Raw genomic sequence first — 60,948 nt, 5'->3', positions numbered from 1 at the left:
AGCACACGTAAACGGTATACCAGCCGTAGGGTAATCGTTACAGGCTGTCCGAGAGCCCAGCAGACTGACCAAAGCAAGCAAGGGACAGCGTTCTGCTCCGTGCCCGTGCCCGTGCCCGTGCCCCGCCTGGGAAGGCAAGGTCCAGTTCATACTAGCGTGCTGCATCGTGCATCTTCCTTTTGTCCCCTTCTCTTTATCTAGTGACCGAACACTGACTGCAGGATGTTCTGTTCTCGTGCGGTTCCTTTGATCCCTAAAAACAACCAAACGTGCATGCTGCCTAAGGTCTTGTTTAGTTGTCCAACTTTGGAGCGTCAAAATTCCTGTAGCAACACTGTAGCGTTTCGTTTGTATTTGTGAATTATTGTCCAAATATTGACTAATTAGGCTCAAAAGATTCATCTCGCAAAGTACAACAAAACTGTGCAATTATTTTTTAATTTCGTCTACATTTAGTACTCCATGCATGTACCGCAAGTTTGATGTGATGGGGAATCTTCTTTTTGCATAGTGTCAAAATTGGAATTTGGAGGTGAACTAAACAAGATCTAAGATGCTCATGCACTTGTTTCTGTTCATATGTAAAGAATGGCTTGCCGGCCGGGAGAGAAAGCTGCAACGAAGAAGAAGAACCTGATTCAAAGCGCTTTAGCGGATGGTTGACGATAAAACTAACCAGAGCAATGTAGACGGGCATCTATCGTTCTCTCTGGGGCGGCAGCTGTGTTCCGTTAGGCGCAGCTACTCTATACCATTTTGGAGCCCACGGCCATAGCTCAATGGTAACACGAAGTTACCGTGCTCCATGTAAAGGCTGGTCTCGGGTCGTCTTGCCAGATGCACGAGCCCGCATTGCCAGTACGGACTACGGAGCGTAAACGCACAAACAACACAAGCCAGTGCGCGGCGGTACAAACTTGTGCAAAGCCATCGCTGCGACCGTGCGGTTTGTCCCTACGTCATCAATGATGGATCTCATCTACCGCACGACGTCACCGCAAAAAGTTTACCCGCCCCGCTCGTGGTGAAAACTGAAAAGTGAAGCCCGGACTAGAGGGATCGGGCTCTGCCACCGCCGCAATCATACCGCGCGCACTGCCAACCGTGCCCCCTTGCTCGCGCAGGAGCAGCCGAGCAACGGCTCTCTCCGACGTCCCACCACCGTCCTCCTCCTCTGCCTCTGCGACGCTTGTCGGAGCCACCGCAATCCGGCATCCATCCCGCCGTCGCCCGCAGCGATCCGACCGCCGTCCACGCGCCACGGCCCACGCACGTGGCCACAGCTCAGCGCGCATCCGCCCCCCTCGCACTCGCACGCAAGTCAAGCCTCCGGCACACCAGACACCGGATACCTTATCCGCGATCCCGTGCCACACGGCCGCACGCCACGGCGCGGACCCACCTGCTAGCGCCTCGCGTAGAGGACTAGACTGTGGGTGGCGCCGGCGTAGGCATACGGTTCCTGCCTGCGTCATCTGGCCGGCGGCTCTGCTCCTCTCGATCCAGCTCGCGTCCACGCTTTAACGGTTCCACTCCTAACACTGCCTGCCGGCTGTGGCTGAGCTCAGACTTGGATCACTTCACCGCTCGTCCCTTTCCCCACTCTTTCTGGGCTCTGACTGACATGCGACGAATCCCCATGGCCGCGGCGGCGAGGAAACCCGTCTCCGCCCTGCTGCTGCCAATCTGGCTCTTCTGCCTCCTCGTCTGCTCGTCCAGTGAGTAATCCACACCTTTTTCTAGAAGTAGCGATCTCTCTTTTCTCCGGGGGTTCAGCAATGGCTATCGCGAGTCCCGAGAAGCGCAGGGAAAGAAAGTTGGCGGATCGGGAATTCCAGGCTTTCCGAGCCGTAAAGACCTCAATTTTATGCCTTTTCTCAGTTTCTGGATTGAGTTGGGGACTGATGGTGGGACCGGCGGATTTCCTTGCGCGCGTGCAGGCGCGCAGCCGTACATCGGCGTCAACTACGGCGAGGTGGCGGACAACCTGCCGCCGCCGGAGGAGACGGCGAGGCTGCTCAAGTCCACGGCCATCTCCAAGGTGCGGCTCTACGGCGTCGACGCGGGGCTCATCCGCGCGCTGGCGGGGTCCAACATCTCCGTCGTCGTCGGCGTGGCCAACGGCGACATCCCCTCGCTGGCCGCCGACCCGGCCGCGGCGTCCCGGTGGCTGGCCGCCAACGTGCTCCCCTTCGTCCCGGCGACGTCCATCTCCGCCGTGGCCGTGGGCAACGAGGTGCTCGAGTCCGGGGACGCCTCCCTGGCAGCGGCGCTGCTCCCGGCCATGCAGAACCTCCGCGCCGCCGCGGCGGCCGCGGGCGGCGCAGCGGCCGGGATCAGGTTCTCGACCGTCAACACCATGGGCGTGATGGCGCAGTCCGACCCGCCGTCCACGGGCGCGTTCCACCCGGACATCGCGCCGCAGCTGCAGGGGATCCTGGGATTCCTCAGCAGGACCGGCGCGCCCTTCATGATCAACCCCTACCCCTGGTTCGCCTACCAGTCCGACCCGCGGCCGGAGACGCTGGCCTTCTGCCTGTTCCAGCCCAACGCCGGCCGCGTCGACGCCGGGTCCAAGATCAAGTACACCAACATGTTCGACGCGCAGCTGGACGCCGTCAAGTCCGCGATGGTGCGCGCCGGGTACGGGAACGTGGACATCGTGGTGGCGGAGACGGGGTGGCCGACCAAGGGCGACGCCGGGGAGCCCGGCGCGACGGTGGAGAACGCGAGGGCGTACGTGTCGAACCTGGTGTCCCACCTGCGGTCCGGCGCCGGCACGCCGCTGGTGCCGGGGAAGCCGGTGGAGACGTACCTGTTCGCGCTGTACGACGAGGACCTCAAGCCCGGGCCGGAGTCGGAGCGCTCGTTCGGGCTGTACCACACGGACCTGAGCGCGGCGTACGACGCCGGGCTGACGTCGTCGGGTGCGGCGGCGGGGAGCCCGAGCGCGGGGGGAGGGCCGGCGAAGGCGAGCGGCGGGTGGTGCGTGGCGCGGGACGGCGCGACGGACGCGGACCTGCAGGCGGACCTGGACTACGCGTGCGCGCAGGTGGGCGTGGACTGCGGCGCCATCCAGCCCGGCGGCGCGTGCTTCGAGCCCAACACGGTACGCGCCCACGCGGCCTACGCCATGAACCAGCTGTACCAGGCAGCGGGGCGCCACCCCTGGAACTGCGACTTCCGGGCCTCCGCCACGCTCACCTCCGACAACCCCAGTAAGTGCACGGCCCCAATCCCCACAGCTTTGTTTTGTTCAATAACCCAATCGTCCGCACCCGTCATGGTTCTTGGTTCGTCAGCCGCCACAAGGCAGGCCGCCGACATGGCCTGATTTGTGTGTTTGTTGGGCTTTGTTCATGCAAATCTTGCAGCACAGCCAGCACTGCGCATACATGGCAGTGGTGACATGACATGTGCATGGTAAAAGGAAACCAGCTTCTCCTCACCCCCATGTCATTTTCATTTTCTTTCCTTCATCCATTGTTCATGTGCTGACACAGTTGCCCACTACATCGCCGTCTGTCCATCTGATCCCTGCGCTACCGAAGCTGGCCAGCAGGCTTTCTGACGTGTCCCACTTTCCCCTGCCAAAAAAAAGCCTGTAGTCCTAGGCGCAGATGACATGCATCATCGAAGAATTTGTGTCAAAGTGGTAGTGCGCAAGTTTTGCTTTGCTAAAACTTGCAGAGTTGTTATAAAAAAAAACTTGCAGATTTAGGTGTAGCTGTACCTGTAGGTGTGGGCTTGCTTGCTGTTGCGCTGAAATATTTGACATCTTTGCTAGAAACCGTAGTAGTAGATTAGTACTTCGATTAGCTCACTTTCTTCCACAGTGTGTGCATCGTCAGCAGCTGATGCCCCCCCCCCCCCCCCCCCCCCCCCCCCCCCCCCCCCCCGGAGATGGTTATCTTTGTACCTGCATTATCCGGAAACTCATTTCTCTCGCGCGATCTCTGCAGGTTACGGCGCGTGCGTGTACACCGGGGGAGGCCAATGATAGGAGGCAGAGGCCGCACTGCTAACCCCGACAACCTCCTCGTGGCATGATTGACTTGGCGAGTGGCGATTTGGGCCTACGGCGAAGGGCCTGGACTCTGCTCTATGGACGGACCGAATAAAGCTACGAATAATGCTGGTGGTTGTCGTGGCGTAGGAATGGATGCAATCGCAAATGCAGAGCGTCCCCTCGTTGTTCGGCTTCGTCGCAGCAGGAGAATGGCTGGGCCGCTCCTTGTGTTGTCAAATGTGATGGTTCCGGCTAGCGCTTTGGGCATGTGTTGGGTTTGCTGCGACTTCGTGTAAAACCAAGAATTGTCAGCTGTTGTCAGTGCTGGCGTGCGGTTGTATTAGTAGTATGCATGTGCAGTGTGTGTCTGTAAGTAGAATATGACTGCATTATTCAAAACTTTATTTGCCTTTAACATGTTAGCATCATGCGCTGCAAAGCAGCTGGTTCCTGTGGAATGAAGACCGTTATATACTTTATATATACTACCATTGATCATGATGGTCCGAATGGGAAAGGTTTCTGCTAAACGAGCCGTGTCAACGTCGGTCGCGGGGTAACGGTTGGTGGACGTGGACCTACCCGATCGATCAGGCCATCGTTTTGTTGGCTTTCCATCTGGCGCCATCTTGCTTCCAACCTCATTTTCGTCGGGTTGGACTTGGAACCGAACATTTGGGCTAAAGCTTGGTTTATCGCACGAGCGCCTCAGCGTGTGCCGGGCGACGCAAGGATCAAGCTGTCTGGACTCAGGAGCAGGTGCAAGCCCTCGGCCTTAGTTTGGTTTGGAGAGGAATAAATGGATTGGAGAGAAATTGAATGTGATTGCTTTGATGGTCAATAATACATATTCAAAGACCTGATGCAACATAAAGCTAGCTCGCGAACAACAGGTATGATTTTGTGACCCCTATGAAACTTGTAATAGCTAAGAGCAAGTATAGGCTGTAAGTAGGCTGAATGCTGAGGTGGATGAGAGAGGAGAGGAGAGAGAGGTGAAACAGGCTGTAGACTTACAGTCCGCTTAGACACAAGAACCAAGAAACTTTGTGAGAGAGATAAGTGGGTCTTGTATTAATATTGAAGAGCTCAGTAGTATATGGGTGGGCAGAGGTAGGCTGCAAAGATACTTACAGCCAGCAGCCGGCTATAATATTAGCCTTGCTCTAATGATGATGAGATTAAACCCTCAACAAGTTAACAGAAAAATAAAATAATAAATATAATAAAAAGTATCGGATTACCCTTCTCTCGTGGCTTCTGCTTTATCTTATCATGTCTCGGTGATCTCCAACAATGATATATAAGAGTTGCTATTGTTGTGCGGCAAAGTTGTGAGAACTACAACCTAATCTAGATTAAAAAGCACAAATTCATATTTTTGTATCGTAGAATCATGATTTTGATAACGGTCATAGTTTCTTTCTAGAGGTGACAATTTGGCGGTCATCCTCCCTCATTTCAGACCTCTACCGCGACTCAACGACGCAAGGCACAGCCGCACAGCTGAGCTAACACCTCAAGCAGCTAGGTCCAAGCCGTGCTATGGAGCCAGTAGCCTAACGCCAAAGGCATGGCCAAGGCGAGGTCAATGATCCTTTACTTCCCTTCTCACATGAAGCAGCGTGCAGATGATGATTAACAACTTCAACTAGGCAAAGCGGAGCGTTTAGCCCCACCAACGGTCACTGTCCCGTGGACCCATCCCATCAAAGGTTGATCTAATCTAGATTCAAAAACATAAATTCGTAATTTTGTATGATAGAATCATGATTTTGATAAACGTTGTAGTTTCTTTCTAGAGATGACAACCACTATAGTTTGGCGATCACCCTCCCTCATTTCAGACCTCTACCGCAACTTAACGACGTAGGCACAGCTAGGGCCCAGGTCGTGCTACGGAGCCAGTGGCCTAAACTCCCATGGCATGGCGAGGGCGAGGTCGATGATCCTTTACTTCCTTTTCACACGAAGCAACACGCAGATGAATGACGTTAGGACAACTTCGACTAGGCAAAGCAAGTGTCCAGCCCCGACCAACGGTCACTGGCCCCGTGGACCCATCCCCATCAAACCCCGCCGCTCCCAGCCATAGCAGCCTGCCATAAATCAACACCACGTCAATCGGGCCCCTGCTGTTTCTTAGTCGACCCCACATGTCATCCACCCCGAAGCGACCACGCACGCCACGCCCCCCATTCCTAAACCCAACGCGTCCCCAACCACTCACACCCCAACCTTTCTCTCGCTCGACTCGACTCTCCCCATCGCGCACCTTGTCAGTTTCTCCTCGTCGCCGCCAACGCCGCCGCCGATTCGCCCTCCTGTTCCTGACCCCACCGCCGCCGCCTCCTCTTCCCTTCTCGGCTTCTCCCCCTGGGAGCTCCCGGAGCTCTGCCTTAGCCATTGGAACCGCGCCCCCGCTCTCCATGCGCGCGTCCTGGTAGATTCCCCCACCCCCGGCCGTCGCTCGAGTCCCCGGCGCAAACAGGCTAGCGGGCGGCACCGATGGCGTCCGTGGCGGAGCTCAAGGAGAAGCACGCCGCGGCGACGGCGTCGGTCAACTCCCTCCGCGAGCGCCTTCGCCAGCGCCGGGAGATGCTCCTCGACACCGACGGTGAGGCCGCGTTTCTCCTCCTCCTCCCCCTGCCACTCGTCGTCAGTAACCCTCTCGAGGGTCTGGGGAATTCGCGGGCATTTGCTGATTCATGTGCGCGCGCGCTACTGTGCCGTGCAGTGGCGAGGTACTCCAAGGCGCAGGGGAGGACGCCGGTGAGCTTCAACCCGACGGATCTGGTCTGCTGCCGCACGCTGCAGGGCCACAGCGGAAAGGTTGTTGACTTGGTCTCTCACCTCCATTTCGGCTCAGCTCTTTTGTTGACTTTTCCTTTTGTTTCCGTTTCCTCGTGCGCAATTGGGACTCCGAGATTTTTTTTCCCTTCCTGCGGTTGTGGAATTTGGAGTCATTAGTGGTACCAATTCGTAGTTACCTCGGTCTTGCTCGTCACGAGTAAAAACTGGCCAGTAGGATCGCCTCTAAGATGCGTGCTTGCTGACCTGGATGGTGTACTTGACTTCAACTTCAACTTCCGTTCGATAATTTCTGATTATTTGGGCTAATTTAGTATGGATCCATCTCTGTTCGAGTTTCTCTACACACACTATTGTTCACTGCAGCAAATTTAGCTTGTGGTCTGGGGAAACCATAATGTCAATCCTTTAGGAAGAGCACAAGTTTAGCTGACAACCAATTGACTTTATGCACTTTTATTTATATTACAAAATGCAGTACAATTTTGAGGTTGCAGATTGATGAACATAGTCCAACACTAGAAACATACCTCTCATACCAAAATGCTTGCCTGACGTCCCAGCAGGATGTCTTATACTCTCTATGAGTCCGATCACCAGGTTTGGTTCACTTCAAAATTGAAGGACCTTATCCGCTTAAGGGGACAATTTGTAATTGCTCATTATACTTTGGTCCTGCAGGAAGTGTATCAACATACTTATCCAGAAAGCGAGGTTGACCCTACCAAGTTATAAAATTTTGGGCATTTGCAGTATCAGTATAGAGCCACAACTTTTTTTCTTAACTATATTATTGGGCGTTGCATCCAGAATTAGATAATACATTCGCAACAGAATTGTGTTTAGGTTTAATTAGAGTGCAGTTTTGGATTATGATAATTGTTAGTGATCCATATAGATTTTTTTTTAAAAAAAACTAGCTTTGGGTGGACAGGATTTGGGGATCGAGGTTTGTAAATATTTGTTAACAACTGGAAAAGATTCATCAGTATGTAAGTAGGATATTAGATTCTTCTAGCAGGTAAGGCTAATCTTACCAAGTGAATAGAATTATGGGTGCTTTGCAGTACATTGGCACGGCTAGGTTCTGATTATAGTGATTTACATTGCATTCCTAATCAGATAATACCACCCTCAGAAAGAAATGCATCTTTATGTTGATCAAAGTGAAAATTTTAAAATATTTGTGAGGACACTTAATATCCTTCCATTCCTTCCATAGCTCTCAGGATGAAAGAAGTCAACTCTAGTACCTAGTCATCTATGATCCAAGGTGTAATCATTGATACAACTGGATTGTGTGAAACTAGGCCAAGCATGATGCAAACATTGTCCCCTGTTGCCACTGTTAGTAGTGAACTGGTGATAGCCAGGGTTCCTTCATGGAAAAGCTTCCCTTTTGTTACAAACTAAATAGTGAAACATATTTCGCTAGTGCTTTTATATAATCCCTATTTCTCCTGCGAGCATGTTATTGTTTGAAAACCAATTGTAGTGCAGAATGTGAACGGTGGCATTCATTTATCAGAGTGATATGTTTGCTTCTAGCTTCATTTTCTTTTTTTCTACAAAAATGATTTAGTATATGATCATTACATGGAGCCAGAGTCTGAGTGATGAAGCAAATGATAAAGTTGTGAGGTTGATGTTTTGGGCTTTTAGCTATATGACAAGATCCTCCCCATTGCATTCTACTGCAGCTGCGCTGTAGCACTACATGAATCCATCATTGAAGTATTATCCAATAATTGGTAGCTAGATATAACAGTAATTGGCTCTGTTATTTGATGGGCTTGTCTCTATAGAGTTACTTTCTATGTGGGATAAAGTTAAATTACATCTAGATATTATTTAGGGGAGCATTGTGTATTTGTTTCCATTCAAAGCAAGCAAGCAAGGATTAAATCTCACCATCTAATGTTCTGTCGTCCCATTCTATGTTGGCGACAGCCTTTTTTGTTCCTGATCTTTAATGCCGATGCTAAAATTTAGAATCTTCCAGATTTATTGCCATTTCGCTAAGACTATGATGCTAAAATTTTCTGTGCTTTGAAATTCCAACTGTAAAATCTCAAGATTTAGGTTTTGTGTCTGATCTTTGAAATGTGGCACTTTGGGTATCTTCTTAGGGTACTACGTAAAATTGCTACGCGAAATGGTATGCGGTGTTATAACTTGTATTAACTCATAAATCATCACAGGTATATTCTCTGGATTGGACTCCCGAAAAGAATTGGATAGTCAGTGCCTCACAAGATGGAAGGCTGATTGTGTGGAATGCGTTAACAAGCCAGAAAACACATGCCATAAAGCTGCACTGCCCATGGGTGATGACATGCGCTTTTGCACCCAATGGCCAGTCTGTTGCCTGTGGTGGTCTAGATAGTGCATGCTCTATTTTCAATCTTAACTCGCAAGCAGACAGAGACGGGAATATGCCAGTATCAAGAATTCTTACTGGACACAAGGGCTATGTTTCGTCATGCCAATATGTCCCAGATCAGGAAAGTCGCCTTATTACAAGCTCAGGTGATCAGACATGTGTTCTGTGGGATGTTACTACTGGCCAGAGGATGTCAATATTTGGAGGTGAATTTCCATCAGGGCATACAGCTGATGTTCAAAGGTAATCATCTGTTATTTCAGGACTATGTTCAAAGGTGAATTTCCATCAGGGCATACAGCAGATTTCTCTCCTCATAGTTAATTGATATCTTCTCACTTGATACATTTTAAATTTAAGCTGGTGGATGCTAGGTTGCTAGCTTTACCAATATGCCAATATTTGATGACCAAAAACACTGTTATTGCTTCTAAAGTTTTCTTAGCGAACTTAATGTTATCAACATTCAGTTGAATAAAGTTTCTCAACGCTGTGTTGAAATGATCATGCCACCACCCTTTAGCTACTTAAATAATTGACTGGTTTGTATTTGTTTGCTGTTACAATTGGACAATTCAAACCTTTTAGCACTGACTGTAGTTAGTATTAACAAGTACGCAATGTCTTCAGCAGTAGCACAGAAGGCATTTAGTTAACACTCTTTCCTTAAAGGTTGCTGATATTACATCAGTTATTCTGGATGCAACGCAATTACCCTCGTAGAATTAGGCACCACTTACCAACTAGTCTAGCTGATGCATGACAAGGCAAATGCGTTATGCCTATGTGGCAAATACATCATCATCAATGTGATACTGTAGCATGGTTGTGTTGTTGCTTCACAAATTTCTGCTCAAAATGCTGGTTTATTTGGTGATCATTGAAATTCAGAGTTTGCTATATTTTTGCTTGTCTACAAATTTCTGATCTTTCCATGTCCTTTTCAGTGTATCCATCAACTCATCGAATACGAATATGTTTGTCTCTGGCTCATGTGATGCAACTGTGAGGCTGTGGGATATCAGAATTGCAAGTCGGGCTGTTCGAACCTATCATGGACATGAGGCTGACGTTAACAGTGTGAAGTTTTTCCCTGATGGCCATAGGTTTGGTACTGGCTCAGATGATGGTACTTGTAGATTATTTGACATGAGAACTGGGCATCAACTTCAGGTGTACAGTAGGGAGCCTAATAGAGATGATAATGAACTACCTACTGTTACATCTATCGCATTCTCAATATCAGGAAGGCTACTATTTGCTGGGTACTCCAATGGTGACTGTTACGTGTGGGACACACTTCTTGCCGAGGTTTGGATTTTTGGCTATGTTCCATGGAATGAAATACAGCTTATATATTATAAAGAAAAAATAATGCCAAGAATCAACACCGATCAAATTACCGTTATACTTTACTGTTCCACCACGGTTTGGTTCCCTTCTGTTGAAAGAATGGCATATTTGATTATGGTGCAGTTTGTGAACCATATAAATTCAGATCTGACTAGTGATATAATCTTTATGTTGACAAGCGTAACTCAATTATCACTCAGTAGCAATATAGGCATGCAAATGTGGTTGCATTTATTAAGTGAAGATTAATTATTTGCCTATTTTTCCCTTTGAGATGCTCCTCAGCAACTATCATGATTACATGGATCAATGTTTGCATTGGGCCCTGGACCTCTTAAATATTTAAGTAGCCTAGCTCCTGTTCCTGCTTATTAGTGCATACAGCATCAATCTATGCAGGTCATGCATACAAATCTGTAGGATGCTGCTGCAGATCACCTTGTTTTGTGTCAGAAGATTCCTAATTCCTGCATTAGGCCAAGAGGTTAAAAACATAGGTTTTGGATTGTGCAACTTGATGGGTAACTGAACACCCGCATGTAAAAGCATATCTGAGTTCAAGCTATCGTGGGCTGCCTCCCACTATTTTATATCCACCTCTCATTATTGCTTACAATATTCTATTGTTAATATTTGTAAAAATTCTCAGGTGGTACTTAATTTGGGAAACCTCCAAAACTCCCATGATGGTCGTATAAGTTGCCTTGGAATGTCATCTGATGGGAGTGCATTGTGTACAGGAAGTTGGGACAAAAATTTGAAGGTGAGGACATTTAACAAAGATCGTTGCACTGATTACTTCCTCAATTGTGCGAACTTTTTTATGTCTTGGAGACTTGGACACTAACAGTTCTACCAGAACTGAAGTAATAGTTGTGCTGCATGGTATAATTATAGGAAAAAGTCCATTTTACTCCCTTCACCTATTCACTTCGTCCACTTAACCCCTAAGCAAAATTTAGGTTTGATTTACTCCCTGAACTATTTTAGTTGGCCTAATCTACCCCCTAATGAGTTCTTTTCTTTTTTTGTTTCTCCGTCTATGAGTAGAATTGAAGTTCAAATTTTGTGAGCAGATATGGAACATGATGCCTTATGTTAAAAACATTATATTAAGAATTTTTTATGGCTATTTTCATAGGTTAGGAACATGTAATAGAAATTGATCTTAGATATACAAAACTGTATGAAAAGTAATCATTAAAATTTCTAGTGTACCATAGGTCAACACTAGTTAGGAACTTAGGATATTAGTGGATAGAGTGCAATGTTTTGCCAGTTTAGCTGCTAGTAGATTGGATCTTACTTTGTATTGACAAGGAAAACTCTTTGGATTGAAATAGTTGTACTTGTTAGTACCTAGGATGATGATGCTCTTCCTTTTCCCCTTTCATTCATATTCTATTGCTAATCCTGAGAATTACACAATGGAGTATAGCAATACCATATAGAGATCGATTTGGAGTGGGCTTCAGTATTCTGATCGTAAAGTTGCATCTTGTTGAAATTTACAGATTTGGGCCTTCAGTGGACACCGGAAAATAGTTTGAAGACCAACATTTCTTCCTTGTGTTGTATGTTCCCCATCGCACCTTAAGGATGGTGATTGTTGATCATCTTGACTTGTTCCTGGGAATCGCTTTGTTGTTTTTGTAGTATAGAATCTCCTGTACCATGCGTCCATGTCCAATGTTTAATGAGGGAAAAAAGGGCAATTTCTCGGCGAGACATCATGTGTTGTATCTTGTTGAGTTAGTGTCTGTTGATACAGTTATTACCAGAATATCCTCAACGTCAACGTGTGATCTTCCCTTTCTTTTGTACAACCCTTTTCCTTTCCAGCTAGAGAAGTAGAATGTATATTCCGGAACCAATTGATCAGTTTGTCCATTCGCCGAAAGAGGAACATTAGGTTCCTTCAGGTATGCATTATTTGCATCTTTAGTAATGCTGTTTTCTTACCTGGTACGAGGTGTTATTTGTGTGCATGGTTGAGGCACATCTGGTGTCCCCATTGGCATTTCTCCATTTATTTGATAGTAAAAGTGATGTACATTCCATTCTTGACGATTAAGCTATACTCTGTCAAATGAGAAGGTCGAGCAAGATGAAGATATACAATTTCCTCAAAAAAAAAAGATGAAGATATACGAACGACAACTAAATTATTCGCTAGAGCTATTGATCGGAATGAATATATATTTGGATTTTGAAGTTGAATACATATTTGGATTCATACAACATAATTCATGTGTATTTGAGGATATTTGAATTTATGCTTGTATTCGTTTCGACAGCATGGATATAAATGTGAAAGTGCACTATTTAGTCCGTTTTTTCACATGTAAAATGCATGGAGCTGGCAACTATGTGGCGTTCCTTGTCTGTAACTTCTGCTCTGGGAGGCACGATTGTAAGGTAACCACTTAACAAAAGTTAAGAAATTAAGAATTTTGCTCATATTAGGTCAATATTTATAACATGAGCCTTTCCACCTATAATCTATACCTAAATGTCTTTCCACCTATAATCTATACCTAATATTAAAGTACGGTTGTTTCTTCCCACCAGCGTGGTTATTTTGCAAAAAAAGTCCCTCAACTTTTTCGTAATCAACCCACATTCCTGGGAGTTAAACTGTCGTAGTTCGTTGATGATTTGCAAAAAAATCCCTCAGCTTTTTCGTAATGGCCGCTGAGTGAGAGGGCGGGGATGGAGCAGCAGTCGAGCGCCTGGTGGAGCAGCGCGGCCGGCGCGGGCATGGTTGGTGCTGGCCCGAGGGGTGGTCCTGGCGTAGCTACGCCACCGCACGTGGAGGATGGGGTGCCGCGGCTTCGGACGATAGCGGACTGGCGGCTTTCCCGACGGTGGCGCTGGGACTCCCCGCAGTGACGGCGCGTCGCATCGCCGTCACCTTTTGTTGGAACCTGAAGCTAATCCCGGCTGGGGAGGCGTCACAGGCATAGCATAGTGGTGGAGGAGCTCCCCCATGACGTGCAGCAGATATCGCATCGCCATAGTGATGTATGCCACCACCCACTAGTGTGGATTCGCTCGCATGCCGAGCAATAGTCCTCAACCAGAGGCAGCACTAGCTGACGTCATCTTCGTTAGCAACACTCACCGCCACCCTCCAGAAGGGCTGCCGCTTCGGCCTCAACAAGAAGCTCCACTGTCCACTGCTGCATCACTAGGAGGGCAAGCCACAACTGGGAACCATATGCGTAGGATGATGAGGAAAAATCCACTGGAGCACGTCGCTGCTAATCTGCACGAGTACTTTTTAAGTCACAAGAATTAATGATAAGAGGGATTTTTTTGCTCCACTTATTTTGTAATATTTGTAATATGATTGAGGAGCCTATTGTGGGTCACTCAGATACTGTGGTACTTCTTGGGGCACACTTCATAGCCGAGTCGGTGCAGTGCCTTCTCTTCTACAATTTGTGTTCGTCTTAGTACAACACATCTGTCACATGCCTAACCATAATCATGGTTTTTTGTTATGAAGGATTTTAGCCCAACTGATGGACAATCAAATCTTAAATATGATTTGTCCTTATATTTTGAAATTTTCAGCCACAAGATAGTAGATCGGCTGCGATGCCTTTACTATATGAATCTGAAAATTAATTTGTAGGTAGAACATTTAGTCATCATTGACTATATTATGAGGAGGAAATTGCATAAGGATACTTGCATTGGTTGATTGCTCATGTTTCTTGGAGCAACTAGGTCATGATGTCAGGCTGTCAGGGTGTATACACCTAGGCATGAATTATTGAGCATATTATAATTAAGGACTGAGCATTTATTTTAGCCTTGCACTTTTTTCTTTTTATAGGTTGAAAGTTTTGTAGACAATCTCTTATGTTCATAATAACTTGCATATTCATAAAATTTTAATACATGTTTGAACCAGATGCAGAACACGTTACATATGTATAAAAATTGAGATTCCACCGTTCAAATTAGAGATGTATACAAATATTATGAAACATTCTAAATCAGATTAGGAAGTGAAGCAAGCGAACTAGGAGCTAGCGGATGACAACTTGGGAGAGGTAAGAAACCGTAGTAACGCACGGGCATTTATGCTAGCCTAATATTAAAGTGCGGTTGTTTCTTCCGACCGTTGTGGTTGTTTTGCAAAAAAATCCCTCAACTTTTCTGTAATCAACCTGCAGTCCTAGGAGTTAAACAGTCATAGTTGTTGACAATTTGCAAAAAAAAATATCTCGCATTTTTTGTAATCAACCCGCCATCCTGATAGGAGCATGAACTTCCTATTGCGGCCTAGTCAAATGGCCCAACAGTTCCGATCCATCTCCTCTGTTTCCCAAGCTCCCCACCATGCCGCACCGATGGCGCGACACGGAGCTCCGATCTCGCCGTGCACAGGTGCTGTCGCCCACTGCTGCACCCGTGCGCGCCGCCCTGATCTAACGCCGGCCTTCTTGGAAGCGGTTCGTTGCGTTCTCACATATAATCCATGCAGTAGCAAAGCATAAGTTGTTGTCGTAGTATTCTACCTAGCATAGACGCAAAGTGCAGCATCTCCATCCTGCTGCCTGACGCTGACCGCAGGCCATCACCGGTGCCTGGCATCCGCCTGACATTACTGATGCAGTGGTGTTGCCTGGAGTGCTCGTTGGTACTATGCGGCTTGGAGTATGCTCAAGCTGGTTCAGTAATTGCTAGATGAATTCGTATGCAGTGAAAGTTTTAAATTTAGAAGTGGTCCAGCAAATTCTAATCAAGGGCAATTTCCTTAAATTTAGAAGTGGTCCAGCAAATTCTAATCAAGGGCAATTTCCTTTTTTATATAGGTTGAAAGTTTTGTGGGCAATACGTCTGTAATAACATGCTAATGCATGAAAGTTAAAATTAAAGTTGCGTGCATACTGAATCTATATACCAAAAGTTTCAACCTAGACAGCCTCAAGGCCTGCTCTACAATTTTGCTGGCTGAACCTCCTTAATTTAATCAGAATTGCTAATTTAAATTTTAACTTAGTGATTATACAACCGGAGAACGAGCGGGACCAAATACTAATTTCATGGAGCATTCTAATACTAAAATTGCTAGATGATTGGATCAACATACATTGTGATAATAAATTAATTGCGATTTTCAATTACGCACACCAAAGTTACATTTTTTAGTGCGAAGATTTTATGGAAATATAGCAGATAACTCAGGAATGAAAAAAGGTGACGGATCACAGCATCCAGTTACATCCAGAACATCCATATTCTTGTGATAGCACCTGGTATGAAATCCATGAACTTTTCTCCTTGTGATATCTTATCTACTTCTTTAATTTTCCTTGTGTAGAATTTCTGGAAGGAGAAGAAGAAAAGTGATATAGCACCATCAAACATGAATTGGGAATAAGCAGATAATTATTTTGGAGAGGGTAAAGACCTGTAGCAACCGCACGGGCACTTCTGCTAGTACATCATTTAAATCCGGAGCTGTCATTTTACAAGCCAATTAAATTTCACAAACTGAAAAAAAGAATAGGCCAATCAGCAGGGGTTCTTCGTAGGAAAAAAGAACTTGACTGGTGGCATTTAAAATGGGTGGCAGCGGAGACCGAGGCGGCGAGACCAACCCAACCGGCCGAGGAAAATTTTGCGCGAGGGAGGGTAAATATGGCGGGAAAGTTTGGCGCCACCTGTTCCCGCGCCGCCGCCTCCCTATTTAGCCCGCGCCACCGCCGCCTCCTCTTCCCCTCAACTCCAACTCCTCCCAGATTTCTCCCCTTCTCCCACCGATTGCTCCCGAGAACCCTCTCGACCATCGCCATGGCCGCTCCCAACGGCGCCGCCGCCACCGACGCCGTCCACGAGCCTCCCCAGAAGATCTCCAAGATCGCGCCCCTGCTCAAGGTGAAGAAGCTCTCCGACAAGGCCGTCCTGCCGTCCCGCGGCTCCGCCCTCGCCGCCGGCTACGACCTCTCGAGGTACGCGCTTCGTCGGCGCCCACCTGTTTGCCCAAGAAACCCTCGGGGCCGCGCGGATCTGTTGACGGTTTGTTTCTTTTGTGTTGTCAGCGCCGCGGAGATGGTGGTGCCGGCGCGGGGGAAGGCGCTGGTGCCCACCGACCTCACCATCGCCATCCCGGAAGGCACCTACGCGCGCGTCGGTGAGCGACCAACCTCTCCGGTTCCACTTCTCTCGCGTCTCGTTTCTTTGTCCGGCTGTTTGCGCCCCGCAGGTGTTTGATGAAATGCTTGTACGGTCTGTCTGCACCTTTTCAGCGCCGAGGTCGGGCCTGGCGCTGAAGCACTCCATCGACGTGGGCGCCGGCGTGATCGACGCCGACTACCGCGGCCCCGTCGGGGTCATCCTCTTCAACCACTCGGATGTGGACTTTGCCGTCAAGCCCGGGGACCGGATCGCGCAGATGATCATCGAGGTGATCGCGACGCCGGAAGTCGCAGAGGTGGAGGACCTCGACGCCACCGTGCGTGGCGAGGGAGGGTTTGGATCCACCGGCGTCTGAGCCGTGACGGCCCTCTTCGCTCGAAGGAGGGATGGTAGTTTCATCAGTCTCTAGATTAGGATGGCGATGCAACCTTGGTGTCTTTAGTTGGCTGGAAGCGCTCCTGAAGTCGTGGTGTTAGCGTGCGTTTGGTTCAGGGACATCCTGCAACTGAACATGTCAAGAAGTTTAGGTTGGGTCGGTAGATGAATGCAGGAACTGTTAAGAACTTGTTTCTTCAGTGATCTTATTGTGCACCTAGTGTGTTGGTCGTTTCTGAATATCTGCATAATTGCGTGCGTTTCTGCGGACGTCTTTATTGATATTAGCACTCAATGCTGCGGTATCCTTACTTTGTAGAAACTAGATGAAGAAGAAAATCTTTGAAACGCTTATGGTTCAAGGAGAGCTGAAGGATCATGAGGCAGCATAACAGAGGCGTTCTTACCATGCGGCTGAACTCTGCATTTCAGTACCCTGAAAAGTGAAAACACGGCCTTTTGCCCTTTTCTATGACCAACACGAACAAATTACTCCTATGGCATTCACTCTGTTTTCGACCGAAAAGACACAATGCTTGTTACACGCAGGCCCCAGAGGTGACCTGCCATGCCATCAGATTTTCAGTTCCAGATGAGCGCAACGGAGGTCCTCTATGCGCGTCCTTCTCCCACACGATCTCCCCCAACTGCTGCGCCATCCCCGGCTCCCCGCCACGGCACGCGCGCTCTCGCCGGGCTCTTCTTGCTCTGGAAGTGGAACACGACCAGAGGCCAGAGCTGACCTGCCATGGCATCAGTTGGAGAAAAAGGCAACGGGGCTCCTCACTTTACGCACGTCGTTCTCCCCGAACTGCTGCGCCATCCCCTCGCGTGCCGTGCCCATGCGCGCTCGCGGGGCCCTTCTTGCTCCGGAACACGACCGACCGAGTAGCTCTCCCGCTCGTTCCTCTGCCCGCCGAACTCCAGCGTCCCCGGCGCCACGACCTTCGCGGTGTAGGTCTCGGGGCCCTCCGACACCTCCGTCACGGTGCGCGCCGGCACGCGGGTGTCGGTGCCGTTGCTCAGCCACGACGAACGACGGGTAGTTGAGGCCGCCGAAGCCGCCGGCGCGACCGCTGCCTGAGCCTGACGCAGCACGGTTCTATGTCCCGGACATGGACGAGCACAAGCAGCTCGCCACGGGCCTCGGGCACGCGCCTGTCTCGATCTCACGAGTTGCCGCGGCAGCGGAGGCGAACGCGCCGCCGGGGAGGACGCCGGTCGGATGCCCGGATGAGTGTACTGCGCGGCGGCCCGGCGGGATCGGATGCGCTAATCCAGAAACGTCCACGCCGCGGAGCCATTCCAAATGTGCCGACGTCCATGGCGCGGCCGCAGCCGTGGGCGGCGATCCTTGCTCTTGCATTGGGCGGCGCCGCGGCACACGAGAGCTGAGCTCGGCGCATCTTGGAGTTGGAGGGGAACCGCGCAGGGAAGGCGCAGAGGACCTCGCTACCTGCTGCTATACGCGCCGATCTCGTTCGCGCAAGCCCGATCCAACGTCCGAGATTGGCCCAGGGGTGGACGGTATTTTATTTACCGTCCACCCCGGAGGCCCGGACGGTAGATGTAGTACCGTCCGCCCCTAGGGGCCAACGACCTGATCGGCGTCGCGGCGCTGCCGGGGGGAGCCTTGCCCGCGATGGGCTGGCCGCCTGGCCCCGGTTGTCCGGCGTGGTCGCGGTCGCCATCAGAGCCGACCGGATCATGCCCGGCGTCCAGTCGTGGTGCCTGTGCCTCAGCATGGCCGCGACGCCGTCTTTCACCGCGGCGTCGACCGCCGCGACGATGCTCGCGTAGCTGCAGCCGCGCACCAGCTTGCACGCCTTGTACATGGCTACTCTCGCCCTGGGAGCCACGCCCCTCGTGGTCCCGCCCGCGAACTTGAAGAGCTCGGCGCCAGCGGCCGTCGACCCCACGTGGCGCTCTCCGGCCAGATGCCGCTGTCGACAAAGCCAATGATGACGCCGTCGCCAAGTTCGAGTCCGGCAAGACGCCGGATTCCTGCTCGTCGTCGGGGGCCGAGGAAGCTCGGGGACCTGGTGGTTTGCAGAAACACCACCCTGTCCTCGAAGGCTCGAACACGCCGGCCACGCCCGGAGTGCTCGATAGGCGCCGGGCCTTGCGTCGGCGGTGAGCTCGGCCGCGAAGCCGCGCGCCACGGTGTCGTAGACGTAGAAGACGCGCGCAGGTGGAGTTGGCGGCAGGGGAGAGGGAGGCCACCACGGAAGTGTACCAGCGCTCGAGGATGGCGAAATGGGACGGCTTGGCGGCGTGGTCGGTGTAGACGATCTAGGCGTTGGAAGGCTGAGGCTCGTGCCCATGGTGGGCTCTGCTCGGACTGCTCGGTGGCGGGATAGTCACGGATCCAGCGAGCTGTGCAAGCAGAAGCCACAAGGTCAGGCAATGCAACGGACTGAACGTCATGGAGGCCATTAATTTTGTCCACCCACCTGTCAGTTGCAGTAGCCCACTACAACGGGAGTGCACTCTGTCGCGCAGCAGGGTTCAGTTTCTCCTAGGCGACGCATGCCATGGCAGAAGTAGCTCAGAACGGTGCTGCAGAAGTTGCTGATCCTGCACGCAAACACCAAGAGTCTCCAACTGGAATTTTCACCATGGTCCACCGTCTACGTTTTGATCGGCGACTCGCTTCATGTCTCCAACTGGAATTTTCACTTAATATGTGCCTATCTAAAACGTCTTCGATTGTTTTTCAGCATCTGCCTTTTGATTTTCACTCAAACAACTGCGGGATGAAAGGCATACGAGTACCGAACTCCAGCGTACGCGGCGTCACGGTCACCTCCACCAGCTCGTACGGCGCCGCGACCTTCACGGAGTAGGTCTCGGGGCCCTCCAGCACCTTCGTCACGGACTCGCGGTGCGCGGCCAGCACGCGGACGACGGTGCCGTTGCTCACTTGCTCAGGTCCACCTGCGCGGCGGTGTAGTTGAGCGTGCACAGGAAGGCCAGCGCCTGCTGCGGGCGGATGAAGCCGGCGCCGCGGCGCTGCCGGGGGGAGTGTCGTCGGCGACGGGCTGGCCCCGGCTGTCGAGCATGGCCGCGGTCGTCATCAGTGCCGACCGGATCATGGCCGGCGTCCAGTCGGCGTTCCCAGCGCTGTTGAGCCCAGCTGCCTCGCAATTCCCAACGAGCAGCTGAGAAGGGCTGCTCTGCCCGGCAGGGCGCCTCGCCGCAAGGGCACATCATCGGAACAAGCTTCTGCGTCTGCCTTCCGCCGGCGGCGCCGCGGGTCGCAAGAGGTCCTCTGGCCGCCGGGGCGGACGGGGGCACGGGACGGCAATCATCAGGGGTCTCGTTATGTAATTTTCGGAGCAATCTCGGCCGCACAAGCGCGATCCAACGGCTGACAGGAACCATGGGATGGACGGTATTTCATTTACCGTCCACCCCTGGCCTGGGGTCGTTGTCTCGCCGGCCGGACAACCGCCGCGTCCCGGCCGTTCCTCGCGTGCTCGCCTCACCTTCCGCGTACCGGAGGCCTCCTGAAGGTGTGGTCGTTGTCCGCGACGGGCTGGTCCCGGTTGTCAAGCGTCCCCGGCGGTCGTCATCAGCGCAGAGCGGATCATGGCCGGCGTCCAGTCCCGGTTCCTGTGCCTCGACGCCGGCGAAGCGCGGGCGCGCCATGGAGGTGCCCAAGATGGTGATGAAGCTCGCGCGCCTCGGGTCCTCCGTGGCACGCGTCGGCGGCGACTCGTCGTGCCATGCGGCGAGGATGTTGGTGCCTGGAGCCGCGACGTCCGGCTTCAGGATCTCGCGTGATGGTCACCGGGAACACCCAGTGCAGGGTGGCGGCGCCGGCGGTCGCGATCCACGGCGCCATGTTGCTCAGCGAGGATGCTCGCCGGCCAGCGTTGCCGGCCGAGCAGGCGACGAGGACGCCCGCCCGCATGGCATCAAACATGGCGATGCAAAGGGGGTGCACGTACAAGTCGACGTCGATCGGCGACCTCCGAGCGAGGGACAAGGACAGGATGGCAACGCCGTCTTTCACCGCGGCGTCGACGGCCGCGACGAAGCTCGAGTAGCTGGAGGCCTGCAGCCGCGCACCAGCTATTCAGCTCGCACGCCTTGTCTTGTACTCCCCTGTTCCCCGTTCTAAATTGTACGTCATTTTAACTTTTTTAATTTATAGATGTTATTATGCATCTGGACATACACCATATCTAGTTGTATAATAATATTTATGAATCTAGAAAAATAAAATCAACCTACAATTTGAAACGGAGGAAGTTCATGGCTACCCTCACCTTAGGAGCCACTCCCGGAGTGCTCGAACCGCTGTGCCGGGCCTCGTCCCATGGCGAGCTCAGCCTTTTGGGGGGGGGGGCATCACTAGGGATTTAATTTTCGGTTTAGAATTTGTTTCGTTCAGGGTTTCAACTTATCTAACCTTAATTAGAAAAAACTTTATTAAAATGACGTTTTTCTTCCCCCTAGGAAAAAACATAAATTCAGTCGAAATTTAAATCCTTGTAATTCACACATCTATAGTCCACGCGTGCAAGCTGCAAACATCTAAAAAAATGAAAGCCATTGTGTCATCTGCAGCCGTGTAGATACCAACTAGGTAACGTTGTCTTCCGGGCCTCCGGGCATTTCTTCATTTGCAACGTCATGCAAGCCTACCTTTCTAGGATTGCTTATTTTTCAGCCTAGGGATTAGACCCACACCCACCTACACATAACGGATTAGCTGCAAACATCTAAAAAAAAATCAGGTGCTGTTATTCGTTATGTGCTTAAACAAACTTGTTATTTCTCCCAAAATCCAATAACTGAAGAAAGCGCCCACATTCTGTTGTGGTCTCTTCTCCCAGGGACTGATATGTGATATGTCCAGTAGCGTGCTAATCTTCACAAAAGCAAATTTATGAGAGATGGGACGGAAGCTGCTCATCGAGCTGCCCACGCAGCTGTGCTTGCCAGAGATGCACGAGAGATCCAGGCGCTCGCAGCTCTAGGCAACCGGATTTATAATCGTAAAGCATGAACCCACGTAAAGCAACAAGCTAGCAAGTCGCAAATTTCATCCAGTTGTGCCACGCTTTTGAAAATGTCAAGCCCGTACCATGAAACGTTCTAGCTTTGTAAGTTTTGATTTTTGAAGACAAGCAAGCAAGTAGTACAATACATAAAATCTCCAATACAGTTTTTGAAATTGTAGCAGTATTGTCCTTAAACCCTGAAGAAAATCACCGTCAGCGATTCAAAGATGAGTATGAGTTCTCTGGCTCTCTGCGCAAAAGCAAGAGCTGCCTCTGACCGCATCGCGGTTTCGGCAAGACGGCAAGGGCGCCAGAGCTTCAACTTTTGCTGCGAGCTAGCCATGTGACCCATCACGAGGTCGCTGCCGAAACCTCCTTCCAGTGGGTACCCCGTATCCTTCGTTACTGTCATCATTAGCAGCCAGGAGGCACCCAGATTAAGATCCTGCCCAAGCTTTGTTGAACCTGGATGGGATAACCATAGTAGGGCAAGCTCAGAGACTCACAGCAGGGCTCATAGCTAGGTCACATGCCATGGCAGAACTAGCTCAGAAGTCAGAACAGTGCTGCAGAATGCAAGAGGAGCATCTGTACTGCAGTTGATCTTGGTTTGTTGATCCGGCATGCCAAACAGCACGGTCCACCAATCCACACGTTTTGATCAGCGACTCCATTGATGTTTCCAAGTGAATTTTCACTTAACATGTGCCTATCTAAAACGTTTTCGATTGTTTTTCACCGTCTGAATTTTGATTTTCACTCAAACAACTGCTGGGATGAAAAGCATGCGAGTACCTGACGAGTACTCAAATTAAGAAACTGCTGGGATGAAAAGCATGCGAGTACCTGACGAGTACTCAAATTAAGAAAGCTGGATTAGAAGAAATTAAAAAAAACAGGTAAAACATTTTTGTATCTCAATCAAAAGCATGTGCGCAGCCATAATTTTGTTTCTGCTAGTTGTCCAACTGTTTGGGCTATGGAGCTAGTTACAAACTTGGAAGGCAGTACGTCTCATTTTTTTGGAAGGATTTCAGAGGTTGCAAATGCTGTGTGGGCTGGAAAGCAAAGAGTTGACCAAGAGCCCAGGCCTGCTGCCGACCCATGAGCCCATGACGAGCATTTCCTCGCTCTGCCTACTGCGGCACTCCCCCGGCTTTCTTGCTCTATTAAACGCAGGCGATCGAGACGAGAGGGGGGCACTCTCCAGTCTCCAGTCTCCACTGTCCACTCCACTCCACCCCGGAGCTGCTCCTCCTTGCTGGGACTCAACCTCTTGGCGAGCCATGGCGCGGTCCCGCGAGGTCCTCCTCCTGCTCGGCCTCCTCGTCGTCGGCCTCCTCGCCGCGGCCCCGGGTGACGCCGCCGCGGTGCGCGGCTGCCAGCCCGAGGTCCTCGCCCCGACCGTGGCGCTCTTCTGCGCGCCCGGCCAGCCCGCCAAGTGGTGCTGCCAGGCGCTGGTGCACTCGGCCAGCGTCAGCGGCGGCGCGCGCTGCCTCTGCCGCCTCGCGGCCGAGGAGCCTCTCGTCCGCGCCTGGCTCAACGGCACCGAGCTCCTCCGGCTCTACGCCTCCTGCCGCGCGGCTCGCGGCGGCCACGCCGGCGGAGGCGCGCCGTCGTACCCGCCCGCGCCCTCCGTCTGCGGCTGCGGCGAACGGCGCGCCCGTGGGCACATCGGGTTGCGCGACGGCGGTCCTCGCCGATCAGATGGAGCTCTTCTGCGGCGGCCGCCGGTCGTCGTCGGCGCCGCCCAACCCGCCGTGCTGCGAGGCCGTGGTGGGCTCCGTGCGCAGGGGCGTCGATGGCGTGCCGTGCTTCTGCCACGTGCCGCTGCTGAGCAGCAGCTTCGACGTCGACCGGATCTCCAACCTCTACGCCGCCTGCATGACGGCTTCCGACCCCGGAGCCACCCCCCACCTCACCGTCTACATGTGCCGGTCCAACCGGGTGTAGTGGCCGGCGCGTGTGGTTTGTGCGTGAAGTCTTGGTGGTTGTCAGCCGCCGGCCGGCCACCGCGTTCCTCACTGAACATGTCGCCCATGCACCGCCGGCATGGCCTAGCATATCGTGTGTTTCGAGTTCCCGTAGTTGATGTGCTGCTAGTGCTAGCTACCTCGTTTGTGTTTTTCTCTTTTCCGATCCGTTTCTACTTGTGTGATGATCTGCCTGTGGTAGTTTGGACGTGGTTGGCGATGTGGTTGTGTACTTGTGTTGTTCGAGAGTTCTTTGTGTGAGATCGATCGAGATGCATGCAGCATGCTCGCTTGGTGTGTTGATCTACGCTTGTTCGTTTCAGGTCACGGCTAGATTATCTGTCCCCTAGTACCTCATCAGATATGTTGTTTTTTCTCGATCGGATGCCTTGGTTCTTTTATCTTATCCCGTATTCGCGTGAACCTGATGCACGATTTGAAACAAAACGTTTGGCTCCATTTTACATGTTGACTGAAAACGAGGCAAAATGGAGCCTGGTTGCTGGAAAACCCCTTCCCCCCACTTCTTCTCTACCAAATACTAGCTAGCACCAAAGTTTTTGAACAACGAACACACGGCACCAATAGTGTTGCTTTTATGATCTCATCTCTGACCTCTAGACGACCAGACCTTTTTAGGCCACGGGCAAGCAATAGCCCATGCACTGATGCACCACTGCATTTGTTCAGCAGATCAGTAGCCAGCAGAGCAGAGGCAACAATGATGCCAACGCGAGTTGCCGTGCTGCTACCGCTACGTGCCCGCAGAGGCAACGACGATCAGGCATGAAGGCTCGGTACGGTGGTAGTTTGTACGTGGAGTAAGCTCTTTTAATTTGTGTGTGACCGATCGAGATGCAATGCTCGCTTGCTGTTGATCTGCGCTTGTTTATTAATAATTTGTTTCAGCTCATGCCTATATATGTGAACGTTTTTCTCGTATGGCTTGGTTCTTGTTCTTCTATGTTCTATCTTGTCGCGTGAACATATGGCGCATGGTTTTGTAACAAATGTTTTGAAGAAAAGTGCTTGCATGTGCTAAAAAACGATATGATCTGAATTGTAAAAGCATAAAAGTTAAGCTAGAAGACCTTCCCTCTTTTTCAACCAAATACCACCAAAGTTTTGAACACATCCACCACAAGGCCACAATAGCTGTGTTGCTTTTATCTCATCTCTGGATTTCTAGGCCATAGGCAAGCAAGCAATTTGTGCAGCAGAATAGCCAGTAGAGGCAACGGATGAACGGAATGATGGCAACGGGAGCTGGCGTGGTGCTACGGCTGCATGCGCCTGCAGTATCGGCTCGCCAATAATGTTCCGAACATTGCCCGCTCCTTATTGCTAGCTACTGCTTCCACCCGAATGCATGATTACCCTGGCCAGATTAAGGTAATGTATAATAGATGTTAATGGAAACTACTACATTGAGAAAATATCAAAATGCCTCTAACTTTACGGAGGAGAAGAGAGAAAGTGACACTTTACAGACATTAGCTCTATTTTTTAGCCATGCCTCCAAACATATATGGGCTAGCTAGAGTTTAGCTCTAAGACTAATCTCAGTGGGAGTTTCATAGAGGTTTCATGCACATTAAATACGGTGACACATCAGCATATGTGATGACATGGTATAGTAGTTATGAAGTGAGAGAGGGAAGGAGTTTCATCGGGATGAAACTGTATATACACTGTTTCCAAGACTATGAAACCTATTGAAACTTGCATTGGGGGCTATAGAGTTTCATTTCATCTAACCATATCCATTAACATGCCTCACAATTAAATGTTATGGGCATCCTATGAAATCGTGAAATGAAATTGTGCACTGGGACTCCCTGTTTCATTCATGAGAATACACCTTACGGGATGATGTGGTATCCTTGAAAACAGTGCAATGAAACCTTGCACTGGGACCTAACCCATCCAAAACATGGCCTAACTCTAACCTAGGGCAATCTTATCCAAGCTAAATTAATGAAAGGTGCCCGTATTTAATTGGGTGTCTAAAGATAGCTTTGCCGCTTGTATTCCGTAGAGGTAAAACAACCACCAATCATCTCTATCCCTTCTCTCCTCTTCCCCAATCCGTCCCCGCTGTCCAGCACGAACTCCTCGCCACCAGGCTTCTCGGCGCTCCGTCCCCCTACCTCCAGCTCTCGCCTTAGTCGTCCTTGACGGCACCGAGCTCCGCCCAACTGATGCCTCCGTACGAGCATCGACGGGCTCCACGCCAAGATCTCTACTACCCCCTTTCATCGCGCTCGGCCTCGGCATCGGCGCGCTGCAGCACGCGGAGCTACTCCCAGTCGCCGCCATCGGACTGCACAACAATTGGGGCATCATTGTCTGCATCATCCTCTCCCTCGCGGCGCTCTTCAATTGGGTCATCCTCTCGCTCAACTTCCTTGTCGCGCGCCGGCCAGCCGCCACCGCAGGACCCACGCTGTTGCTCCACCCAACCGCGAGCGCCGTAGCAGCGTCGGCACCTTCGTCTTCTGCATCGAGATCTCGATTTACCCGTTTCATGGAGCGGCGAGGCAACGGTGGGGTGAGAACGAAAGCAGGAAGGAGACAAAAAGGAGATGTGAAGCGACTCACCCATAAGGCCACCAACAGCTTAAGCTAGCCTCCATAACTGAAAATGCAACTCATTTGCGTTCCCGGTAAGCCAGACCAGAAGTCTCCTTTTGCACTACATAAGCCTGGCTAACCCCTTGTTTAGTTCACCCCCAACTCTTAACTTTGGCACTATGCAAAAAGAAGATTCCCCATCACATCAAATTTGCGGTACATGCATGGAGTACTAAATGTAGACGAAATTAAAAACTAATTGCACAGTTTTGTTGTACTTTGCGAGACGAATCTTTTAAATCTAATTAGTCAATGTTTGGACAATAATTCACAAATACAAACGAAACGTAACAGTGTGCTACAGTGCTGTAACAGTAATTTGACACCTCCAAACTTTGGCAACTAAACAAGACCTAACGGCCCTATACAGACTATCAATCACAGGTGGACTTCACTTCACAAGTCTGGATAGGGGTTGTGCACCCTACCAATCACAGCCGTATTACAAAACCCACATCCTCCTGTATACAAGTAGTTCTTGTAGAAATTAAAGCCCCATCGACATTAATCCTCAGAAAACGATCACCGCCGGCCCAGTTCATAGCTTTGGTGAACTACCTTCCTAGAAAGCTGCAGCTGCAGTTGCAAGATAAATTATCTTTCCAGGATTTTTCATCAATGGCTGTAAATGAATGGTTCAGCAGCTTGTTTTAGATGCTCCACAATAGTTTTCCAGTTGAGGCGTCCATCTGAGATGTTTTTGTTGTAGGTTGTATTACTTTGCAGGTAGCAAAGTCTTGAACTGGGATATTTTCCCCCTACAATGCAGAGTAATTTTACAAATCTTTGCATATGTTTTCGATCCCGCCTCCTGTTTATATCCGTGACTGAGCTTGATCTGCAGTTCGAAGGCCAAGTTTCGCATGCTGCATCTGTTTGTTTCATTTTTTTGAAAAAGGAAATGTTTCTGGCCTCTGCCGCATGTAGCCAAGTTTTACAGCATTCTTAGCTTAAAAGCTGATGAAAAAAGGGAAAATATGTACGCATATAAAGGGGAAAAAAATCAAAACCAAAATCTATTATTGCTTCTCCATCCATTCTTGGCAAAGATATCCAAAGCGACAATCTCCAACGCTTTGCTTGCTGAACAGGTAGTTTCCCTTGATTCCTCACGCTGCAATAGAGATCAAAATCGCAACCAATATACTCCCTAAAAACAGCAAGAGATAAACCGTTTTTCTCAAAAACTAAATTGTTACGCGTACACCAAATAGCCCACATAAAAGCTACGACCCTCACAAAAATCAGTAGTTTTTTCTTTCTTTCTTATGATATTTAACCAGTTTCGAAGCACATGAGATACTGATTTAGATGCAGTTAACCTAGTAGGTATATGAACAATCCTCCAAATAATCTTAGCATGCTGACAGTCAAAAAAGAGATGTTTAATTGTTTCATTACAATTGCTGAAATAACATTTTTACTCCCAGACCATCTTCACTTTGCTAAATTATCCTTTGTTAAAATCACACCTCGCTGGAGGTACCAAAGGAAAATCTTTATTTTTTAGTGAAATCTCCAGCTTCCGTATGAATTTATTGATGGAGGGGATACCTGGTTTAAAAGATATTGATACATAGACCGTACTGTAAAATAGCCGCGGCTATGTAGGTCCCAGGTAAAAATGTCCCTCCGATTAGAAAGCCGATAAATAGTAATTTTAGCTACTAGGTTATGCCAAGCTACTAGTTTATCCCTAACTAATGCTCTCCGAAAAAAGATATTCAATGCCATTTGATTTATCACATTTGCCACTATTTTATGGGATTATAGACAATGTTATACAATCTAGAAAATTGCTCTTTCAAAGGTTAGAGCCACCTAAGTATCCTCTCAAAATCTGGTTTGTGATCCATCTTTTATCTTGAAGGTACCACATCCCGAAAAATCTTCCCTCACCTTTAATAAACATTTCAAAAAATGTGACTCTTGGTTTGATTCACAATTCGATTGCGAGTGCCGCTGGATTCTCTAGCGAATTGCCTCTGTATAGGGCTGGTCAGAAGTTTGCAGCAGTCAAACTCTTTGCTAGGAGTATAGGCGGGTGACACGGGCGGCTTTCCATCCCGCGCCGCCACCGGTTGCTCCCCACCCTCTATCCCGCCTCGCCACCGCCCGAGCGGGCTATCGGAAGCCCGGTGGGCCGCAAGGATGACGGCGGCAAGGACCTCCACCTCCTCCTCCCCTTCTCTCACATCGTAGATCTGGCGCAAGGACGGCGCGGGGTCGGGCTCCTCGGCAGGCGGCCGACCGCGGCGGCGGCAGTGCCGGTCGGATCTCCGGTGGGCGGCTGCTCACGGGGTGGCGGCAGCGCGGGTCTCCCCGGCGGGAGGCCACCTGCGGCAATGGCGAGCAGCGGCGGTGTGGGTTGGGTCTTCCCCATGGCCCGGACGGCGCACCAGCGGCCGTCGCGATGCTGGCCGGCGTCATCCGCATCGCGCTCCCGCGGCCCATGCCGGCGGCGAGGACGGTGAGCAGCAGTAGGGGCCCCAAGGCCGGCGTGTCGGAGAAGAGGTCCGGCGTGTCGTCGTCGTCGGGCGAGGGCGGCGGCAACGCCTTCCCGTGGAGCAAGAACGGTAGCAACTTGCTCCAGTGGCCCGTCGAGGAGGTCGAGATGCTGCGCCAAGAGCCTCAATGGCGGTGTCACCACGCACTTCTGCTAGGACAAGTCACGGTCCTCCAGTGCCAACGACATCGTCAAGCGTGTCGTCCGACGCACCCTCCCCGTGCTTGACGACGAGACCCTCTCGTTGTGGGTGCTTATCGACCACTCCATCGTCGAGAGCTTCGCGCAGGGCGGGAGGTCCATGGCCACCTCGCCGGGCTTCCGACGTGGCGAGACGACGCGAGAAGGACCGCGATGCGGAAAAGAAGAGGAGAGGAGGCTTGCAGGAAGGAATGGAGGGGGAGGGGCATCGGTGGAGGGGTAGAGTAGTCATTTTGTGCAATAGGTGCTAAATTTTAGCTCTTCATCCAAACACCTTAAAAGACTAAAGTTTAGCACTTTTGAAGGAACCAAGACCTCCTCCCCAAACAGGACCGTAGCAGGAAAAAAAACCCGCGGACCGCGACCGAGCCGTCCCCGCCCCGCGCGCCTGTCAGGCTGTGTCACAACTCACACCGTCACACGCCCTCTGCAGTCAACCGCATTTTTACCCCCAACAACCACAGCACCACCGTAGGGCCCACGTGTCAGTGACAAAGTCACGACCCCCTTGGCAGCAGGAGCAGGATCTCATTCCCATCAGTGCCATCACCGCATCCCTCGTCTCCCGTCCTCCCCCTCCCCGCACCCGGCCACCCCTCTCACCGTCCCTGTCACCTGGGCAACGCGGCGGCGCGCACCCGGGGGCACCGGCGGCGGCGCGCACCCGGGGGGACCGGCGGCGGCGGCCTCCGCTCCCAGCTGGGGACCGAGTAGGCCTGCTGCAGATCCGCAACCACCAGCCGTCCTCGCAGTTCCGGCGACAGAGCTCCGCCCGCCCCTGCTCGGACCGTCCCCGCTTCGGTTCCGGCGCGCCCGCAGCTCGTGCTCCCCGTCGGCTCCCGCGCGCCAGCAGGTCTTCGTCCTCGTCAGTGCCGCGAGGTCTTCCTTCCCCAGCGACGTCAGCTCCCAAGGTATCAAACCCTAGCTGCTGGATTTTTGTTGAAAAATCTGCATCGTAGATGGATAAGTGATTAATTCATGTGATGCCATGCGTTGTCGACTCACTAGGAACAAGAGATTCGGGGTGAGATTTCTGCCTATTGTAGGCTCGTACAGGCTCCCCTGAAAATAAAGCTCGTAGCTGGGGATTAGAACGATACGAAACTACCCTGATCATGTATATAGTTCACTAAATTAGGCATGGCCAGTTTCCCTGTTATTTGAAATAAAAGGGGAAAATTAGATTAATCATTCTCAGAATCTGTGTGTTCATTTTTAATAGACTTGATTTAGGATGTACTATATCACATGGTTAGGCTGAGCTTTGTAGAGCATGGTTAAGGTTAGAGATAGTTTTGAGCCTGTTTTTTTCCCTTTCATATGAGAATTTGATATGTATCTATCAAAGTTGCAATTTATCCTTGGTTGAAATATTAAGATGGATGATTTGGCTATCAAGTGGTGTAAAATCATTGCACAGGCTGCTGGAGTAGTTGCTACAATGTGTTTTTTGTACACGCTGTTCGTGTACGCAGACCGTGCACCACCTGTCACCTATGGTCCCTTTGCTTAAAGAGGCACAATTACAATGGCAAACCTTGGGTTCATTTTCCACAATGATGACTGGCATTGTGTAGAACAACTTCGCATAAGGAGAGCCTCATTTGCCCATTTATGTGCACTGCTTAGGACAAGGCGCTTGCTTGCAGACACAATTAATAGCTCAATTGAGGAACAAGTTGGTAGAGCTTAGTTTTAGAAGGGGTTTGGAAACACTTAGTCGTTACTTCTGGAAGTCTTGTATGCTATTAGAAAGCTGCATGGAGAGATGATTCTCCCATGAGGCCCACTCCAAAATTTTGCAAACAGCCACAACTATTTGGTTTAAGGCCAAATTTTACTAAAGAACTTATTGTTTTCTGAAACTTGGACAACAAAACCTGGGATTTTATGAAATTTACTATCTTAAAATTGTATTGAGCTAAAAGGCCCTGAGAATCTCTATTTTCAGTGCATTTGTTTCAGCAATCAAATGATCAATTGGGTGACATATCCCTGGTTTATGATTGCCATTTGTCAGCTAATATATTTATATTCTTTTATTTTGTATTTTTTTCTTTGTTCCAGGCCAGAAAGTTACAAATGAATCATGCTGAGGTCTCTGGTTTGTTATGTGTTAGTATGAATGAAACGGATGGGGGTGAAGAATCATATGGAGCTGAATATCCTAAAATGGATCAGGATACTTCCCATGAAACAGCTAAATTTGATGTAGTCATGGCGACTTCAGCATTGTATACTGATAATATCAATACCAATGCTTGCTTAGATGAATATCACATGTCGGGAATTCAGGCAATGGAGGAAATTAGATTTGGCAGTGCACAACCCTTTGAGATTCAACCGAAAGTATATTATTTACCTATGTGTTCATACAATTAATTATTCCTGTTCTGTTCACTGCATTTCTTTTGTGGACTGTTAATTGATTGCCTTATATTAGGGAATGGTAACCAATTCTGAGGAAGAAAGCATGCCATCTAGTCCTGAGACTTCATCTACCAGTAATTATGATATGCCTGGTAATATGCTTGACTTTTGTAATAGCTTCTGCTGAACTGTGTTCAGTTCCGGTAATCATTGTGCAATTTCAGGTTACATGGAGCAAAATCTGCAGCATGTCCATAATGCCTATGATGCGATGGTATATCTCCTTGTGTTAAATTATGATTTTCGATTGCATGGCCAACATTTTTTCATAAAATGCTAGATGCTCAAGATCATGCTACTGTTGTTCCTTTGTGCTCCTTATTTCTCTCTTTCCCCTCCAGTGATTGGTTAGCTAGAAAATGATTTTTTTTCAGGGAACATGTCACACCTTGTCAGTTTAGTTATGGAGGAAAGTTTTAGTAACTGCATTGGTTATTCACAAGCAGTGGGGCTAGACATTAAACTCAATCATCAGTAGGACAAACGTGTTCGATTACTGATATTCGTCTACGAACATGATTTGTGAGCTAATCTTTTTTTTTTCCTTTGGAAGACTAGTGTGAACTGACCCACCTCCTGCTATCTCTCTTGTTACTCCCTGAGTTATGGAACATACTAATTCTTATAGGCAACATCTTTAAGGGTACCTAAACCCTTCTAATATGCTTTTTTATTAAAATTACAATATCCTGCCCATAATGGTATTTTGTTATTTCCCCTTGAATATTACTCCAAATTGTTCATTTATATAGTTGATGCTTTTCTTAAGCTTGCTGCAATTTTATATTATTAATATATTTTACGCTGCCATTAAATCTTTGCCACCTTTGACTTCTAGATTGGACCTTGCTTTAAACCACCGACATTTATAGTTTATTTTTCTTTCGGCTCTTTTTAGGTTGAAAGAGCAGGACCAGTTGTGCTTAGTCCTGCCTTTATAATATGCGACGAAACTTCGCATCTTCAGCCTCGTCTCACTTTCTCATTGGATGGGGTTAAGATTGAGTATTTGAATTTAGATTCCTTTGAAGGCGAGAAGATGATAGCCTTACAATGGGAAATATCTAATATTATTTCCATCAGTTGTAAATGGGCTCAGAGTGTAAGAAATTCACTTTATTTTACTTATTATTACTACCCCTTTTGTTTTTCATGCTTTTCACGGTTCGGTATCAATTTATGATCCTAACCAGGTTGGATATGCCTTCATAACACTCCTTGCTGGATCTGAAGTAGAATCCGGAAATGCAGGTACCGTATGTGTTCAAGATTTTGAATTCCAGATTTATATGCTTTCCCCCATGTGTCAATGCTACATGACATATATCGCTATGCATATGATGCTGGAGGTTGGAGTTTGCAGTGTTCAATTATTGAGTTTTAAGTGCAGTTTGGTGTTTCTAGTTTTTCATTTGTTTTCTTTTTGTGTTTTAAAATCAAGCCATTACTAACCACAGTTATGTTGTTCCCGGTAGATGGCTTTTGTTTGGTTTATTTAGTTGGTCCGGTTCTTATGTTTGATGGAAGTGTAACAATATTCTAGTCACTTGCAGAGCTCAAGATTAGTTTTCTGTCTTCGATAGAAATTTATGTCCCGTGTGATCCCAACATAGTATGATCTTGAAAAATATCACAACAGTTTGACATACACAATAGTATACACAATAGTTTGTATATTTTACGCTTATGAGGTGTTTTAGGGTGTTCGCTTCCTTGTTTTCCTTTTTATTTAGTGTCGAACGTATTTTGTTCAGGAAAAATATAAACTGGGGCTAATACAAAATGCCAAAGTAACGTAAGTTTCCAAGTTCATCGAGTTAGATTTTATTTAAGTTTCCACATGTTTATTAGCTAGCTTGAAATATTACTACTAAGTACTGTAAGGTTGAGGTGATTAGGACATTTGACAGTGCCATCCTTTTTTTTATCTAAAAGATATATTGGGTATTGACAAGAAAATTGCTCGTGTGTTCCAATGGCACAATGGACCAAACAATTACATGTGCACATACAGTTCATGTAAGAATGGTGTCACATACAAATGACAACGTGTAACTACTGCTCTGTGCAAATGAAATAGGACAGTCTGCAAATTCCCAATAATTAGATTCAGGGGCAAGGCGTGTAAACAGGATGAACTTTAGGGGCAAGGTTGTGGTGATGGCAGGCACACCATCACCACGACACAGGTAGCCTCCTGATGGTCACATTGTAGTAGTTCGTGCAGTGGTTCTGTGTTGAAGCATCTGCTTTTCATGGAGTTCATTCTGCAGATGGAACCAGATGCATCCTGTCTTGAATGAGTCCCATGGTCCCACCACTATAGTTCATGTGTATTTTTGGTGGACATTTTCAAGGAACCTCCTAAATGGCATGTCAAGCCTGTTCTAGAAGTGTTGCCGCTGCAGTGATCCCATTTGGCATGTGCTGCTGACTGTGGTGGGACGCATTTGAGACAGGATGGAAAGGAGAGGAGGTGTAGGCGTGGAAGATGCACTAGTGGAAGTGTTTGCCATTTCTATCTAATCACCTCTAGGTGCAGTTTTGTATGCCATCCATTCAACAAGCATTGAGCACTTGTGTGGTATGAAGGTGGCAGGTTGCCTCCCCTCGATTTACTAACTTAATAAATAAAAACCATGGTTCGGGGATTGGGCTGAAATTTACCCAGATTTGGGTGCACCATCTTTTGGTGGCTTGGGTTGCATCGCTTCGAGTTTCAACTACTCATTAAGGCCCTGTTTGTTTGAACTTTTCTGAAAAGCTGCTGCTGGCTTTTTGATTCTGAAAAGCCAATACTAGCTTTTAAAATATGTGTCTAGCTTCCTGGACTCAAAAAGCTACGAAAAGCTGAGAAAACTGAGCTTCCATATGAACTCAGCTTTTCTGAGCTTCTGGCTTTCCGGAAGCTGCACGATAAGTTTGCTGTTTGTTTGAGCTTCTGGCTTTTCATGATGAGAAGCTGCCAAGAAGCTCAAACAAACATTGCCTAAGTCATTATGTCCTCAGGCATGCCATGCTTTTTGCCACTGCCTGCCCATGCACAAAGCAAAGGTGGGATGGAGGGAAAGGGGCATTATGGTCATTTTCATATCTTAATTTTGCCTTCTATTCTTATAGATTGGCAAAAGTGTGTGTGTTGTTGTGGAAAACTTGAACTTAAATACATTTAATGGAAAATCTCAAAATGAGGTCCAATGATGGGCAAATATGCCATTTTCCTTGAGTTATGCTTGCTCTTTCCATTTGAGGTTTGGTTTCAACACGAGATCTTGTTTTGTTGCGTATATCTAACCTAAGTTGACAACTTAGCTCATTAAGAAAAACGTTAGTAACTCTAATGGATGGGTAAGCAACTTTTATATGTATATTGTTGAGACTGAGATACTCCTTGCTTCTTACTGACTAGTTTGGTTTTCTTTTATATTCTATAGCTCCTGTTAGAGTACAATTTTGTCTTGATGATTCACAATGGTCACGGAGACAACAGAAGATCTGGGAACTTCAACCAAGATATCAAGAAATATGGAAAGACATCCCATCGTAAGTTGTGGAATAACATTTTTCCTCACTGAGTATAGTTAATTTCAATGTACTCCGACGGATTAAGGATGTGGATAAATGACCATGCTATCCTTAATAATTAGAGCAGGTGGACTACAAGAAGTGAATATACTTGGAAGAACTCAATTACAAGATATGCAATTAAGAAAGAACGGTCAAATATTACCTCGAAAACAATTGTATTTATGATTCTGTGAATATGGCTAAACAAATTGTACTCATGAACACACTGATGCATCACTAAGTTGTGTACGGATATGTTTTTGGTATTTTCAGGCCATGGTGATTGGGCGCTATTCGCGCTAACATATTTGGTAGAGAACAAACAGTGGTTATACCAATTCACTGACCATAATTTAGAATAAACTTTATTCAGTTGGATATTGCTCTTGATGAATGGTAACTACCAGTCGTGGAGAACTATCGGATGCTATTTGATTCTGATGGATCATGGATATGCTGTGTCTATAAGAATTAACTGTTAATTTATAAGTCTAGACATATAGCAGAAAATATAAAACAATAAATTAAGTCGTGTTATTTTTAACAATTTGCCAGATAATACATGCTGAAGTTATGCAAGTTCAGTTTTAGTTTTTTTTTGTTTTTTTTTTTTGGGGGGGGGGGGGGATACAGTGTCTGTTGAGTATGTGTTGGATATGGATGTCAAGTCTCAAGCATGGGCAGACTGTGGCGGGGAAAATATTATTCTAATCGGCAGTTTGATACTTTGACGTGTACTTATTTCTGCTCTTAATGTGAAGATTGCACCTTTTTAAAGAATAATTTCAATCTTTGCCTGTTTTGTTGCGACTACTTTAACAATTATATTGTGTAATTGCATGCATTTCAGAGATGATTTTACATCGGAGAACTGGAGCATCGAGCCCAATCTGTTTTTCCCTAGGCAATACTTTTCAAGGTGAGTATATAAACAATTGCACAATTTATCAATCTTGCCTGTTGTTCCCCCCTTTCTGTGAGAAGGCTTGATATCTGAGTTGTCATATGGACAAGTTTTAAGCTACGATAAATTTCCCAGCATTTGATCTCCATTTTACTTTGTCATTTCACATCATGACAAATCATTTTCCTTACTATACCTGAACTCTATTTGAGACAATACTTCCAGTAAGGCAAATGTGTAAACTTTCTGTCCGTGCTCCTATTGAACCCGAAGCATCTATGTATTGCGTGTTTGCCAATTTGCACTTGTTATGCTTATTTTTTTTTCTGCTGTTTGTTTTCATTGGTTCAGCACTGAGGACTTTGAAGATATTATCTATCCCCAAGGAGATCCTGATGCTGTTTCCATTAGTAAAAGAGATGCTGAGCTACTGCTTCCTGAAACCTTTGTCAATGATACAATAATTGACTTTTATATCAAGTAGGTTGAACATTTTTATGGACAACATCCTGTCTTTGTAACTTTATGTTAAATATCCTATTACATTTTTGTACTGCTATAGTCATATTTGTACATCTCATCTCCTGTTTTTTCCCCCAAACACTTAAAATTTTGTTGCCTAAAGTTGATTGTGATTACAATAGTTTTATTTTTGTGTTGAAATTTGTCATGTATTATGCATCAGGTTGCTGCATTATAGTTTGGTACCAGAGAGTAGGAGCTTTTGAATCTTTCAAATTTTTTTTCTTAGTTTAATCGAAGTAAAGTACTAAAGACCAAATTAGATTCTTTTCAAGTGAAGTATTCCGTTTAGATTCGTTGAGTTTTATGAAGAATTGATAAGAACACATTTATGGAGGGTTTTCCTTGCGTTTGCACATGCTCTGTTTCTCACCATTCTTTAGTATCTGTGCTCAGCTTTAAGTTGTTCTGCAGAGTGGTTTTTACTTGCATTAAATTAGTCCTTAATTTATGTTCTGCAGATACTTGAGCACAAGAATTGAATCTACCGAGAAGCGCAGGTACCACTTCTTTAATAGCTTCTTTTTTCGCAAGCTGGCAGATCTTGACAAAGATCAGGGGAGAGCTCCAGAAGGTAGAGCAGCCTTCTTGCGTGTTCGCAAATGGACCCGCAAAATAAATGTATTTGAGAAGGATTTTCTGTTCATTCCAGTCAATTTCAAGTAAGAACCTTATCGCAACGAAAATTATGCTTATGCAATTATAGTCGATGTAAATTATTAGTTACGTACCTGTGTTGCAGCTTGCATTGGAGCTTAATTGTTATTTGCTATCCTGGAGAAGTCGCGACATCTAAAGGCATGAATATAAATTGGAAAGCACACTTTTGTTATTTTTAGTAGTGCTATTTTTTACATGTTGTCTTGCTGCAGATGGTGATGCGAAGCTCGCAGCTGAACTTCCATGTATTTTACACATGGATTCACTTAAAGGAAGTCATACTGGACTCAAGGATATCATTCAAAGGTTAAGTCTATGTCCAGAGGGATGGAACATTTGCTACTTCACGACTCAAGCATAATTATGTTTATTATTGATGCATTGAGAATTAATATTGCAAAAATTAAAATATGTCACACAGATGTGATTAGATTTCTCATCAAAATATTTCCATACATTTATTTTATTATGGATTTTAAATGTTGTGAAAATTGCTTGCCTTTTGTTATAGTGACCAATCTTGCCAGTCTCTTCGCAATACTGGTCTTTTGACAAGAAGAGCCCTAAAAAGCGATATAAAATTGGGGGAAAACAGCAACTTAGCCTGAAATGTGGTATGAGCAAGCTACATAGCATATTGCTCTGGGTGGTCATAGAACCAAACTGCCTAGGTTGGATTTACAAAATCTACATCTGCACAGGAGTTAATTATTAAAGTTTCAGTGACTGCAACTTACCTAGAAAAGATAACTAGGTCAGTTCTATACATCTATATTGAGCAGGAATGTAGTAACCGACAATGATGGCTTATTGACTCTTTGGCCCATAACTTCTGTTTCTTTTGGCAATCCACACTCGCTGTAATCATATCTGGTTGATCGTGTTTGAAGTTTGATTCTTTCTTCCACAGTTATTTATGGGAAGAGTGGAAGGAAAGGCACCCTGAATCAGCATCAGATATTTCAGACAAGTTCTTGAACTTGAGATTTGTCTCCCTTGAGGTTCGTACATAATAAGTTTCAATACCTGTTCTAAATCCCTAGGTGAAATTCTTCTGACGTACTTGTATTCATTTCTGCTGTTCTGCCTAATACTAGTTCTCAGAATCATTTGATTTCTGCGGAGTGGCGGCTTCAGATTTTCATTTATTGTTTGAAGAGATCCATAAGTATCAATAGTAGTTGCAATAGAATTGTGTTATTACTTCCAGTCATGGAGGATGATTGCTGTTTCAGGGTCTTTGACCCTCTATGGACTGTATGGTTTGGCTGTTGCATAATGATCATGTTGACCAGATTTTCCATGTATGTAGATCAATTCCCATAATCTGGGCATTTTTTTTCACTTTTGCATCCTAATTCATAATTTTGCCAAGTATCTTGCAATTTCTGGGCACAAAATAAGCCAATTGTTGGCATAAACAAGACACCGGCTAAGTATTCAATTCACAACAGATTCAGTTAATCGATTTTGTGCCCTCCATCTGAAATAGCAGCCAATATTGCTCGACTGAATTCCCGTGATCGTGAGCGTGTATACTCACTGATCCTGGTTTATCCTTCTCCTCATGAACTTATAGATCTCGTTTTGTTGTACAGTTTTGCTTATGTGTATAAAGTGTTGGGTCTATTGGTGTATCACACAAACCTGTAACATGCCATTCCTATTCGTATGTGGAGAAAATCGTGGCCACAGTTGAACACTGGTTTTTTCCCATGAATGTGCACTGCCAAGTTTTTGTGTGGTGGTTTAAAGTGAGCATGATATATGTATTTAAATCATTGCAACCAATCAAAGATGCCATTTTATGCGTATGACAACCAACACTTCGAATTTTGACCTTTTCTATAGCTTGATGTTCTAATTTTGGATTGTAATACAATTACATGTTGCATATGTGGTGCAGCTCCCCCAGCAGGATAATTCATTTGATTGTGGGTTGTTCTTGCTCCATTATGTGGAACTATTTTTGATGGATGCTCCAAGTAACTTCAACCCACTGAAGATCGATGTATTTTCTGACTTTGTGAGTTCTGAAGTCTTAATATGTTTTCTTTGTTGTTTAATGGCATCCTTTTGTTTCTCTGCCATTCCTAAGTAGTCTGCTCGGTCTTGAAGCACAGAATATTGTTGCCGTTATGAACTCTGTCAGAACCGTGCTAACTGTTTCTTTTATTATCAGTGTAATCTATTACACTTGGGTGCTAAGAATTTTGATACTGGACCATACAGTAAATATATGTTTGTTTAATTTGCAATGGGTTAATTATTATCAACTATAATCTTGATGTGCTATCATATGTTGGACTCTTCTTGTACAATTATCGATTAGGTTAGTGAAAATTGTACTGCACTAACCTAAACTGAAGTACGGTTGGTATATTATACAAGTTAAAACATGTGAATATTTACAATTTCACTGGATTATGAGTGAGATATTGTGTGAATGCTTTTGATATAAAAAGGTCGCCTTCACTTGCTCTTTATTCCACCTTTACATTCCTCCCAAATGGATCAGCTGTGAGTTATTATTTATGTTTAGGCTTATAACTTTTTGTTACTAAAACTTTGCCTTGGCATTAGTTTGGTTTGACTACAGTTTTCTTTGGTCCATTTTCATCTATGCTTTGGCCATTTTTTTTGTTTTCTTCAAATTAATTTAGCACAAAATCCTTGAAGAGCAAAGTCATTATACTCCCTCTGTCCCAAATTACTATTCGTTTTGGCTTTTCTATATATAGCTTTTGTTATGCACCTAGATATATATTATGTCTAGATACGTAGCAAAAGCTATGTACCTAGAAAAGCCAAAACAACGAATAGTAATTTGGGACGGGAGGGAGTATGAAATATCTTGAGTTTTGGATTTTAATATGTGTGTTTTATTTCTTGAATTTTCACTCTTAAATGTACTTTTCAGCTTAGTGGTGATTGGTTTGCACCAGCTGAAGCTTCTCTCAAGCGTTCGGTTGTTCGAAAGTTAATCCATGAGGTGGTGACAGGATCTTTTCAGAATCATCCTAAGCTAGCTTGTGGTAGTGAGCAGCTTGATGAAAGACATCAAAGATGCTCAAACGCTGAGCAGGAACCAGCTGGAGAGTTTCTTGCTCAGAGGCGCTCTGATGTTGAACCTGAAACAGTTTGCAAAGTTCGTGATGGCACTCATGAACTACAACCATCTGAGTCCATCTGTTTAAATGATTCCGAAGAAAAGAGGGTACCTGCTTCTGGGTGCATGTTGGACACTGGAAGGGTTTCAATTGTTGATGTACAGAATAGACAAGAGTCTGAGGTATATTTATTAGCTGATGGCTCTACACTTATAGTTTGCTTGAGCTTGGTTACTAATACCCATGATGTGTTGTTTTTTGATTGCTTGGTGGCAGGTGTGTGCAGCAGATGAGGATACCATTGTTTGCATGTCAAACCAGGATGAGAAAAATGAGCTACTTATCGCAGAATCTAACAATCAACTTAATATGAGATCATGTGCCCCAAAAGAAGATGAAGTGCTCAAGGGATCAAATTGTGTGGTAACAGATAAGGAACATGGGGAATCTTTGTTTCTTTCTTTGGACAATAACCAAAAAATTCCTAGTCAAGCAGAGGTAGAGGTTCAGGATATTATGGTTTCCACGAGCTGTGCAGACAATGAAATTGCTGCTCAGGTAATTGCCTGTCAAGAACATTCTTTTCAAAGAAGTGCAGAAGTTGGGGATGGGTGCTTTAGACCTTCTCAGGACATGGATTCTGTCATGATGCTTGACTCCAGCAAAGACGACGATGGACTAAATCCAGAAAGAATGACAGCTGAAGGTGATTGTGGTGGCCCTCATGAAGATATGGATTCAGTCACGCTCCACAAAGATGCTGTTGATACGAAGTGTGAAGATAGTCTTTTGGATCCTATAGCAGAAAATGCCATCATCGAGAATGTGAACGAAATCAGCACAGCTGATTCTGTAACAGTAGAAACTGCCATAATTGAAAATGTGAAGGATGTTAGCACAACTGCAGACAATGTTAATCATGGTGAGCTGTATGTTTCATCTCAGTTGGCAGAGGGAAACACTGACAATGGTATGACTGGTGCAGGAAACACTGACAATGGTACGACTGGTGTTAGCACAGCTTCCCCTGGCTTAAAAGAGGAAAATATTGACAAAGTAGTGGCAGATGACTGTACACATGAAAGTGATATAAATGCCAAGTATAGCTCTGAGTTGAAAGTGGGAAATACTGACATTGGTGGTATTACAGTTTCCTCTGATGTGAATGAGGGAAACACTGACCAAATAATAGCAGGTGATTGTGCAAATGAAACCGATGTAAATGCTGATGGTGAGGGTGCTGACAATTGCAAACACTTCGCAATGGATGGTGCAGCACCTTGTGCAGATGCCGCAACCTGCACTGATGGCGTGGTTCTATCCATAGATGTACCCTGCAGCACGATCAATGAAACAGTTTCGGAGAACATATCTTCTGATGCTCAAAGTCCTCTGCCTGATGGCACCAGCAAACTTGTAGATAGACCTTGCAGCCCAAAGAACGAAACGTCTGAGATCACTTCTCTTGATGGCAAACGACCTGCGCCTGATGGCACCAGTGAAGAGAATGATATAGTTATCCCCGGTGACAAGTGCACCCAGAAGGATGGTGGTCAGGGTACTGATGCAAAAATAGAGCGGCATTACAAGCGACGGAAGGTTTTGGCCTTGGAGAAACAACGGAGCTTCTCGGGTGCCACATCTTTAGATAAGGTTTTGGCCTTGGAGAAACAACGGAGCTTCTCGGGTGCCACATCTTTAGATTAGATTTGGCCGGCGTGGGGCATAGTTTTAGCTTGTGCTATATATAATATATAACCCGTCTCGACCTTAGGCAACATGCTGCTATATTTATGATAATATAGGGGACTTTCACTAATGACTGTAGAAATGGCAAAACCCCATGTGGAATCCTGAGCTCCTGATGTCTGCTTGACAGTCATTTTATATATGGTACTGAGAGAGCATCAGAAGATGGGAATGAGGAATATTTTGTGCATCTGTACAAGCAAATTGCGCTAACGTGTGGAAGGCCCTGTTTGCTTAGTTGGAGTAAGACCTGATACGGTTCGATTTTAAAACTTATATACCACTAAATATGAATATATGTTGGATTACACTTTTGAAAAACTTGTACTACTCAAATGCCTCCCGGTTTTATGCGGCTTTGCCCTTTTGAATCAAATCATAGAACCTACCGTAGTGGAAACCGCTTGCTAGGTGTAAACGTAGAAATTATGTAGGGATTCATTTGCAAAGGTCTCATAATACTATACGTAAAGAGAGTGATTCTACAGTGTTTGGTTTTAGGAATGGATTGGTGATAGATGATCAGGTCCTAACTCATCATGAAAGATCTCGTCCCACCAAAATGTATGGGATGACCCATGATAGATTACTCCAAGATACTTGGCAGATTTCTCAGACCAACATCCTAAAAAGTTCTTAAAATGAAACTCAGCTTCGTTTGTCAAATACAAAATGGACAAACAAGTTAAAAAAAAGATCTGGCGGGAGGGAACCTCAACCAACTCTGCACCCTCTCCCAGACGTTGTTTTAATGATAGTTGCAGATAACAAGGATTCCACTTCAACTAATCTCCCAACCAACAAAACTAATCCTACTGACTCCAATGAGAATTACTCAATGAAATGAGCAATTGTTTAAATGGACCTAAAATACCTTATATTGAGGATAAGTTTTGAATGTTTGGATGTCTTGTATTTTAGGACGGTGAGAGTAGTGTCTTTTAAAGTGTTTGGTGGATCATTTCCAATGGGTATGCTTGAGTGCGTTTGCACTACTTGGGGAGGAGATGCTCACTCTTTCCTCTTACCAGCTCATTTTACCACCAGTCATATTACTCACTTCCATGCATATCATTCGCCATATTACTCACTTCCCGTGCATATCATTCGCCTTGAGCGGGTAAGGTTTAGTCTGAGACTGGTACGAGGATAGCAAACAACCTGTAGATGGATAGGCGGATCATTAATGAGGTAACTAAGGTGTTGGGCTGCCTTGCCCACCATTGGTCCTATGGGTGGTCATCACAGCTTCGAGGTCTACAGCCAGTGACAGTGAGCCTTGTGGTTAAAGACATTCCCAAACTCGGAAAAGCAGGAGGGTGCCATCCTCGGACTAGAGTTTTGGCCATTATTGCGTTGCTTAGGCGCATGCACATGATCTAAGTGGTGCATTGAATGGGTACAATTATACTATATAATCTCTGATGAGTTCTGATCTATATGTATAGCCGCCTCCTTCGTGGTGAAAACTATAGTTGACTATTGCTGATTCTGATTAGACCTCTCTCATGCTTCTACCTCCTCTTTTTGAGATAGGTTTGACATTTGCCACGGGGATGAAGAGAGGAAGGAGCTCTCCTCATCACCTAGATTTGAGAATCTAGATCTCAGTTAGATGATCCGAATTTGGTGTGAATATTTGCTCCTGCTATTCCTTGAATGTTGTTGTTGCTAGTTAGGAAGCTACACAAACAGAGTGGGTTTGCCTTGCATGTAGCATAAATCCTTTCTTCCTTTTCTTGATGCATTGGGGAGTGACATACATGGCCTACCCACTTCTCGAGTAGATCTTGGTTTTTTAGGTTCTGATGAGTGTGACTTCACATAGAGGGGCGGGGGGGGGGGGGGGGGGGATCTACTAACTTCACTCTGCATCGCTCCATACATGTCTTCGTTGCTTGATTCAGTACAAGTGGACTTGTAATCACTCATGTTGTGATTCTGTAGTCGACTCTATGATATTATTATGTTATTATAGTACTTTATTTGGTTGTGATGGATTTGTACTAATAAAATAGGGATTGAATGTGATAGCTACATTCAGAGACTATCATAGAGGTGCATAGAGTTGGATTCTCAGATACAAGAATTCAATTCATTTCAGATAGTCCATGTAGCACATGACTATTGGTCATTTTTTCCTCTATATAAGTCCATACCCTTAGAGTTGTGCCTTGTGCCAACAAATGAAACTATCGAATAATGTACAATATCAACTGCACGAGAGGTAGAATTTGTAGGAAATTGAAAGTTTTGAAAGGATGTTCTCCCAATGATTCAAAAAGATGCATAACCAATTGTAGGGTGAAGCTGAAAAGGTGTAGATCCACCAAAATGCTACCATGGGTGAACATGTGTTGCAATGTATTGCATGACCAACAAATTTTTAGGATGAGGTACTGGTGCTATAAGAATATAGATGAGCTATCGCATGAAGGTAATCATTCTATTGTAACCTAATTGTTGCCATGTAGTTGTACTAATCTTCATTGTCTATAGGCAACGAATCAAAACTCATGGAGATGAGATAATAGTGTCATTTTCATGAGCAGATTGACAAAAATTTGAGCTGCAGGGACTAAGAATATCAGAACTAGCTAATGAAGGTGGATGAGGATAGTCGTAAGTGGGGATCATGTGAAAGAAGAACGACTGGCTCGTGAGAATGAAGCATCAAGTGACAAGGATTGATCAAGCAACGATGCCATGCGTTAGTCTAGTTCTAATGTTCAAATAAGACATTCATTCATGGTGTATTTCAATGCTTATATGTGTAATGTAGTGTTTATTTTCCCTAAGACATGTTTAGCTTGGTATATATGGAGCCGTGTCTAGCGTGTATGCCAACTCAATTGTGTGTGATGTTTTGTTGTGCAAGTCATTAATCATTTAGTTGTAATGGTATTGCTGAACTCAACAAATACCTTCTTGACAAGATATTCTACCCTAATACATATTGAAAATACAATAATGACATAAATACACATTAGATAGGGAGCCAACATAGCAAAACATTACAACATAAGATTTGGGTGACATAAATTATTTGATAGCACAAACACTAGCTTGTTTATCAAGCTCCATTTACTATATTAAGGAATTATCTCTAGTGAACCCTGATTGAACTTGACTCTAACTCATCTTTCTACGTTTTTAGCTGGCCATCCATGAAGTGGCATGGACACTAGCATGTATCCATGACCTGTGTAGTACTATTATGTAGCAGCAGCTGTTTCAATACCTTTGCATCATTGTCTTCAAAGATTTGTGGGTTGGCTGCTTCCATCACCAATAGTTGGTTGGATTGAACTAGCCATTTTCTTAGCCTTAGCTGCGTCATCACCCCGACAACTCCCACCATTCTTCTCAACTACTAGGGGCTGGTTCAGATCAAATTGAGCCTCTAAAACAAATCTATCATCCTTCATAGCCACCACCTCAAGACACTTCCACTCAGACTCTCTGACAGCAGCTACATACGCCTCCTACTCATACTGGCTCTCTAGTTGCATCATAACCTTGTGACTATATCCATGACCAACATCATATCTACCTTGCAGCTGAACCCTCATACCATATGCATTCCACCCAAGCACATCCTTCACCCGTCCTTCCAGCTCAAGCAACATTGGACAAGTTTTAAATGTTACCACTTTCAGTTCCATGCTATGGCTAAACTTAGCACCCCCCTTATCAGCTTCCACAACATTACCACCGTAGTGCACGTGCACAATTCTTTCCATCTGCACCATGTCCAAAAACATTTATAAATAAGTACTAACCTCAAATATTTTACACATTACAACTAGGGACAGAGCTCAAAAAATAATTCAGAGGGGGGCAAACGGTAAGAATACACATAGTTGTAGTTAATTCTTATGAAATCTATTAGTACTAATAGAGGAACACATTAGGCTGGGGGGGATGTGCATTCCCCTGGTCCTGTACTAGCTCCATCCCTAACTACAACCCCACGATTCTGCACCACAAATTTCTCTAACATGAACCCATGTTCAACCTACCAATAATTCTTTTTAGATTTGTAACATAATTGGAAATGATTACTGTGCTTCAATTTACTAGGAGTTAAGTGCTTGCATGATAAGTTTTCAAAACAAATCTATAAAACAATACCTAACCTTCCACCTACACAGCCACATGAACCAACAAATTTCCACAAAATCTATCTAAACAAGGCAAAAACTCCGTATGATTGTCCCATCTACCTACATTTCCACCTAGGCCAAGAATATGATAGGAATCAACGAGAAATCAACCTTCCTAAACCCGCACCTTGGGTTTCTAAATTAATTTTTCCAAATCCGCCAATAATCGATGACAAATTCGAGAGGAGCTGGGTGAAGTTACCTCGCAAACCAGATCCCTAGCCAAACTCGCCCACAAACCCAACCAAACCGATGTATTCGCCGGGGGATGAGTTCAAGGGAGACGGGGGCGCCGTCGGCTGCCTTCCTCTATTTCAACAGAGGGAGAAGAACTGCTGGTCCACACACAAGACCTGCCTCGATTTAGGTCAACTTAATACACACGTTTGACGCCGGTATAGACCCATGGGACCACAAGACAGTGTCTGCAGGCCCATCTTTTTGGCCAGCTACACATACCAATAGAGCCAGCGTGGAAGTCCGCACTAAAACACATCACACTCAAGACAAAATAACAGAGTTGTCCACCTAAGCACCACTAAGGATGACATGGGAATATGATTCCACATCATTTCCACACGTCACCTTGTGGCCATGTCATCGTAGCAAGTTGCGACTCCACACTTCTGAATAGTAAATTAGATTTGGAAATAGTTCGCAAACCAGTCTAATCTTAGAAACTAATTTCAAAATTGGTCAAATTAGGGGAAAAAAAAGAAGCCATGTGACCATGACAAGGTCTCCCTGCAAAAACCTCAACCTAATAAAATGCCACTTCTGACACATTTATATCGCCATTTGAAGAATTTCCACTCAGCTGCTTCCCTTTCAAATCCCATAATATGGATATATGATGACAATAAGTTTTAGTCATCCCACATTCCCACTAATTTCATTGGAGTAATGCAACACATCCGGAAGCTTACCGACTCGAATTCATTTTGAAGACTAAGAAAGGGAAGATGCGGCTTGAAACAAGAGCTTCCAGTTTCTGGGTACAGATTATTACTGTCATCATTAGCACCCAGGAGCACCAAATTAAGATCCTGCATGCCCAGACTTTTTTAACCTAGCAATAATAGGACAGGCTCAGAGACCTAGCTAGACTGTACAATGTGTCGCAGGCTCGCAGCTGGGTTCAGTTTCTCCTAAGGTCGATCACATGCCATGGCAGAAGTATCTCAGGACAGTGCTGCAGAATGCGTGAGCTATGAGCACCTGTGCCTGTACTGCAGTTGGTCTTGGTATTTGATCTTGCAAACAGCAACCCTCACGGTCCACCAGCATCTATGCTTTGATCAGCGACTCCCTTGAGGTTTCCAAGTGGGTTACGTGCCTCAAACGTTTTTGAGGTACCATTGTTTTTCACAATCCACGTTTTGATTTTAATGTATGTAAACAACTGTTGGTGGGATCAAAGACAGATAAGTACCTATAACGAGTACTTAAATTCAGAAAGCTGGGTGAGAAGAAAAAGAAAAGGTAGAACATAATTTGTATTCCGATCAAAAGCATATCCACAACCAATAATTTTGCTTCTGCTGGTTGCCCAATCTAACACTCCCAACTGTCTGGGCTATGGAGTTAGTTTCAGCTTTACAGACAAATTTGGAAGGCTCAACATTTTTAGAAACTTCTATAGAGGTCGCAATTGCTGGTTGGTAACTCCCCCATCACTCTGCATGAAAGCAAAAGCTAGTGCTTTGACCGAGACCCCGTCCAAGAATGAAACTCTGCTGCATGCTCGTCGCTGGCCTGCTGCTTCTGCAGCTGCCGTGAGCCACGAGCCCACGACACGACGATCGTTTCCACATCGGAGCGAAGCGTCCTCTTCGGTCCCCCCCACACACTCTGGTCTCTGGCCACTGCCACTCCGCGGCCTCTATTTGCCCTTGTTTACTTCCCCAAATTGGGACCTCCCAACTTGGGAGTTACTGTTTAGCCTGAATTTGGGCATTTCCACCCTGCTGTTGCTCCCAATTTCAGCAACTTTGGAGTTCACTGTTTGAGCATTTAAACCCCAGCACATCTATGCATGGCCCATGCATGCACTCATGCAAAAAACGCATGAACAGCACAGGGGGAGAAGACAGTCGCATTTTCCAGAGCAAACATTCAACAAAAATATCTCAAGTACATCAACAAATTATTACAGTCACAACACCGTTCCAAATTATTACAGTCACAACCCGGTACAGTAACAAGACCGAAAACTGTTACATGGTCTGACAAAGTACTTCAACAATGACATGTCCTCAATCACAAATTATTCAAGACCTAGCAAACAAATGTTCAGCAAGCATGTCTCGGAATGCATTCATGCTTGACATGTCCGCGCTCTGTGGCGCAGGAATTGTATGTGGCTGATCCTGAGTGCCTTCAACAGGCACAAAATTGATGTTGTTGTCTACTATACCAAAGTGACTATCAAAGTCACCATTAATCCTAATAAAATTGTGCAACGCCATGCATGCACATATTATCATTGTCTGTGTTTTAGGTGGATAGGCCGGGATGTCCAACAATATGCGCCACTTCATTTTCAACACTCCAAACGCCCTTTCAATCACATTTCTAAGGGATGAATGTGCGAAGTTGAATATCTCCTTCATACCTTGTGGTTCGGGCGCGTTTTGGAAGTCTTGGATGTGATACTTGGCCTGCTGGTACGGAGCCAGGAAGCCGGTTCGGTTTGCGTACCCCGAGTCCACCAAGTAGTATTTGTCTATATGAAGAGGACATACCTGTAAGTTTACGATACTGCAATTAGAAAATAGTAATGAGTGGGAAACAGGGCTGTGTACCTCTAGGTGGCATTGGGAAGTGGTCTCTGTAAGTTGACATTGCATCGTCAAACACCCTCATGTCATGAACCGAACCCGGCCACCCAGCAAGGACAAAAGTAAAGACCATATCAAAGTCACAGGCAGCCATGACATTCTAGGTTGTCTTGCCCTTCCTACACATGTGCTGCATAAACTTTCCACTAGGCACAACAACAGGGATGTGAGTGCCATCTATTGCTCCTATGCAACCCTTGAATTCAGGGTAGAACCGATTGTTTTGCATCCTAGGATGCAATGTTGTAAAGGTCCTTGTGCGGTGGCCGCCATCGAGGTCGGGGGCGCTGCCGAAGTCCACCCTCGAAGAATCGCCGTATCCCCCGCGTGGTAGGCGGCGGGGTTGCCGGAACCTCCGGCGCCGAAGCCCGCGGCGACTCTGGATCCGCCGGAGAGGAAGGGCGCGGGGACTCTGGATCCGCCGGCGTTGAATGCCCCGGGGTACCCGGACCCGCCCGGGTACCCCTCGGAGCCGGTCCCGTCGCCGTTGAAGTCGTCCATCGCCGCGGACCGGGTCAAGAACGGTGGATCCGGGACAGGGCGCGGTGGATCTGACGGAGAACGTCCTAGATCTGGTGCTGCAGTGGTCTATTCGAGCGCATGCGGCGAGGTGAGCGGCGGGGGCGACGGAGCGTGGCGGGGGAGGGGGACAGCGGCCGGGTCTGGGGGAGCGGCGGGGGAGAGGGAGAGCGGCGGGGGAGCGGAAAGCGGCGCAGGGGTAGAGGGAGAGGGAGTGGGGGCGGTGCTAGGGTTCTGCGCGCGGCCGGTGGTAATACAGGTCTCGAAGTTTGAGCCGAAATCGGGACTTCCAGAGGCCGAATTTGGACCCAACTTTGGAAGCCCGTTTACTTGCAAACTCCCAAAAGGTGGCCCTTTTACTGTGCAAACGCCAATTCGGACCACAAGTAAACAAGGGCTTTGTTGAACTCAGCCGATCGAGATCCGGCAGCACGGCACTCCGATTCCCCAAAGCCCGAACCTCCTCCACCTCAGCCATGGCGCGCTCCTCGCAGTTTCGGCTAGGGGCGCCATATCGCCCATACGGCCATAGCATGAAGCTTTGCTGCGAGCTAGCCATGTGAACCCATGACAAGCAGACGAGGTCTCTCTGCCGAGACCTCCTTTCAGAAGGTGCACTTAGTCACTGTCACGCTGTCACAAGCTCACAGCACAGCACTACAGCAGGTTTCAGTTTCTCCTAGCTCACATGGCATATGGCAGAACTAGCTCAGAAGTCAGTACAGTGCTGCAGAATGCGATCGAGAGAATCGAGCACCTGTACTGCAGCTCGTTGGTCCTGGTATTTGATCTTGCAAACAAGCAACCCTCACGCGACCTGAGGTTTCCAAGTGGATTTTCACTAAATATGCGCCTCAAAAGTTTTTGAGCTATCATTGTTTTTCCACCATCTACGTTTTGATTTTCATGTAAACAACTGTTAGGATCAATCAAAGGCAGATAACAAGTACCTAAACTGTTGGTATCCATCCGGCAGCTCGGCTGCCAAAGCAGACTACGTAGAGTTATTGGAGGCACTTTGGGCATCTTGCAACCCCACTATCTTAGTCCGAAAATTTCTAAACGAACACTCTTTATGGGATCGGAGGAGTATTTATTCAAAAAAGGTAGATGAGAATGAAGAAAAAAATGGCAAAACATTTCAACCAAAAGCATTTTACATCCATAATTTTGCTTCTGCTGGTTCTCCAACTGTTTGGGCTATGGTCATGGAGCTAGTTTCAGCTTTACAAACTTGCAAGGCAATTTCTTGGAAAGTTTTCAGCGAGGTCGCAAATGCTGGGTGGGCTGGGCGCGTAACTCCTCCCATCATCACACTCTGCAGGAAAGCAATGAGCCCAGGCTTTGACCAAGAGCCCAGGCCTGCTGCCGTGACCGGCATGAGCCCATGACGAGCATTTCCTCTCTCCTCTGCCCACTTTGCCCCCGGTCTCTTGCTCTATTAAACGCAGGCGATCGAGACGCTCCAGGCTCCACTCCACTCCACCCCGGAGCTCCTCCTCCTCGGCCTGAGCCTCTTGGCGAGTCATGGCGCGCTCCCGTGAGATCCTCCTCCTGCCCGGCCTCCTCCTCGTCGTCCTCGTCGCCGCGGCCCCGAGTGATGCCGCCGCGGTTCGCGGCTGCCAGCTCGACGTCCTCGCCCCGACCGTGGCGCTCTTCTGCGCGCACGGCCTGCCCGCCGAGTGGTGCTGCCAGGCTCTGGCGCACTCGGCCCGCGTCGGCGGCGGTGCGCGCTGCCTCTGCCGCCTCGCGGCAGAGGAGCCGCTCGTCCGCGCCGCCCTGAACAGCACCTACCTCCTCTGGCTCTACACCGCCTGCGCGTCCAGCGGCCACGCCGGCGGACCCGCCGCGTCGTACTCGTACCCGCCCTCGTCTCCCCCCGCCGCCTCTGCCTCTGCCTGCGACGGCGCAGGCGACGCGCCCGCCGCCGCCGCTCCCGCGGACGCCACGGGCTGCGCCACGGCGGTCCTCGCCGACCAGATGGAGCTCTTCTGCCGCGGCGGCCGGTCGTCGTCGTCGCCCAACCCGCCGTGCTGCGAGGCCGTGGTGGGCTCGGTGCGCGGCGGCGCCGACGGCGTGCCCTGCTTCTGCCACGTGCCGCAGTCGAGCCGCAGCTTCGGCGTCGACCGGATCTCCGGCCTCTACGCCGCCTGCGTGGGTTCCGGCCCCGGGGACGCCGGCGACCTCGCCGGCAAGTGCCCGAGCCCTCGGAGTGCCGCCAATGCCCAGGGCCGGGTGTAGCCGCGCGTGAGCGTGCGGCTGGTGCGTGTAGGCTCGGTGGTGGTCGTGACAGCCGCCGGCCGCCGGCCACCGCGTTCCATGTCGCCCGTGCACCGCCTTTCGAGTTGCCGTAGCTGATGCGCCACTGCCTACCGTGCTGCTAGCTCGTTTGCGTTTCTGTTTAGTTTTCGTGCGTATGTTTGTGATCTGTGGTAGCTTGTTGGTTGAACGAGGTGTTGCGATGTGGATGTGCTCTTCACCTGGTCGTGATGGATGATCATCGCTTGCTCTGTGCTTGTTTGTCTTAGCTCTTGTCTAGAACTCTGGATGTGAATGTGATTGTGATGATATTCTGTGCCGCTGCTCAGCTTTAATTTGTTGTTCATCTGATATCGGATGCCATGGTTCTTCTATTTTATCGCGTGAAACCCGATGCATGGTTTGAAGCAGATGTTTTGAACACGAAAAGAAGAAGAAAAATGTTTGCATGCTGACCCAAAAAAAAATGTTGTGGTCAATGGTAAAACGAGGCCTGAGTTAATGGCAGCATAAAGTTAGATAGAGATCGAAGACCCAAAGCACAGGCCATAGTAGTTCAGTAGTTGTACGGAAAATCACTTCCCTCTTCTTCAACCAAATATCACCAAACTGATCAAAGTTTATTTGAACACATATATAGCACACCAAGCCCAATAGTCGTGTTGCCTTTAATTCGCCATCTCTAGATTCTAGGCCGCAATGTGCAAGCAATGGCGATGATATGGCGATGATATACTGCATTTTGTGCAGCAGAATTGCTAGCAGAGGCAAGGAGGATCGTGGTGTACGTGCTACGCTACGTGCCTGAAGAGGCAACCGCGACCGCGACCACTCCAAGAGGCCAGAGCTGATGCTGCGCCATGTGACGTGACCGAGCTGGTGTCGATCGAGAGGTCTCTGTGCCGGAGCCTCCAACCGAAGGGCACACCATATTCCCTTTCAAATAATTCCCTAGCACGACGACAATGAAATATGTATGGCCAGCCCACTGATTCCATTGCAGTAACAATGAAATACGACAATCGATTTCATTATGAAGATTAAGAAAAGGGGTGACATATATAAAACAAGTTTAATTTCCGACGGCTAGGCTAGACATCATTAGCCGCAGCATGCAAGAGCACCGAATTAGGTTGCTGTCCAGGGTATGCTAAAAAAAATACAAATTACTTCTCTCAACTTTATTCAGTTTACTCCTAAACTATACCATTTAACTATACCATTTAGATCAATTTACCCCTCGATACAATTTATCTTTTTTTCTTTATGCACAAGTGGAGTTCTAAGTTCAAATTTTGCAAGATGATAGCAGACATCATAAGACATGCTAGAAAACTATATTATAAATTTATTATTATTATTTTAATAGCGTACGATATTTAATGATGAATTCATCTTTAGATAAAAAATTATATAAAAATAATGATGAAAATTTCATAAATATTTATATTAATATAAATTATGATGTCCACTGCTATCATGCAAAATATTAAATTAAAATTCAACTTATGTATGGAGGAAAAAAAGATAAATTACATTATTTGAACCAAATAGCATAGTTTAGGGGTAATTAAATAAAAAGGTAATTTCGAGGGTTATTTCAATTTTTACTATACTTGAATGGAGTAATTTAGACTTTTTTGAAAGAAAAAAATGCTGCCCATGGCTCCAGGCTTCTTGAACCTGCATACAATAATGGCACTAGCTCCGGTTCTTGGAAACTTTGCAAAGAGAGGTCAGCAATTCCAAGAGTCTACCAAAAAATCTCCCACAAAACTATCTATTGGGAGCTCAATTAAAATTTTTTTCTCCCAAAATCATATCATCCCACAACAGATCCCTAATAATAAACTCCCCAATAATAAACTCCCCGATACTTCAAAACTAGCCACATCAGCACGTGGACCCCTTTCTACATCACCACGCGACACTACGACAAGAAGGTGGTCTTCGTCATGCTTGAGTACCACGATTGGTGGATGACCAAGTATGGCCACATCGTTGAGCAGCTCTCCGACTACCCGCCCATCGATTTCGCTAACGACTGCCGCACGCACTGCTTCTTGGAGGCTGTCATTGGTTTGCGCATCCATGATGAGCTCGCCATCGACGCCACGCGGATACCAGCCAACCAGACAATCCAGGATTTCCACCAGATGCTCAACGACGCTCACCGTGGCTGCATCCAAACAATCATCGAGGAAGAGGAGAAGGAAGCTGCTGCTGCGGCGGCGACGGTACTGAGGAAACAACAACTCCACATAGGCAAGAGGAGCCAGCGCACCAAGACAGCCGAGGGTGACAAGCCACGACTCGTGATCGTCTCCTAGAACAGGTCACGCGCGATCGAGAATGAGGTCGAGCTGGTGCGCGCCGCAGAGGGCGTCGGGTTCCGCGTCGCCAAGGCATCACCGTGAGCATCAGTGAGACAAGGCGCATCTACGGAGTTTGTTGTGGTCGTGGGAATCAGGCCATAGGCGGCTGGTGGCGAGCGGGGCAGCGCTCTGTGTAGCCACGGCGGCAAGGCCGCGTTCCGGCGAAGCGGCGGTGTGGAGTACGGGCGGAGGAGGCGAGCTTGGGGTGGAGGGGATTACGAGCGTTCGGTTTGTGGTGTCAGCTAGTGAAGATGATGGCCGGAGGGGTGCCGTTGATGGTGAGGTCTTGGCGGCGGCGGGAGGACCACGGGCGACCGCGGGATTTGAAATCCTTGGCCCTCCGGCCGCGGACGCTCGTAGAGGAGAGGTTGAGGAGGTTAGACAGGAGGTCGGGGTGCGGTGGGTGGCGGCTATTGGACGGAGACGGCTGGAGCTCGACGCATTTGGCTGGCGCATGAGCTCAAAGTGGCGGTGGCCATGGCGAGTGGCAAACCCGTGATTCCCAGCTGCGAGGTGCTTCCATGTGCGGGGCGCGGTAGCTCCGGGTTGATCTGCGTGGCCATTGGCGACGGGGACAGTCGCGGCGGCGGTTGCGGCTACGTGAGGAAGAGATGCGCTGCCGCCGGGAGAGGAGGAATCTGTCGGTGTTAGGGTGCTGCGCGACGGGAAGATGGAAAGAAGAGAAAAAAAACGATGGATCGGTGAAGCATCGGTCTCCCGCATATATGCGGGGTGACAAAGGCGTTTTTCGCGTCCGCGCATTTTTACGGGAAGTATTGGGGAGCTGTTGGAGGTGAGTTTTCCCCCCCAAAATAAGGTTTTGGGGTAATTTTAAGGGAGCTTTTGGAGTTGCTCAACTCCAAGAGTCTACCAAAAAAATCTCCTCCAAAACTATCTATTGGAGGCTTTACTGAAAGTTTTTTCTCCCAAAATCATGTCATCCCACAACAGATCCCTAATAATAAACTTCCCAATACTTCAAAACTGGTCACGTTAGCACGTGAACCCCTCTCTACATCACCACGCGACACAACAAGAAGGTGGTCTTCGTCATGCTCGAGTACTACGACTGGTGGATGACAAGTACGGCCACATCGTTGAGCAGCTCTCCGACTACCCGTCCATCGATTATACGCTTGTGGGCAATTAACTTGTTCAATTTCACTTCTGGAATATAGGCATATTTAACAGCTGGTATAGCTCAGAAGTTGCACTGAAGAAAGGATATAGAATGTAGTGTGACTGGTTGGGTTTCTTATCTTGCTATTTTGAACTCAATTTGCAGTTTAACACTGCCTTTGCCGGTCCCAAGCCAGATGAGAAAAATGTGGAGGGAACCGCAAGTAGCTCTGTAATTTGCTTAAACAGCTGAAGTTCATGACATAGGCCTCCATTTTACTTGTGTTCCTATCAGTATATGATGTGCATGACACATTGGAAGTGAAAGCTCTTGCAGACAAAGTTTAAACTAAATGAACCTGTTGTTGATCGACTTGAATTCATGAATCTGAGCATTGCTGTCTCTTCTCTTCTTTTCTCAGCAGGTTTACTCGTTAAAATATCAGAAAGCACATGGTTGCAAATGCAAACTGAATTGAATGTCTGAATCAGATACGCAGAAAGAAAGCAGACCATGCCAGGTAAGCACTTTCCGGACCAGCCGGGAAAACATGCTCTCGTGGCACGCGCCGTGACGGAATTCGTCAGGCAAGAACTCGAAACACAGACGGATCAGGGTCAGGGATGGCCGATGGGTTACGAGCAAGGCATCGGCCGGAGGCCGAAGCTGTGTAGTGCACAGTAGACAGTAATAGCTTGGCATGTACGCGTCGTGCATCCGGATCCATCACGCGCCGTGCGGCCACCGACTTGCAGTCGACTTCCTCGTTCCAACCAAAACCATCGTCGCCAATCGGACTCGGACTCGCTCCGCCGTACATAAGTCCCCTTGCGCCGCCCATGATTCGCATCGCCACCGGCATTCCGCGGCCTCCCCCCTCCTCCTCCCGCGATCAGCTCGCCGCCTCCCTCCCCTCTCCTCGCGATGGCCGCCGCCTGCGTAGAAGCCGCCGCCGCCGCCGCTCCTCGCCACCAGGCCGCCGCGCAGCCGACCCGCAAGAGGACGCGCGTCGCCATGGGCACCACCGACGACTACGAGGAGACCTGCTGCCTCGGCCAGGGGGCCTTCGGCGCCGTCATCAAGGGGCGCCACCGCGCCACCGGTGGCGCCGTGGCCATGAAGTTCCTCACCAGCGAGCCCGCCGCCGGCGGCCCCGCGGCGCTGCTGCGGGAGTCGCTCTTCCTCGAGGCCTGCGCCGGAAACCCCTTCGTCGTCGGCTCCCGCGGCCTGGCCCGCGACCCGGCCACCGCGGAGCTCTGCCTCGTCATGGAGTGCGGCGGCGCGAGCCTCCGCGACGCCCTGCGCCAGCGCGACCGCGCCGGGAGCCCGCCGCTGCCCGAGGCCACGGTGCGCGCCGCCATGTGGCAGCTGCTGAACGGCGCCAAGAGGATGCACGACGCCCACATCATCCACCGCGACATCAAGCCCGAGAACATCCTCGTCGGCGACGACCGCGTCCTCAGGTTCTGCGACTTCGGGCTCGCCGTGCACATGGCGGAGCGGCCGCCGTACACGCAGGCCGGCACGCTCTGGTACATGGCGCCCGAGATGCTGCTGGAGAAGCCCGACTACGACGCGCTCGTCGACATCTGGTCGCTCGGCTGCGTCATGGGGGAGCTCATCACCGGGAGGGCTCCGTTCCAGGGCGAAGACTCTGAAGACCAGCTCTGCGCGATCGTCGGCGTGCTCGGCGTGCCAGATGACATGGCATGGCCGTGGTTCTCGTCCACGCCGTTCGCCAACGAGATGACGGAGCTGGACCAGCAGCGGCACAAGTCCAACATCCTACGCTGCAAGTACCCCGAGACGAAGCTGTCCGACGAAGGATTCGAGCTACTCAACGGCCTCCTCACGTGCAACCCCGACAAGCGGCTCACGGCAGCTGCCGCGCTCAAGCACCCATGGTTCTCCAAGATGGACGTGCTGGATCTGCCAAAGGATGAACTGGTGTCGCCGTCGCCAAAGAGACCAAGATGTGCATAACTTGAAGATTTTTCCTCTGATGTTTTATGATGTAGAGTAGTCTGTTCTTCAGAACAGAGCTTTCTTTCAATACTATGGTGTAACTTTCATGGTTATGATGTAGATTAGTTTGTTCTTCAGAACAGAGCTTTCTGTCAATACAATGCTCCTTCAATTCTTCTAGTTTTGAACTGTGTTTCCATTGATGAAGTTTGTAGTTTTTCTGAACGCATCTATCTGAATCCATCATTATTAAACTTCTAAGAGAATGAAAATGGCTCCCGGTTCTAAGGATGTAATGTTTTTTTACATAAACCAATCATTACTTATGTAAGGGGCGAGGCACTGTAATCATTACGGGTAAGTTACAACATCACTAGTCTGTTCTTATACTGTTGTATACATTTCGTGTCGAAAAGGCATGGACTTGTGCTCGGCGCCCGTCCGCTACCACGACACAGGAACCGTACGCATCTCTATGGCTCTACTTATCTATCTGGGCTCGAACTCTGATACTGACATCTCGTTGGAAGACAGCAGGGTTGCTGCTGCGCCCTTTTGGTGCCTGTATCTCCAGAAGCATCGTCCCACGACCTGTTGACGGAGCTGAGTTCGTCGTACGCGAACGCGAACGCCGGCTTCGACGGCGCGGCGAAGCTCGCCGCATGGTCGTGGAGCATGACGAGAACGTCCAGCATGCTCGGCCGGTCCGCCGGGTTCTCCTGCACGCAGAGGAGCCCCAGGTGGATGCAATTGAGCACCTTGCCCTCCGGGACCCGGCAGTCCATGGATGGGTCCATGGTCTCCAGCGTCGTTCCCTTCAGCCAGTGATCCCACACCTGGTAATAGGATCATTTCTTTACAATTGCAAAACTACTCAGTTTGGATGATCTTTTATTGTACTTCCGTGTACATTTATTTAAGCAAAGCAGTTAGGACGGCTCACATAGGTCAGCAGATTGCTGGACTCATCAACGGCCGATTCGGACATGTCTCATGTCTGTATTCTTCCTTCCAGTGACGATCTCCAGGATCAGGACTCCGAAGCTGTAAACGTCAAGCTTCACCGACAGGTGGCCAAGAACTGCGTACTCCGGCGCCATGTATCCCCTGGCAGACACGAGAACATGCAGTAATGGGAGATTCAGATCATGGGGATGCTGTGTCATCGATAGAGAAGAAGGAAGCAGAGATGGAGTGCTATTATGTAGTATGCTTGATTATACTAACAGTGTTCCGACAACTTGGCTCGTGATGGTAGTCGTCCTGTCGCCGTTGAAGAGCCTCGCCAGGCCGAAGTCGGAGATCTTTGGGCTCATGTCACCGTCGAGCAGGATGTTGCTGGCCTTGAGGTCGCGGTGTATGATCTTGATCTGCGAGTCCTCATGGAGGTACACGAGGCCTCGCGCCGTCCCGTGGATGATCCGGTACCTTGTCTCCCAGTCCAACAACAGACGCTTCTCAACTTCAACTTCAACAAACCATGGATGCTAGTGTTGGTTGGTTATGAAACGACTCAGACGATCGAATACTGTGGCATTGAAATTCTGCCATCACCGTGGCATCTCGGTCGTACCGAAGAGGAAGGTGTCCAGGCTTCGGTTGGGCAGGTAGTCGTAGACAAGCAGCCTCTCCTGTCCCTGCAAACAAACTCCAAGAAGCTTTGCGAGGTGGTTGTGCCGGAGCTTGGCTACCAAGAGCAGCTCGTTCCGCAATTCCTTCAGGCCTTGCCCTGAAGCCTTGTCCATTCTTTTCACGGCTATCTGCCGCCATCAGGCAACAACCCCTGAAAAATACAGTTCAGGATTTATTGTCTAGGAGGGAGAGGGTTTATTTTTAATTTAATTTAATTTTTGCGAAGGGAAGGGGAAAGAGGTTTTTTAACTCTGCAGCTAGCAATATTACTGCGCCGAAGCCTCCATGCCCCAGCTTATTCTCTTTCGGAAAAATTGTCAGTTGCAAGCCTCAGCGTTGGCAGATCAAACAGAAGCGATGCATCATGGTCATCGTCTTCTTGGTATGCTATATAAAAGACGAGAAACAGAAAGGTGAGCTCACCTCCTACATCATCTGTATCGAGCTCGATCAAGAAACTAACAAGTTGGAAGCTGAACTTACCTCCGTGTCCGTCCATTTCTCCAGAGGAGGAATGTGAAACTCGTCAGAAGGACAACCGCGACCTCCTGTCAATAACAGTTATAACTGCGAGGCGAAATTTACTACAGGCATGCAGAATGATAACACGTAGCAATACGTACCTGTCTGATCTGCAGACGCCGGAGAGGGAGGTGGCGACCACGGCGGGGCGACGAGGTTCAGCATCGGGCTGCTGTCGTAGAACTCGTGCACTTCGAATCTGAGGTAGCACCACACGGCGAGGAACCGCCCTCCGACGGTGGCGTTGAACACCGCCGGCATCTCATCGATGAGCGCCTGGAGGCACCGCCGGCACGCCCCCGGCGCCTGGTCCGGCGTGCACTGCACCAGCCCCATGATCCTGTGCACCACGGCCTTGTCCGTCGCCGGGAACCCCACCTGGTCGGAGCTCATGACCCCGACGGCGTACCTCGCCGTCGTGTTGAACGCCGCCCAGTCGGAGAGCGCACCGACGAGCCTCACGACGAGCGCCTCGAACCAGGCGGCGTTGCTGGTGAGTGGTGACGGTGTTGTCGCTGATCCCCCTGTCCTGCACCTGCCCGTTGTCGGGGTTCGTCAGGAAGTCCCGGAAGGAGTAGCGGAGGGTGCACCGGTCGTAGAAGACGGTCACGTCCTTGACGCCCCGGTATTTGTTGAAGGCGACCTCCGGAGCGAGGGCGAGGCAGGACCCGCAGTCGGCGCCGGTGGTGTCGCCGGGGCAGAGCCCGACGCCCCACACCGTGTCCGGGCTCGCGCCGACCACGGCGGTGGCGAAGCCCGCCGGGAACGGCGAGCGGGAGGCGTTGGCGGCCCCGATGAGGCGGCGGACGTTGGACTGGTAGGTGCTGTTGGCGGCGTATTACGTGCCGTTGTCGCACTTCGTCGTCACGAGCTCGGCGCCGGCGGGCGGCAGGAGGCTGATGGAAAGTGATAATAGCAGGACGCATCCGGCGAGCCTCCCCATTTTTACTACTGCATGCGCGCCATCAGGCAACAAGAACCCCTGCAAACTTAAAGCCCATGTATTATGGTATGGTGTTTTTTTTTTTAGGCAAAGCACACGGCTAGATCTTACTAGTAATTTAGCATTGACATCTTTATATGCATGTGCTGCTACATAACTTCCATGCCCGACCTTACTCGCTCCTGCAAAAATTGCTGTCGACCGTAAAAAATTTTTTACCGTCGCCCTTCTTACCAATGTTGTAAGGTCAAA

At 48.0% G+C, this 60,948-nt stretch overlaps 5 protein-coding genes and 1 pseudogene across 5 annotated transcripts; 5 read left to right on the top strand and 1 right to left on the bottom strand.

Annotated features, from left to right (window-relative positions):
• The first annotated feature begins 1,348 nt into the window (after positions 1 to 1,348).
• On the top strand, positions 1,349 to 4,424 carry LOC117840720 (glucan endo-1,3-beta-glucosidase 7). Its single transcript, XM_034721241.2, has 3 exons — positions 1,349 to 1,718; positions 1,941 to 3,218; positions 3,963 to 4,424. Exons 1-3 carry the CDS (start codon positions 1,625 to 1,627, stop codon positions 3,998 to 4,000), a joined length of 1,410 nt encoding a protein of 469 aa, XP_034577132.1. The 5' UTR covers positions 1,349 to 1,624; the 3' UTR covers positions 4,001 to 4,424.
• A 1,813-nt stretch (positions 4,425 to 6,237) lies between these two features.
• Positions 6,238 to 12,517, top strand: LOC117838913 (guanine nucleotide-binding protein subunit beta). Its single transcript, XM_034719111.2, has 6 exons — positions 6,238 to 6,626; positions 6,747 to 6,841; positions 9,022 to 9,446; positions 10,151 to 10,514; positions 11,206 to 11,319; positions 12,071 to 12,517. Exons 1-6 carry the CDS (start codon positions 6,518 to 6,520, stop codon positions 12,104 to 12,106), a joined length of 1,143 nt encoding a protein of 380 aa, XP_034575002.1. The 5' UTR covers positions 6,238 to 6,517; the 3' UTR covers positions 12,107 to 12,517.
• A 3,645-nt stretch (positions 12,518 to 16,162) lies between these two features.
• On the top strand, positions 16,163 to 17,307 carry LOC117836465 (deoxyuridine 5'-triphosphate nucleotidohydrolase). The gene is made up of 3 exons (XM_034715898.2): positions 16,163 to 16,525; positions 16,616 to 16,707; positions 16,823 to 17,307. The coding sequence occupies exons 1-3, from the start codon at positions 16,215 to 16,217 to the stop codon at positions 17,065 to 17,067; spliced, it is 648 nt and encodes a 215-aa protein (XP_034571789.1). The 5' UTR covers positions 16,163 to 16,214; the 3' UTR covers positions 17,068 to 17,307.
• Positions 17,308 to 29,980: 12,673 nt separating this feature from the next.
• Positions 29,981 to 42,545, top strand: LOC117835396 (uncharacterized). Its single transcript, XM_034714756.2, has 16 exons — positions 29,981 to 30,324; positions 31,481 to 31,762; positions 31,857 to 31,935; positions 32,008 to 32,057; positions 32,742 to 32,945; positions 33,037 to 33,094; positions 35,278 to 35,386; positions 36,261 to 36,329; positions 36,666 to 36,794; positions 37,298 to 37,498; positions 37,579 to 37,634; positions 37,709 to 37,802; positions 38,407 to 38,497; positions 39,403 to 39,522; positions 40,417 to 40,788; positions 40,883 to 42,545. The coding sequence occupies exons 2-16, from the start codon at positions 31,496 to 31,498 to the stop codon at positions 42,311 to 42,313; spliced, it is 3,330 nt and encodes a 1,109-aa protein (XP_034570647.1). The 5' UTR covers positions 29,981 to 30,324; positions 31,481 to 31,495; the 3' UTR covers positions 42,314 to 42,545.
• A 14,216-nt stretch (positions 42,546 to 56,761) lies between these two features.
• Positions 56,762 to 57,779, top strand: LOC117835218 (putative cyclin-dependent kinase F-2). Its single transcript, XM_034714591.2, has one exon. The coding sequence runs from the start codon at positions 56,901 to 56,903 to the stop codon at positions 57,615 to 57,617; it is 717 nt and encodes a 238-aa protein (XP_034570482.2). The 5' UTR covers positions 56,762 to 56,900; the 3' UTR covers positions 57,618 to 57,779.
• A 544-nt stretch (positions 57,780 to 58,323) lies between these two features.
• LOC117835217 (cysteine-rich receptor-like protein kinase 6) lies at positions 58,324 to 60,795 on the bottom strand (annotated as a pseudogene).
• Positions 60,796 to 60,948: the final 153 nt, after the last annotated feature.

Source organism: Setaria viridis, chromosome 9 (assembly GCF_005286985.2).
Source record: "Setaria viridis chromosome 9, Setaria_viridis_v4.0, whole genome shotgun sequence".
Lineage (NCBI taxonomy): Eukaryota > Viridiplantae > Streptophyta > Magnoliopsida > Poales > Poaceae > Setaria > Setaria viridis.
This window is presented reverse-complemented; position numbering and strand designations above follow the sequence as displayed.

What these genes read in the sequence shown, in the direction of transcription:
- LOC117840720 (XM_034721241.2), top strand. Translation starts at nt 1,625, where the DNA reads ATGCGACGAATCCCCATGGCCGCGGCGGCGAGGAAACCCGTCTCCGCC. An exon ending in CCTCCTCGTCTGCTCGTCCA is followed by an intron (nt 1,719 to 1,940) that starts GTGAGTAATCCA and finishes GCGCGCGTGCAG; the next exon opens with GCGCGCAGCCGTACATCGGC. An exon ending in GCTCACCTCCGACAACCCCA is followed by an intron (nt 3,219 to 3,962) that starts GTAAGTGCACGG and finishes CGATCTCTGCAG; the next exon opens with GTTACGGCGCGTGCGTGTAC.
- LOC117838913 (XM_034719111.2), top strand. Translation starts at nt 6,518, where the DNA reads ATGGCGTCCGTGGCGGAGCTCAAGGAGAAGCACGCCGCGGCGACGGCG. An exon ending in GATGCTCCTCGACACCGACG is followed by an intron (nt 6,627 to 6,746) that starts GTGAGGCCGCGT and finishes TGTGCCGTGCAG; the next exon opens with TGGCGAGGTACTCCAAGGCG. An exon ending in CATACAGCTGATGTTCAAAG is followed by an intron (nt 9,447 to 10,150) that starts GTAATCATCTGT and finishes TGTCCTTTTCAG; the next exon opens with TGTATCCATCAACTCATCGA.
- LOC117836465 (XM_034715898.2), top strand. Translation starts at nt 16,215, where the DNA reads ATGGCGGGAAAGTTTGGCGCCACCTGTTCCCGCGCCGCCGCCTCCCTA. An exon ending in GCCGGCTACGACCTCTCGAG is followed by an intron (nt 16,526 to 16,615) that starts GTACGCGCTTCG and finishes TTGTGTTGTCAG; the next exon opens with CGCCGCGGAGATGGTGGTGC. An exon ending in AGGCACCTACGCGCGCGTCG is followed by an intron (nt 16,708 to 16,822) that starts GTGAGCGACCAA and finishes GCACCTTTTCAG; the next exon opens with CGCCGAGGTCGGGCCTGGCG.
- LOC117835396 (XM_034714756.2), top strand. Translation starts at nt 31,496, where the DNA reads ATGAATCATGCTGAGGTCTCTGGTTTGTTATGTGTTAGTATGAATGAA. An exon ending in CTCAAGGATATCATTCAAAG is followed by an intron (nt 37,803 to 38,406) that starts GTTAAGTCTATG and finishes TTTCTTCCACAG; the next exon opens with TTATTTATGGGAAGAGTGGA. An exon ending in AGAATAGACAAGAGTCTGAG is followed by an intron (nt 40,789 to 40,882) that starts GTATATTTATTA and finishes GCTTGGTGGCAG; the next exon opens with GTGTGTGCAGCAGATGAGGA.
- LOC117835218 (XM_034714591.2), top strand. Translation starts at nt 56,901, where the DNA reads ATGGAGTGCGGCGGCGCGAGCCTCCGCGACGCCCTGCGCCAGCGCGAC.